Source organism: Antechinus flavipes, chromosome 1, assembly GCF_016432865.1.
Source record: "Antechinus flavipes isolate AdamAnt ecotype Samford, QLD, Australia chromosome 1, AdamAnt_v2, whole genome shotgun sequence".
In the NCBI taxonomy this organism is placed as follows: Eukaryota; Metazoa; Chordata; class Mammalia; order Dasyuromorphia; family Dasyuridae; genus Antechinus; species Antechinus flavipes.
The window spans coordinates 190,843,303-190,915,391 of NC_067398.1; the positions used below are offsets into that span (position 1 = coordinate 190,843,303).

Here is a 72,089-nt window from a genome sequence, read left to right on the forward strand (position 1 = left end):
TGTTTACCCTGAGGCACAGATTTGTTCTATTTGTGGGGGAAATCTGGAGAGCTTAAAATTTACCAACCTATTCCATCATCTTTTCAGAATCCTCCAGTAACCACTGAGTTTTGCTTATTCTTTTCTAAAGGAGTCTATTAACTGATTTCTATTTTGTCTTTTATCCTGCTTTTGATTTTTTCCTGATAAACTTTCATTTAAATTTTAATATTATTTTAAAATTTCTTGTTTAATTGTTTAACCTTTCTTGTGATCAAACCTCATTACTCCTTTCTCAACTCTCTCCCCAATCAACCAAGAGTCTGTAGTTTTTAAGAGATTATTATCTTCTTTTGGTTACTCTGATAACCAAAACTCTGATATTGTTTCATCATATTTGATATTCCAATTTTTTCCATATTTTCAGCCTCAGTTTTTTTAATGTGATTGGGTATTTAAAACACTGCACTTTGGCACTCATAGATGGGCTACATAAATCTTATCTATACAGGCATACTGATGTCCGTCTCTATGGGTTGTTTCTTTTTCAGTCATTTGGTAGACCACAGCAGGGTTCAGGCCTTCACTGATGTCTTTTTAGTTTGTATGATCATCAAATAGGAGCTAATTCTATTACTTTAAATATTACTACTAATCCCTAGTAGAATGTTAGAGATTATATTAAATTCAAGCTTCCTACACAATCCTTTTGAGACCAGTGATGACATGCTAAATTGGTCCTATCTCTTTCTGTGGTTCACTACTCTCTGAAATACATGGCCTACATTTTATCTCCCTAGCAATGGAACAATTCCACTGATTCCATACCAATAGAGCATTGTTTTGTATTGAAAAGCTCCATCACAGCAAAAATGATTCATCATGTTTTATATGAGAATAAATAGATTTATAGGCAAAAGTCTGTACTTGATGATTTTGTAGTTTAAATTTCCAAATAAGAAATAGCTTAGTTTGGTCAAAAAAGTGCTAGACTTTGTCAGGGGAAACTGAGGTCCAGATCCTACATCAGACACTAGCTATTGTAGAAACATGGAAAAAAAAATCTCCCTAGATAGAGTGAATTTTATACACAACTTAGTTCTGACAGACTATGGCTGGGAATCTGTTTTCTGATTATTGCAACTGGAGCTAACTTTCAATGTCACATGGTTCAATATGTTGGGTGGCTTTAAAATTATTTGTAAGAATTAACATGTATTGGTCAATCTTCCATGTGGGGGAGGGGATGAGGGGGAAGGAGAGGGAAAATTGGAACAAAAGGTTTGGCAATTGTCAATGCTGTAAAATTACCCATGCATATAACTTGTAAATAAAAAGCTATAATAAAAAAAAATAAGGAAAAAATAAATAAAATTATTTGTAAGAATTCAAACTTTCTTTCCTTTTCTTCTCGCTTCCTGCCCAATTTATTAGTTTTAACTTGGTTTCCCAGTGTGACCCATTTTCCAGAATCCTCTGATAATATCTTTATATGACTGGATGTTATGAGTTCAAATGTTGGAGTTCTTGTTCTTCTCAAAACACAGCCGGTTTAGCTTAGAGCCCTCTGGATGTCTCCAAATCCAAAGGTTCTGTCCTTCAGCCTCTGCCTCTGCTTTCTTCAGCCTCCGACCAACACAGAGATGGAATGAATCTCTAGTCTCCTTCACTTGGGGCTCGGCTAGCTTTCTGGTGAGTCTTTCAGACCAGCTTGGTCTCAGTGGGGGGCGTGCAGGAGCCCAGCCACCAGCTACAGTGGTGTGAGATGAAGATGAATCTGGTTGTCCACTGAACTCTCCACTCGTAGCTTTATCCTCTGAAAACTCTTTGTCTGCCACCAGAGTCGCTCCTCTCCAGTCCAGCTGAACTCCCCTCTGCGACCAGCCAGCCAAGAGGAAAAAATGTATTCTGTCTTACCTTGCGGCAGAGAGAGGGCTTCTAGCGTAACTCCACTGAAATCCGTCAAAGTGCTCTCTGCACCAGAGTCGCTCCTCTCGAGTCCAGCTGAACTCTCCTCTGCGACCAGCCAGCCAAGAGAAAAAATGTATTCTCTAATAGCTCTCTCTCCTTATATGCGAATCTTCTGAGAGAATGGGATTATGGGTTTTCTCCCATAGTGCTCTCTGGCCCAAAGAGCTTTAAGGGAGGTGTGAACTCCCTTGAAGTTAGAAAGTGTACTTTGTGAAGCTAGCATACTTGTAACTCCAATGAGTAAAGGTGTGAACACAAGCCTTGTATTAATTAGTTCTACTTAGTACCTTGTTTCAGGTTCTGGCCAAAATCTTCTTGTAAGATTAGATCAACTCTAATTAGTTAGCAGTTAGTAAGGATTCCAACAACTGGATATTAGAGTCTTTCTTTTGGCCATTTTATCAGCCTTTGCTTTCTTTTGGGTATTTGTGTGTGTCTGGATAGAAAAATTTACTCCTGAATAATTTGAGATTTCTTTATCATTAGTTTTTCTGAAATCCCTTTTAACATATTTTGGGATTTGGGATTTCTGTGTGAAATCAGATCTTCCACAACATTTCGCACAACATTCTCACCAGAAGAAGTCTTCTCACTGATTTACACTTGTAACCTCTTCCCTTAATCCCTGATCTTAGTTCTTTGTCCCATGCCAAGTACTTATTTTTGTATAGAAAGTCTTTTGTCATTGGCTTCAGTTCCCAATTTATACTACCATCTTCCAGAATATATGAGAAACTGAATATGGTTTACTCAAAAATTTCCCATTATTGAAGTTAGCTGGACATTTCAAAAGAAATAATAATAGCTTTTTAAATGATAGGGCATTAAATTAGTATTATATAGCTTTCACCTCTATTGCATCAGCCTTACTTCTTATTTTGTTCTTATTTCTTTTTATGCAATACTTAAAGCACACTTATGGCCTAATGTTCTTCTACACTTGTATAATAATGCACTTTTAACACTTTTATTGCATCATAAACTAGTATAGTGACAGTACTTTAATGTTCAGCTGCTGCATTATTAATAAAAGATACTTTCCCTTTCCAGAACTGCTTTGAATTTGCTGAGATCTAATAGTTATTACACTACAATAAATATGATGTGAATCTGTTTGACAGTGCAAGAGACTTGGTGAACACTGAATGTACAGATGAACTTTGAACTATTTCCAATTAAATAGCTTCAATGATCCTATGTCATTTTTTATTTTATTTTATTTTATATTGGTAGGTTCTATCACAGCAAAAATGATTCATCATGTTTTACATGAGGATAAATAGATATATGGGCAAAAGTCTGAACTCGCTGATTTTGCAGTTTAAATCACCAAATGAGAATTTGCTTAGTGTGTAAAAAGAGTGCTATACTTTGTCAAGAGAGACTGGAGTTCAGATCCTATCTCTGATACTATTATAAAAAATGGGAAAAGTCTCTTAATCTTTCTAAATCTCATTTCTTCATTTCTCTTTTGAATATACTAACACATATAGTACTTATATCTGGGTCATTTTTAAAGCATTTTGCAAACCTTACAACATTTTATAAATGTCAATTATTGCCAATGGTGGGTTCCAAGATAACAGTCTAAATGCATATTAATATTTCATGTAAATAAAATTTCAAAAATAGAAGTTATGTGATTCAAGAATCTTAATATTTTAGATTTTGTTGAAAATGCTTCACTTCATTGGAACCTATATTTTTACTCCTAGTCTTTTCCTTTAATTTCATTTTTACTCTTAGATGTGAGATTGAGGTTGATTGGAACTGTTATCATCTAGTCATTTCTCCCAATTGATTAAATTGAAAGTGAGAAAAAATAAATAATAAAATAAGACCCACAAGTTATACTTAAGTTTATAAACATAAAGTGAATTATTTTAACATTGACAAGAGTTATTAAACTGAACCTTAAAGTGTAATTTCTCTGGCTCAAGGCTACATTTTTCTTTGATAAAGTATACAAACAGAAAAAAAAAAGTTAAACTTTAGGGAGAGAGTTATAAAATAAATAAGGTACTGCTACAGCTGATATTTTTGAAAGCTCTTTCACTCTTCTTTTGGTGGTCCTTTTGTCTATGTCAGACAAATATCTCCCAGTTTTTAACATCATGTTTGTTTGTTTTTTATCTCAACTATGTTCGTATATAGATGAAACTGGACAATTTACTAGATATAAGGCACTCTGAGAATCTCATTTATTGACAATCAAATGGGAGACTTTTGACTGAAAAACAAACAAAAACAACTCTCTCCTGATAATAATGGAAACAAACATTTTGAAACAAAACCAAGAAACAATGTTCAGAAAAGAAATGGGGCATCAAATAAAATGACTAAGTATTCCTAGTCAGAATTTGCTTGCTATTGTTTATGTTTACATGGAATTAATTAAAATAGACTAATAGAAAGTGTCAGAGTTAAAATCAATCAAATATTGTGACTATATATTATTTAGTTGAAGAATTTACAAAAATTTATTATGTTTATTATGACCCTCACACAAATACAAAAAGTAGCTAATATTTTAATAAACTATGCTCTAGCTTTCCTCATTTCTTCTTCTCTCTTTCTTCCTAATCTACTCCTTCTCCATCATCTGTCTTTCAGAATACCTTCATTAAATGGTATTCTATACAACATGATTCTGTGCTTAGTGACAGGGATATAAAAAAAAAAAAAGTCCTGTTCTTAAGGAGCTTACAACTGTGGGAGGGGAAGAATACTACATTTAGAGATAAAAGTTTCTGTTTAATAACTTGAAGAAGGAACATTAACAAGTTGAGAAAGAAACCAACTGAAGATTTTGCATGCAAATAACACTTAAGCTGAACTTTGGAAGGAGATTGGGATTCTGAAACAGTAATTAAATTTTAACCTATTTTGTAACCACATTTTCATTGCAATTTAGATATAATGCACATTTTTTAAAATTTTATGTTTTTAAGATTTAATTGTTATTCTTTTAATATAATATTTTCATGACTTTAAAAAAGTATGGAAAATCTCAATTTGAGCATCTATGTCAAGTATTTTTGTATAGATTCTATAGGACCTAGGTCAATGAAAATGGATAGGCAAAGAAGAAAATAACAGGAGGTAAAAGAATAAAATTATTATTTGAAAATTACTTAAGAATAAATTGCAGCCAGTTTGGCATAAAGACAAATCATATGCAAATGACATTCAATTTATGTTGATCTCAGAAGAACCCTCAGGGAGAAGACTGAATTAAAGAGGAATAAAAATATTGTGTATCAAATATTTTCTCGTGTTATGTTCAGATACATTTGACAATGTGACAAAATTATACTTAGTAAATTTCTGACATATATATTCATAACAAAAGGAAATAAATTAGCAATCAACTCTACTAAGCAATATAGAATATAAAGGCAAAAACAGGGAAACTAGGGATTTCCTTAAAATTTATTATAATCTAAATAGTAAGGGGAATTTAACAATATGATTGGGAAATGTACCTAATGAAATAATACCGTTATTTCCATATTTTGATAGCTATAGCAGAATTCTATATACCAGCTCAATTTGGCACTGAATTTTAGATTTCCTTAACTAGTTAATATTTTCAGTTGTCTTTAAATTGAAACTCATGAAAGGGAACAATAAGTGATGCTGAAAAAAAAAAGATTGATGATTAATAATCAACATAGTCAATTGTTTGCAAAAACAATTATTGGTTGGATTAATACTATTAAAAGCAAAATCTTCTTAGCAAATGGAATATTTAAGAAAAAAAGCTTAAATTTTCTTGTTTCAAAACATTTTTTTTTGTTTCTGGAAAGGCTTAAAAATTGTAGTAACCAATAGTCAAACTTGCACATAATATACAAATTCCCATCAAATTCCATGTTTTATCAATATTAGTTTCTCCTTCTGGATAGCTGAATTTCCCAACTCATTTTTTCCTTCTCTTTTACAGTGAAATAAATGGGATGATTTTGTTATTAAATATAAATATTGCTCTCACATTCCCAGAGTATAGTAGGGGACAAGATTCCTTAGAAATCATTGCAAAAGACAAACCACAAAGGATTGACTTAATTAGTCAAAGCACCTTTTTATATCCACTGAATACATATTGTGATTATGATTCAGCTGAGGGAAAAAGTTAGCAAAAATAATTAGATAAAATAGCAACCAGATAGCATTTTCCATTCCCTATTTCCACACCCTACGTGAGCCATTTGGTTCTCAATGCTTTCTCTCTAGCAATAGCCTTGCTATGCCAAATCTTCTCTAAGTTTAGGTTTTCTTCAACTCTCAGATGATTTTTGTCTCAAAAGAATTGTGACAGGGATAGGGGAGTTGTACCTGTTGATTGTGCATATACTGTGTAATAGTAAAATATATGATTTTTACATGGCACTTAAAGATTTGCAAAGTCCTTTATATGTCTTATCTCAGGGAGGCTTTTAATACCATATAAGATTGTTATCCCATTTTACAGGTGAGAAACCTGTTGTTAAAAGAGGTAAAATGACTTATACATAGTTATACACCTAGTAAATAAAAGAAATAGAATTTGAACACAGGTTTCCCTCAATTCAATTTTTAAAAATTTAATTAAACATTTATTAAGAACTAATCATGTTCTTAGAAAAATAATGGATTTTTTTGTTACTCAAGTAAATGACCAAGATAATATTAGTAACTACAAGTTTATATTTACTTTCCTATCCCTATAAAATTATAGAAGAATCAATTGCATGTGTATTGAAAGCTTCCTTGATAAAGATGTAATAAGTGTATAAGCAATTTTTTGGCAATTGATATTCCATTTACTAATGTTTTACTTTTGAGGAAAACAACTTACAAAAATGAAGATTATAGTAAATTTACTGCATAATTGTTGATTATTTTTAAATTATTTGATTTAGGGGAACTAAATATTAAAAGGTTTTTCTCCCAAGAAGCTGTCTCCTAAGCATATGTCAAAATCATGCAAGATGTATGGGAAAATGAATAATAAAAATATTTTTATTAAATACATATGATAGGAATTCTACAAAGCATATACAAATAGAAAAACAAGCCCAGTCCCTAATCCCAAGAGGTTTTCATTATTATAGGGAAACAGAGTTATAGAGAGAGTTTATAGAGAGTTAGGATCTGGCAGTGAAGGACATAGTAACATATTTTTTTAAACATCCTTCCCACTAGGAGAAAAACACAACTATTTCCTGCATTGAATCATTTGGTGGCATCAGTGATTTTGATGGTGAAAACTTTCTTTTTCCTTCTATTTAGTAGCCATGGCTGTTGAGAAGTTGGGACCTGCAGTAAAAGAAATAATTGTTATTTCTATAAGAATTGCTTCCCTTGATGATGGCTAAAGAAATAACTTTAGTTCAATGACTATAGTTGGTTGAACAGCTAAATTCAAAGTGGTACCTACTGACTAGTCCTATGCTTTAAAATATAGGTGGCACAAAGGACATGCTTGTTAAATTGAATATTTATTAATGAATGGATATCTATTAGTAACAAACTATTACATATTCTAAGGATCCACTGTTGGCCTTGTCTGATGAACATTTTTATCAGGAATTTAGATGATAGGACCTTATCGGTCAGCACATTCAGTGAGATTAAATACTTGTCTTAAACCAAGAAAATAAAATATCACATGAACAAAAATCCCTTGTTTCGTTATGACTACTAGTTTTAATATCTTAGTTTTTTATTACAATTAGTATTTTTTAATGCTCAATTGCACCTGGTTGGGGAAAATCTAGGTTTATAAATAGGTATTTGAAGAAACAGCTAGGGGGATTTCATTAAAAATAAATAATAGCTAAATTTTATACAAAACTTTAAATTGTGCATAGTGCTTTACATTTACTCTCCTGTTTGGCAACATATAATAACCCTTGATTTAAGATTATTATTAGTCCTGTTTTGTTTATGAGAAAACAGACTGATAAAAGTTAATTTTCTTATCTAGGATAATATAACTAGTAACTGTAAGAAGCAACATTCAAATTCACGTTTTTTCCTAACTGAAATCCCAGTGATTCAACTGCTATATGCTCTCGTTTCCTGAGTGAGCTGACCATAAGCTGCTCATACATCAATGATGTGACTGACAAAATTTAAACCTATTTGGCATGAATTAATGCATGTTTGGTGCTCAGATAACAAGAGGTCATATATTGCTGCTCCTTTTTAGTTACACATTTGTGCAGTTCTGAATACCACATTAGTATTAGAATATTGACAAATAGCAGTATATCTTCAGAGAACAAGACATTATGGAACATGAAACATTGTGAAAAGGAACTAGACATCTTTTTCCTGTGTATCACCCAATTTAAGACTTAAACTTTCCTCAAAACAAAATTTGTTATACTCCTACCCTTAGTCGATATTGTTTTTCCTTCCTTTCATCTCCACTTTAATCTAACATTCAACTTTTCATAAGGTAATTTTATACTGTTCTCAAGGTTTTGATAAATATCTTTCTTTCAGCTAAGTGATACATTAAATAAAGATCTAAGCAGAGTTAGGAAAATTTTAGTTCGAATCTGGCCTCAGACATTTATTATCTGGGTAACCCTGAAAAATCATTTAAGTGCTATCTACCTCTGTTTCTTCAACTATAAAATGAGAATAATAATAGTATCTACCTCTCAGGATTGTTGTGAGAATCAAATGAGATAACGATTGTAAAGTGCTTCAATGCCAATAGAGTACAAGCACATAGTTGTTGTTTGACAAATACCTGTTTTTAGAGAATTCAAGAGAACTCCTGGGCTATATTTGGTAAAGATTTCATCTGATATTTTTATAGTTGATGTTTTGTTCACAATACAGAAAATATGAGGGGATGGTATCAGAGAGATGCTATCAGTATACAACTAGAAAATTAGGGAGTCACAGTTGTAGTGGGATAAAAAATGATTAATAGTCTAGATATTCCATTTGGTATAAACAATGTAAAGAGAGCTAAAGTAAGATCCCCAACATGCTTGTGGACCAATTGTGAGTTATTCACATGATCTGTGACAAGAGTCAAATGAGAAAAGAGAAAGTTGTGAAGGGCAAAAAGGAAATTTCTATCTTTAGAGAACATTGCTAATTTGATAAGATCATAGATCTATTAAAATAGGTAAGAAAAAAATTTAAAGGCTTTTGTTGAGACAACTCAAAAGCTATACTATTAAGAGGTAAAAATGTCAGGGGTTAAAAGTAGAAAGCTATATCTACAAAATCATTAGGGTCAGATTAAATTATCTCTAACGTCCCTTGGGACTCTGAAATTCCAACATTCCTTCCACTTACTTCGGTGATTTCATTGGTCCCAGGACAAAGCATATCCCTGAAGTGAGATTGGAGACCATCAAACTAGTCTTTTAATTTAAAGAGAATGATAATCCCTAGGTCTTTTAGTCTAACTTCTTTAATAAAGAATTAAATTCATTTACAACAAAATGGAAGTAATTAGATTTTTAGGAGCTTAATTTGACTGCCTATAGCAATTTATAAGTCTTGGTAGTGAGGTTTCTAGCCATTGACATATAGTCAATTCATCATATCTGTTCTAGAGGAAGGGGCTAATTTTCTTGGTGATGCTAAATTTGCTATAATGGAACCATTAAATTAAAAAGGTAACCTTGGAGAAAGGTGAATTAGCAATGTAATGACTGAGGTTCTTAATAAAAGCAAGCTTGAAGTACCAGTAGTCTATTGACTTCTTTTTCAGAATTATTGGCCAGTTTTGCACTTGAAAAATGATGCAAAAGAAAGAAAAAAGAAAAATGATGCAAAGAAAAGAAAACAATAATTGAACAGTTCAGTCAATGAAATTTCACTTTGTTTAATCATTTGAATATTTTACTCAAAATAATTATTTTGACATGATTTAGCTGATTATTTTAAAAATTCATCTTCCATGCTTAGGTCTTACTTAAAAATGATGATGTGTTGTGCCACAATTCTCTTTTAATGTCCTGACCCAGTTTCCCTAATTGTCCTTTTCAGTTACTCTGCCTCAGGTTATAATCATTCCTTCTTAATGTTTGATGGGATAAAGGTCTTTATCCATTTTAGATGTCATTAGAATATCAGGAGCTTCTCTAGTACCTCCCATTATGTCATCCTAGGTACCTCCCCCCTCATTAGGTCATCCTCATCCAGGTCATTATGTCATTGTTCTTGTTACCCTATAAAAGAATCTTGTATCTGACATTTGCTGCTGGATTTTTTGAGATGATAGTCTCATTCAGCCCTAGGACCAAACCATGGATCCATTTGGTCCCAGTAAATCTCTCCATTAAATAAATTATTAAATTGTTCTCTAATCTCTTATCTTGCTCAGTTTCTCTGGCGATACAAATGTACTTTAACATAAAATTTTTAAATAATAAAGAAAAGTCAGGGATATTAAACATATTTTTTCTTCACAATAACACATAGTTATCAGTAAAACACACATGAGCAAAAATTATAGCCCTAAATAGAAACTAAATAACTAAATAGCAAATAATATGTAAGTCAAAAAAAAAAAAGGCAAATCTGTTAATGCTAATATGAAAGTAAATGTGAACATGAGAAAACAGGCCAACATTTTGGGAATGCAATAATTTTTCATGGGAAAATATATACATATACATATGTATAAATGATATAGAAAAACTTTAACAAATTGAGTTGAAAATTCAATTAAAATATTTGTTAGTTTTCAACATTACTTTTATATGAATTTGATTTCTATTTTTCCCATTTCTTCCTCTCTTCCTCCTCCCTAAGGGAGCAGTCTGATGGCTATATATGAACAATCATACCAAACATTCCTTGACACTAGTAATATTGTGAAAGAAGCAAAGGAGACAAAAAGACAAGAAAAAAAAAAAACCAACAAAAGTGAAAATAGTATGCTTAGATCTGTACCTTGACTCCACAATTCTCTCTAGAAAGTGGATAGTACTTTTTATAAGTCCCTAGGTATTAGATAACTGCCTTGCTGAGAAGAACCAAATCCACCAAATCCACCAAATCCAGTCATCTTCACAATGCTGCTGTCACTGCATTCTCTGTGCTCAACTCTCTTCACTCAGCATCAATTAATGTAATTTCATACAATTCTTAAAAAGACCTATAAAATTAACATATTATCAATCCCCAAACAGAAAATATAAACAAAGGACAAATAAATAAAATTTAAAACTTTAAAGACAACCAAACTGAAACATTGTCAAGAGAAGTTTAATATAGTAATGAAATCAGAAACCAAAGTATTTGTCAAGAATAAGAGAGGTATACAAAACAAGTACAGTTTTACAAGATTAGCTGAGGAAGGGAGAAATGACAGCTTATAGGATGATAGCTTGAGGATATAGTGGTCTAGTGAAGATTTTTCCCCCTAATAATTGGGGAATCTTGGGAATGTTTAAAGGTAATAGGAAAGGAACTAATAGAAAAGATTTATTTAAACTTGTGAAAGAGATAAACAATTATTGAAGTATCATTTTTCTGGAGAATGAATAGAACAGAATCAAGAATACATGTAAGGAGATAAACCATGGTAAGAAAGGCCATCTCATTGCCAGAAACTAGGGGAAAGGAAAAGAAAGTGGGGAAGAATGGGAAATGTTATCTGTCATAACTGAAAAATTAGGGAAACAAAATTACTTAAATAAAAATATTACTAGGTGAAATACAAGGAAATGGAGCTATCAGAAATTACTATATAAAATTATCTGCTGGCAAAATGTAAAAGGAATAATTATCTAAAAAAGTAAAGTACTTAATTAATGTAAGAGGAAAAAGCAATCTTAAATAGCTACCCATAGAAAGATAAAACGATAAAACTTTAAAATACAAAAAGATTAAGTCTGATGTATTTTTAAATGAATTCTATCAAATATTTAAAGAGTAATCAATGTTATGTTAACCAAAGTATTTTCCATAATAAAAATAGTGCTATAATAAGATCCTTTTCTGGGACAAACATGATTCTAATTCCCAAACCAAGGTATTATATATATTTTTAAAAAGAAATTGTTTATCAGTGTCATCATTAAATGTTGTTTTAAACTGTTAAATAAGATATTAGCAAAAATATTTATAGAAATGTATAAATTACTAAGTATAATCATATATATTTATTTCAAGTGTACTGTGATGAACTGAATGTAGGAAAATAATCCACCTAATTATGTAACAGTAACCCTATATTATTTTCTCTCTCTCTCTCTCTCTTTCTCTCTCTCTCTCTCTCTCTCTCTCTCTTTCTCTCTCTTTCTCTATAAGTTCATACTATAAAAACATCATGTACTAATACAAGCAAGCAACCTATCTGGATCTAGTCTTAGAGGGTTGAGTGAGGTACTGAGAAGTCATTTGACTTACTCATAGAGAAACAATTCTCTCAAAAAAGAACAGGGACTTGTAGAGACTGCATTGTGAATTGAGTCATGAGATCAAAATTCAGATTAAAAAGTGAGTGAAAGAAGAGGAAACGAAAGAAACAAGTGTGGATTTGAGAATTCTAGGAATTGGAGAAGATAAAGATCGGTATAGGATAACAGTTTGAAGATGCAGTTCTAAAATGTAGGGCAAATTTTTTCTCTCCATTTTTTTAAGCATAAGAGAATCTTGGACACATTTGGAGGCATTAAAGAAGACAGTAAAATTAGCAAATGAAGTAATGTATTTTTTTTCTTTTTTTTTTTTTGAGGCAATTGGGGTTAAGTACTTGCTCAGGGTCACACATCTAAGAAGTGTTAATTGTCTGAGGCCAGATTTGAACTCAGATTCTTCTGACTTTAATGTTATTACTTTATTCACTGCACCACCTAGTTAATGTATTTCTGAAGTAATGTATTTCAAAATGAAAATAAGGACAAAAGAAAAAACTCATAAAATATGGCCTCAATTAAATCCTTAAAATAATGTGGTCTTCAACCAAAGGAATGGGAAGAAATGAAAAGGGAAAATTTTTGAGCAGCAAAAAAAAAAAAAAATAATAAGATAACTTCTTTGGTCATTGTCATTGGGAATCATTTAAGGAAGTAAGGCCCAGTTGAAGTTTGAAAACAAATCTGTAGGATTAAAAAATTAAATAACAGAGCCTTATAACCAACATATTTCAAAGCCAGAACCTGAATCCAGTTCTTCCTAGCTTCAAGACTAGCTCTGTTATGTTGTACAAAATATTTTAAAATTCAAAAATAATTTCATGAACCAATAGGGCAAAGTTAGGAGAAAGAGGAGGACAATCTATATTATCTTTCATTTATTTATAGCTTTATAAATTTAATGCTATGCTTATCTTTATATGCTATCCCTTTCCTTTGCTTCCTCCTTTCTCCTTCTTTCTCTGTCTATCTTTCCACCTCTGTCTGTCTCTCTTTCTGTCTCTCCCTTTATAATAATATAAAAGGTAATATAATGCACATTAAATGCAATAATCAATGGTAGTTACAAAGGGTTGATGTTAGAACATGATTGCTTTTCTTCAGTAGGAGTTTTAGGCTAAGATGTTAAGTGTTCTTTCAAGAGCATATACTATATCACAAGATTTTGTTTTGTTTTATTAATGGAAGGCATTATATAACTGGAATAATGCCAAGTGCAAGGTTTATAAAAATAAAGTGCATCTACAACAATTTAAGCCAGACATTATAAAAACTGCTTTTAAAATTTCTTGACTATCTCATTGAATGTTGGAACTTGAAAGGATATTTGTCTATTATAAAACTGCTGACTTGCCAGATTAAGCCACACATATGGAAATGAAAATATCTGGGAATAAATTATGAAATTAATTTTGCATGCTCAATCCCACTTTTTCACTTCTTCAAAAGAACTATTTTGTAACTCCTTTAATGCTAAATTCTATAATAACCAATGGCTGAATTATGCATTTTTTAATGTAAAGTATGTCAATATATTTTAAAACCAACTATGAAAAAATAAATTGTCCACAAATTTCACATCTGGAATTTCTTAGTGGAAAAAGTGGGAATATGAGTGGAACTACTAAAATTGAAAAGAATTAATAATATGAATACCTAATATGGCTTAATATACTATTACATATGTATATCTTAATATAATCCAAATGATCTTTGGGTTTGACATTTTGCATGCTTCCATATCAATGCTAAGCACAGTTCCTCTCCTCGAATGCCTTAGAATACAGTTTTCTTGAAATGCTCTGATAAGTAACCAATAATCACAAAATGTATAAAGACTATCTAGAAGTCAATATACCCAGGTAAACTCAAAGTACTCATAAAAATATTCACTATTTAAACATACTTTTTACCAAAATAAAAGACAATTTAAATAATATGGGGCAACTGTCATCACTTTCAATCAGTAATTTTCATAATCCCTTGTTTATTTTTGTAACAACAACAAAAAGTTTTTTAACTTCCAATTCAAAAGATCAGTGAACCCTGAATATCATAATCTTTGAGTAATACAAAATAGAAGTTACCCAAAAAAGAAATGAAGTGATGTATGTCATTGGAGATGAATAGTTTTAAAGATGAATTGCATGGAAAATAAATCATAGAAGATAGTGATGAATGAAAGATAACTGATGGATAGCCTGGAAATGTATCTGTATGTATCCAAGAGACCTAAGACTATGCTGGCTGGATTATGTCCTACTTTGTGGCACCTACATAATCGATGACATTAGAGCACTGTATTGTTTGTTTAAAAAGTGTTGTGCATGAATTGCCAGATAAACGAATATACAAATATTAACTGTAATGGAAAGAACACTGGATTTGTAGGCCTAATAATCACGTTCAGATTTTAACTTTGCTACTTTGTATCTATGTAGTCTTAGGCAAGTTAATTTACTTGAATGATTTCAATTTCTTCATCTGTAGAATATGAACATCTGTTTTAAAAATTAATAGTCAAATCAAAGGAAATTCTGAAAGTAAATTCTATTAATTCTATCAAATGAATATATAGTAAACCAGATTTTTCAGTGCTTCAGATTTTTGCAAGAATCTTTTTCTCAAATCTAGAAAAGATAACAAAAGTAGCAATATTAAAGATGTTAAAGCAAAAGAATCTCTATATAAAATTTAAATTTTATATATACATATATATACATACATGTTCTTATATATACATATGTGTTATATATACATATATATGTGTTTTATATATATATATATACATATGTGTTCTTAACAAGCAGCTTGCCAATTTGTTGATATTGTACAGGACTATTATAAATTATTGATCAATGAATTTCAGGAAATGATAATAACATCAATATATTGAGAGAAATTTTAAATATTATCATGAGACTTCCAGAAGATGATAAATGAATGGATAACATACACTAGCTATTTGAACTACTATCTTAAAGCTTCACCAGCTCTTTTCGTTTAATAAACATTTATGCGACTTTAAAATAATTTTTGAAAGAATACTTTTTAAAAATAACCTTTTAAAATAATCAAAATATTTTACTGCAGAATTAAGTGAAAATTTTGACAATACTTTTATTTTCTCATTATTTTAACCTATAATGCAGGAAATAGAGACAGTAAAAAAAAATCTTTTTCTGGACAGCACTTTGAGTTCTTGTGTAGGGAAGGAAGGGAGAGGCTATCACTTTCTATGATATTTACAAATGGCTATGAATGAAAAAGCACATAAGCAGATGGTATACTGTGATTTGGTAACATTGCTTGTTCATAATTTCCTTGAATATGACTTGGGATTTAAAAATATTACAGAATATTAAAATTAAAATAAACAGTTCAGTTCATCCAAATCAATCTTTGATCTATTCAGGACCCCTTTTCAAATTCCTCAGAGAGATTGTTATTCACTTCTTCCCTAAATAGTGATAGGTAGCTCACTTTTTGGTAAAGAAGATTCATTTGCCTTTTTTCCTCTCAAATTTTAATATAGAAAGAGTATCAGATTCTTAATCAAGAAAGGCATTGTTCAAATCTCTATTTGAATGATTTTGCACTTTTTTTTAAACCACAGATGAACTTTTTTATCCTTCTAAGCCAAATTTCTATATCTATAAAATGATCATGCTTGTTTGACATTATTGCAAGGAATGCATTTTGGAAAGCAAACACTCTTATTTGCTTTTCTCTGAATCTAATATTTTCATTAATTCCCCGTTACTTTCCTGCCACAATTTGATTACAAGTCCCCCAAATCTATGAGAGCGATTCCATTATGATCACTACTATCTTTGACATTTCATACATATACATATACATGAACATGTATAGGTGAAAATAATTCTTGGTAAATAAGTTATATTTTTTCACAACTCTTTCAGCTTACTTTCATTTTTTCTCTTAAAGGAGTTGTTACAACACATCCTCATGGAAATTGAAATCAGGAAACAGGGCTAAATCTGGAAAGGAGGTGGGTGAGGATTTCCTGATATACTTTATGAATTCCTTCTTTGATAATTAGAAAAACAAATGTTGTTGATGCACTGGAATTCAGGAAACTTTTCTAAGAAATCTCTACTAAATTTGATAAACTAAATCACAATTGTATTCAGAACTAAAATATTTTACTGAAATGAATTTGAATACAAAGTAGGAAGATCTTATATATATTTATGGAACTTCTATGCTTCCTTTTTATAAAATAAATAAATAAACTACAAATAACCCACTATGACCAAAAAAAAAAAAAAAAAAAAGGAAAATAGGATATTTTGAAGTTGAATGAATTAGAGACAAATAAAACATTTTTTCTGATTACCTTTCATTTTTCAAGTTCAAATTTCTCCTCAAAGCCTGCTACTTCTCTCCATTCTTCCTATGTCCAGATTCTCTAATAATTCAGGAGCCAGCTCTTTAACATCCTTTATGGCTTTTCTTAGTTTTCCATTTTTTTACCTATACAAACTTACCCTTCCTAATTGTTTACAACTTTGCTATTTTCTAAGTGACAGCTAGATAATTTGACAACTAAATCAATGCTAATTGTTAGTGAGTGTTAATAGCTTTATATGCTAGAGGCTTCTTTTTAACATGTTAGTATTTTATGCAGCAACCTGTTAGTGTTAGTGGAGAAGAACTGACAATTTAATAGTTTCTTATTTTTGTATGGGTGAAACTAGATGGTGCATTGGATAGAATATCAAGAAAATGAATGTTCCTGAGTTCAAATTTGGCCTTAGATACTAGCTCTGTTTGTGGGCAAGTCACTTAACCCTGTTTTCTCGGTTTCTTTATCTGTAAAATGGGCTGGAGAAAGAAACTCTAGTATCTTTGTAAAGAAAACCACAGATGGAATCATAAAAAATTGTACACAACCAAAACAACTAAACAACAACAGTTCTACATAGGTAGTTTCCTAAATCATCTAACCTTAGATTGGGATTAGTGGGAATTGCATTTCTTTCACTCTAGGGGGCAAAGCAATATAACCTCACAGACTACTATAAAAGTATCTAAATTCTGGATTTGGATTTCAGCTTAGCTTGTCTCTAACCTCTCTTGTATTCATTTGTCTTCTATTTAAAATGAAGGATCTAAAGCAGAAGTAACTTTTCAAGTTCAAATTTTATAATTCTGTGTCATGAAAAAAATAGATATGTATATTTATATGTGATATTATAGACATGTATCTGCATATGTTGGTGTATTTCTATGCACATGGATAAATGTATCTATGTAGATGTTTCTTTTTTTGCTGAGGCAATTGGGGTTAAGTGACTTGCCCAGCATCACACAGCTAGTAAGTATTATGTGTCTGAGACCAAATTTGAACTCAGGTCCTCCTGACTTCAGGGCTGCTGCTCTATCCCCTGCGCCACCTAGCTGCCCTGATGTTTCTTTAAAAAAAAATTTAAACATTTTATTTAAAATTTAATCTTATTATTTTCCCAATTATGTGGAAAATAACTTTTAACATTTTTGTAGCTTTTTATTTTGAATTCTAAATTTTCTTTTGCTCTTTTTCTTCCTCTCTTACTGAGAAAACAAACAATTGATATAAGCTATATACATATGCAGTCATTCAAAACTTATTTCCATGTTAATCATATTTGTGGGAGGAAAAAAACACACACTCAAAGAAGCCCAAGAAAAACAAAGAGAATGTATGTTTTGATCTATATTCTGACTCCATAAATTCTTTATATCTAGAGATATAAAAATAAATTTTATTTATTTTTAGAGAGCATTTTTTTCATCATTAAGTCCATCAGAATTTTATTGGATCACATATTACCAAAATATGTAGATTATTTGCATTTCTTAATTACAAAAAGATTTCGATTACTGTATGGAATGTTCTCCTAGTTCTGCTTATTTCACTTTGTATAAGTTCACATAAATTTTATTCAGAGAGCATCCCTCTTGTCATCTCTTATGATATAATAGTATAAACATTAACATGTTCCAATCATTCACCAGTTAATGGACATTTCCCTAATTCCCAATTCTTTGCTACCATTAAAAAAGCTAATATAAATATTTTTGTACTTACAGATTTTCTTTCTTTAAAAAAAAAAGTCTCTGAATGATATTTTGGAGTCAAATGGTATACATTATATTATAGCCATTTGGGCATAATTGCAAATTGTTCTACAGAATAGTTCACTCAGTATATAATTTTACCAATAATTCATTAATGCCTCAATTTTCTTAGATCTCCAACATTTGTCATATTAGCCAATCTGATGGTTGTGGAGTAGTAGCTCAAAGTTGTTTTAAGTTTCATTTCTACAGTTAATAGTGATTTAGAAGACTTTCTTAATATGACTACAGAAAACTGATTACTTTGTCTGAAAACCACCTGTTCATATCATTTGATGATTTATCAATTGAGGAATGACTCTTATTTTTATACATTTGGCTTCATTTTCTATATATGTGAAAAATGAAACCTTTATCAGAGAAGCTTGCTATAAAACTTTTCTTGATAGTAATTATTAACAATCATGCATTTCCTTCTTTCCTAATTTTTCCTATTTATCCTACTTTCTCTTTTCACCCTGTACCTTCTCAAGTATTTTGCTTTTGACTTTTACTTCCTTCAATCTGCACTCCTTTCTATCAGTCCCCACCCACTTCTCTTATTCCTTTCCATTACTACTTTTCTATGGGTATGATATATTTCTATATCCAACTTGGTGTGTATATTGTTCTTTGTTTGAGTCAATTACAGTTACACGCTTATCCCCTTATGACCCATCTTCCCTTCCACTATAAAATCTTTTTGGTCTCTTTTATTCTACTTGTCCCTTTCTACCTTCCCCAATGCATTTCTATTTCTCATCACTTAATTTAAAAAAATAATAATCATTGCATCAAATTCAACTCATATCCATGTCCTCTGTCTTCATATACTTCTTTTAACTGTCCTAATAGTGAGAGAGTTTTTGGAAGTTATAACCTTATTAAATATCTTATCATTTCTCTTTCCGGCTTCTCTCGAATCTTGTATTTGAAAATCACATTTTCTATTTAGCTTTGGTCTTTTCATCAACAATGATTAAAGTACTTCTGTTTCAATGTCTATCTAGTATTTCCTCTGAAGGATTATACTGTTTTGCTGGGTAGATTATTCTTGGTTATAATCCTACTTCAGCTGCCTTTCAGAATATCATATTCCCATTCTCTAATTTAAAGCAGCAACAACTAAATCTTGTATTATCTTGACTGGGGGTTCACAATATTTGATTATTTTCTTTCTGGCTAATTATAGTTTTTCCTTGACCTGGGAGCATTGGGAATTTTCATTTGGGGATCTCTTTCAGGAGTTGATCAGTGGATTCTAGTAATTTCTATTTTACCTTGTTTCTAGGACATAAGGGAAATATTTATTGATTATTATTATTATTGTTATTATTATTTTTGCTGAGGCAATTGGGGTTAAGTGACTTGCCCAGGGTCACACAGCTAGGAAGTGTTAAGTGTCTGAGACCAGATTTGAACTCAGATCCTCCTGACTTCAGGACTGGTACTCTATCCACTGTGCCACCTAACTGCCCCCTGCCCTTGATTATTTTTTGAAAGATGTTGTCCAAGCTCTTTTTTTTAAAAAGTAGTATGGCTTTCAGGTGCTCCAATAACTCCTAAGTTATTTCTTTTGCTCTGTTTCCCAGGTAAATGTTTTATTTTCAATGAGATATTTCTCATTTTTTCTGTTTTTCATTCTTTTGATTTTGTTATATTGTTTCTTGATGTTTTGTGGAGTTATTTGGTTCTATTTGCCCAATTCTAGTTTTTGAAAAATTATTTTGTTCAGTGCATGTTCTGTTTATTCCATTTGGCCAAATTTACTTTGTAAGGAGTTTTTTTCCTGCAGTCAATTTTTGTAATTCTTTTCCCCATTTGACCAATTATGCTTTGCAAGGCATTCTCTTCATTGGATTTTTGAACCCCTTTTGCCATAGGATATTAGTTTCTTCGATATTTTTGTGCCTCCTTTATCAAGCTCTAAATTTTTTTCATGATTTTCTTATATTTCTCTCATTTCTCTTCCCATGACACTTCAGCTTCTCTAATTTTATGTTAAAATCCTTTTAAAATTTCTTCTGTGGCCTCAGACCAATTCATATTTTTCTTTGGAGCTTTGGATAACTTTGCTTTCTTCCTCTGAATATAGAAACTTTCTATAATGAAGATCTTTTTCTGTTGTTTGCTCATTTTTTTCCCAGTTTAACTCTATGTTAAAGTCAGATTTTTCTTCTGGAGTGAAGGAGACACTGCCCCCAAGCTTTAGGAATTTTATACAGCTGTTTTCAGAATCAAGTCTGAAGACCTGTAAGTTTTCAGTTTTTCTGAAGTGGTATCATCAAGGGGAAGTATGTTTACTACTCTTCTGGCCTATGCTCTAATTTTGTTGCTCTGAGCAACCTCAAACAGTCTTTTTTACATTATAATTGTGAGCAAGATCATAGTTCCCCTGGGGGTACAAGCTTTGAAGTGTGATAATATTACCTCTCATCTTGGGACTGAGATCAAGGACTATAGTCCAGAGGCAAGTATAGACAATGAAACAAAGTCCTGCCCCAGGGCCAGAAAAAGGACCCCTATGATGACCTTCTGACTAATTGTCTGGTGCCTTACCATCAGATGGCTGAGAAGTCTGGATATCATTGCTGCTGTCACTGATTCAGTTGCCTTCAAAACCTACTGCTCTATACTGGACTGTGCTCCCCTTTCACTCTGATATAACAGACCTTTCCTACCCACTTTCAAAGTTATCTTCAACTGATTTTTTTTTTTTACTCTGTCCTTTTCTTGGCTCAGCTCTTCTAAAATTGATTTTGAGGCATTATTAAAGTTATTTGGAGGGGTTAGGAGAGAGCTCAGGCAAGTGCTTGCCTTTTCTCTACCAGATGCCAGCTATATATGTTTCATAATAGAAAATCAAAACTTTTGTTTTCAAGATAACAAAATTTGCTTGAAGAAATGACCTATTAGTCATTAACATTTCATGTTATTTAAGCTCAACTTTCCCTTGCAATTGCACAGCAATCATTTAATTTTTAATTGCTGTTTTATATAACTTCATAGAAAGTTATCCAAGGGGGGGATGGAGCCAAGATGGAAGAGAGGAGACACTTCTTTTTTCTGAGCTCTCTTCATGTCCCTCAAATTAACAGCTAATTAAGCTTCTGAGCTGGTTTTGGAATGACAGAACCCACAAATATTTGGAGTTTAATAAAATTCCAGCAGAAGATAAATTGGAAGATCTCCAGAAAAAGGCTGTTTCAAATCGAGCATTGTGGGAGGCAGGCCGAGCATAGGTGGGCCAAGCACAGGGAGCCAATAGTCATACGGAAGGAGGAATTTACAGCAGTTTTGGCTACTCTGTCTTGATTGCAAGCCAGTAGATCAGCAAATTTGCTATAAGACATCCAATACAAATACAAAAGGCAAATTGTGAGCACCTAAACCCCAGAATATCATGGAACTCAGAAGTTAGTCAGCACTTACCAAGCTCAACCACTGTTGCCTATGGAGGAAGCTTGGATAATCTCCCTTTTGCCTTAAAAGCACTGTTTAAAAAAAATTAGCAAAAAAGCAAAAAGAACTCTGACCATAAATAATTTTTTAACAGAGAAAGAGAAGAACAGATTTCAAATCCTGAGGACACTAAAAACAAATCATATCCAGATGAAGCACCCTAGGCTGATTTGAATAGTTCCCCATCATCTCACAAGTCTATCTTGGAAGAATTAAAAAGGATCTTAAAAGAGAGTTAGAAGAACAATGGGGAAGGAAATGAAAACTTTGCAAGAGGTTTTGGAAAAGGAAACATTATCTGAAATTTTTTGAAGAAAACTTACAAGTAGATTTAGTGAAATGGAAAAGACATATAACTCCTTAAAAATAGATTTGACAAAATGGAAAAAGAAAGCAACTCCTTGAAAAACAGATTCATGAAATGGAAAAATAAAACAACTCTTTGAAAAACAGAATTTGCAAAATGGAAAAAAATCCAAAGAACAAAATAACTCATTTAAAGATTCAATTGGCCAAATATAAATGGCACTAAAATAACTGAAGAAAATAATTCATTAAAAATAAGTGAACAATATAAATGTATGACTCAATAAGACATAAAGAATCAAACAAACAAAACCAAAAAAAAAAAAAAATAGAAAAAAATGTAAAATACTTCTCTGGAAAATCAACTGACCTGGAAAATAGATCTAGGAGAGACAATCTAAGAATTATTGAACTTCCTGAAAACCATGATGAAAAAAAAGGGCCTAGGCATTATCTTTCAGGAAATTATGATGGAAAATTACCCTGATATCTTAGTATTATAAGGTAAAGTAGCCATTGAAATAATTTACCAATCTCCTCCTGAAAGATACCCCAAAATGAAAACTCTAAGGAATATTGTACCTAATTTCTGAACTATTAAACCAAGTAGAAAAAAAAATATTGCAAGCAGCCAGAAAGAAATAATTCAAATACTGAGGAGCCACAATCAGAATTATATATCTCATTATATACCTCAACAATGATACTGTTTGAGGATGTATTCTGATGGAAGTGGATCTCTTCGATAAAGAGAGCTAATTCAGTTTCAATTGATCAAGGATGGACAGAAGCAGCTACACCCAAAGAAAGAACACTGGGAAATGAATATAAACTGCTTGCATTTTTGTTTTTCTTCCCGGCTTATTTATATCTTCTGAATCCAATTCTCCCTGTGCAACAAGAAAACTATTCGGTTCTGCACACATATATTGTATCTAGGATATACTGTAACCTATTCAACATGTAAAGGACTGCTTGCCATCTTGGGGAGGGGGTGGAGAGAGGGAGGGGAGAAATCGGAACAGAAGTGAGTACAAGGAATAATGCTGTAAAAAATTACCCTGGCATGGGTTCTATCAATAAAAAGTTATTTAATAAAAAAAAAATTAAGTACTTACTATATAAAACCAACTTTTATAAAAAAAGAAAGTAATCCAAACTTTCTTCTCAACCCCAAAAGTGTAATCTTGTCATCCCTTTCTTATCCAACTTCATTGAAAAGATTAAGGGCTTCTTTTGTGTTCCCTCATTTCACTTTTTCTCACCATAAAATCTCTCTACAATATTAATTTTTATTACTTGTCCTCTTTGCTCCTTTCTCAGAATGATGAAAACTTTCTCTCCCAAAGCCGAGTCTTCTGCTTATACCCTGCTTACATTTACTTTGGCTGAATTCCTCATTGATCATTGCCTTTCTCACAAAGCTATCTTCCTCCTACTCTGCATTTATGTTGTACATACTGATATATGTACATTTTATCTTCTTCTTTGGAACTCCTTGGGGAAGGAGATATTTTTGCATTTTTTATCCCCAGTTCTTCGCATAATAATGTCTATTATTCTTTAAGTATACTTGTGCTTACTGATTGATCAATTCTATTCCTGCTCTTTATAAATGTGATTAGTTCCCCAATCATCCCAAGAAAAAGACAAAAAAAACCTTCTTTTGGGACTATCATCCCTATCATCCTTACTGTATCACTCTCTTTACCAAACTAAACTTCTAAAAATAAAAGGGTAGATTTAATGGACAATTTTATCATCTTTTACCTTAATGGCCTGTAAAAAATGATGCTTTTATTTTATTTTTTGCAGAGAAAAAAAATTGGGGTCATGACAAAAGATAATTTTTCTGGAAAAGTTAAGTATAATCATGTATGGGAAAATGAATATTTAATGGCCTGAAAGGCTTTCAGGTATTTGTGACAAAAACAGCACAAATCTTAGGGAAGAGCTGAGATACAACATCCAGGAAAACTATAAACCCTAAGAACTAATTATAAGGGATTCAATAAAGGTCAAATCATTTACTTTTTAAATATGAAAATATCAATTCTTTTATGGCTATCATATTTATTTGGATAGTTTCAAAAAAAGGTTTGGGCTTATCTTATATCCCATACCAAAATAAAGTCAAAATGGGTTCATGAATTAGACATAAACAGCGATACTACAAGCAAATTAGGGAAACACTTGGTCTCCTTATTTGAATCTCTGAAGCAGGGAGGAATTTATGGACAAAGAAGAACTAGAGAACATTATCAAATACAAAATGAATAATTTTGATTACATGAACTTAAAAAGGGTTTACACAAATAAAATCAATCAGCCAAAATTAGAAGAGAAGCAGAAAGCTGAGAAACAATTTTATTGTCAGTGCTCCTGATAAAGTCCTCATTTCTAATAGAGAGAACTGAGTCAAATTTTAAAAGAAAAAAGTCATTTCCCAAATTTTAAATGGTCAAAGCATATAAACAGATAATTTTCAGATAAAGAAATTAAAGCTATTTATTGACTCTGAAAAAATGAAAATTAAAACAGTTCTGAAGTACCACTTTACACCTAACAGATTAGGTAAGATGACAAGAAAAGCCAATGATAAATGTTGGAAGGGATGTGGGAAAACTGGAACACTAATGCATTGTTGATGGAGGTGTGAACTGACCCAACTATCCTGGGCAGTAATTTGGAACTTTGCCCAAAGGGCTTTTAAAATTTGAATATCCTTTGGTACAGTATTCTCCTACTGGATCTGTATTGCAAAGAAATAATAAAAGAGGGGAAAGGATTCCCGTGTGCTAAAATTTTTGTAACAGCTATTTTGTAGTGGCAAGGAATTGAAAATTGAAGGGAAACCCATCACTTGGGGAATGGTTGAATAAGTTACAGTATAGTATAGATAGATAGATAGATAGATAGATAGATAGATAAATAGATAGATAGACAGATATAGATATAGATATAAATAGTGTAATATTATTGTTTCATAAGAAATGATGGGCAGGCTGATTTCAGAAAAGCCTGAACAGACTTACATGAACTTATGCTGAATGAAGTGAGGAGAACCAGAACATTGTGCACAATAACAAGATTATGTGGTGATCAACTATTATAGTCTTAGTTCTCAGAAATGCAGTGACTCAAGACAATTTCAATAAATTTGGGATAGAAAATGTCCTGCATGCAGAGAAAGAACTGTGGAGACTGAATGTGGATCAATGCATAGTGCTTTCACCTTTTGTTGTTGTTATTGTTTGCTTTTTCTTTCTAATGTTTCTCTTTTGGTCTGATTTTTCTTTCACAGCATGATACATAGGGAAATATGTTTCAAAGGATTGAATATATATAACCTATATTGCATTGCTTGCTGTCTTTGGAAGGATGGAAGTAAGGGAGGAAAGGAGAAAAAATTGAAACAAAAAATTAAAAAAATGGATGTTGAAAACTATCTTTACATTTATAAGGGAAAATAAAATACAATTGAGAAAAATTTATATATAAATTATATATATATATATATATATGTAAAGGAAAGACTTGGACTGAACTGAGTATGATGGGGTGAATGTGTAGAGAGAGATAAAAGAACAATTATCCCATACAAAAGAGGGACAAAAAAGAAAAATCAATACCAAAAAGGTGGTAAGGTGTGTAATACCGAAACCTTACGCTCATCAGGAGTGGGTAACAGAGAGAACACATTGTATGTTTAGAAGAATATTATGATCTTCTAAATTCAGAAAGAAATGAGGGCAATAGATTGGGGGAAAATAAGGAAGGGATTCATGGAAGAGTGGGTAGGTTAAGAAATAGAAGGTCAAGGTAGGAGATAGAAATAAGGTGGAGAAGTGAGGACAGAAACATGATGATAAAGGAAGGGAGAGACAATAGGAAAGAGTTAAATATATAACAGGAAATTATAGGTATGAGGTGAATGGGATTAATTTATTTGTGAAATGTAATGTTATAGCAGACATAAAAAGGGAATTTAAAGGATATTGTTTTTTGGAAATGCTATAAAATAAGAAATATACAAAAACCTAAAATAAAGCGTTTGATTTATTACATAAAAATGCTGGTGTGGTGATCATGATTTCAGACAAAGTTAAAATTAAAATAGATTTATTCAGATGAGAAAAATAGGGAAAATACACTATATTTCAGCCATATTCTTCAATATTCTTTTAAACCATTTAAAATAACCATGGAATATAAAATATCTGAGAGTATACCTTCCAAAACAGACACAGGAATTATATGAATATAATCATAAACACTTTTTATGCAAATAAAGTTTTTTTCTAAATAATTGAAGTAATATTTATTGTTCCTGAGTAAAGTTTATATATATATATATATGTGTGTGTGTGTATATATATATATATATATATATATATATATATATATATATATAGATAGATAATTTACCTAATTTATTTATATAATGCCTTCCCAATTAAATTACTTTAAAATTTCTCTAACTAATTTAGTAAGTAGTATACCCCCAGGCCTAGATTTTTAGTTGAAAAGTGACTACTTATCTTGGAGTTTCAGCCACTCAATAACAGGGAGTTCCAGTTACTGGGAGTGGTCCTGGACTACTACTCAATAGGAATATCAGGCCCAGAATACCAACTGAATGAGACCACTTAAATTTGAACTACTGGGAGTGGTTATGGGTTAATCAGCATCTCAATAGAGGGTGCAGTTTGTCCCTGCCAAGATTTCCAACAGAATGAAATCTCTTACCTGCCCTGAAGGGTGGGTCTCTGTCAGGAGAGCGTTTCAGGGTTCACCCTCATCAATAGCACATGTAATAAGCCTTAAAAAAAAAGAAGATTCTAAAAAGATGGAAATCATTTGGAAATAGCATATAGGCAAACCCTAGATTATTATTAAGTTTATGCAGGGAATAACTTATAAGAAATCATGGAGGCAAGAAACAAGGTGATAAGTTTAAGGAATGAATGAGATAAAATGAGATCTTTCAAGACAGTTGTGAAAATCGAGTAAGGCTTCATCTATTTCAAAGTTTGAGTAGGCCTGAAGGACTTTAAGGTCAAGGGCATACTTAGTGTCTCCTCCCTGCAAAGTGTCTCCTCCCTGCTATCTTAAGGACATACTTAAAGTCTTCCTGCTATCTCCTCCCTGTTAGCCCCCTAAGGACACACTTAAGTCCCCTTCTTGTTATCCTCCCTATTTCAGCCAAATATGGGCAACTATGTACTTGTTGGTCAAGTTCAATTTCTTGGATAGTTCCCGCGTTTAGAATGTAAGATCCTCAGCCAATAAAGATGAGGGTCAGTGGTGGGAGGGAGAATTTGCGTTAGGGATAAAAGCGCTGACCCTACCCTCTATGGTGCCTCCTCCCTTCGATTGTCTGCTCGAATGGTGGGATGCCGTTCTCCAGAATGTAAATAAACTTTGCTTTGCTTCTAGAGATCTATCCAGTTGTTTTATTAATGGTTTCTGACCCAGACAGGAATAATAGCTTAAAATATAGAATATGTAAAGCACAGGAATAGGAAATAAAATTAAAAATATTAATTGGAGCTGGATTCTGATGCATCTTTGCTACCAAATCAGTTTGTCAGCGAGAGAAGACTATTCAGGTTGTTTTAAGATGAAATTTCCTTTAATGGAAGAAAATAGAAGACAGTACTGTTGAGGTCTAGCTTTGGGGTACCTAAATGAAATTAGGGTTAAGGTCTAGTGGCAGGTTTGGGGTACAGATTCGTCACAAGGGGTCTAGTAGCGGCATGAGTTCCCAATAAAAGCATTTATTGGCCCGGAGAGCTAGATTGATAAAAGAGGTTTATTATTGGATAAGCAAAGTTAAAGTATAGGCGAAGGTAGAGATAAGGAGAGCACTGGACAGAGGGTCCAGTGGACAGAGGGTCCTCACATGGTAGCCATGTTTGGAATCTTTGCAAAGAGGGGTTCCCAGCGTGGCCTTTTTATAATAGGAGACTTAGCTCGAGGGGCTTTCGGGTGTAGCCCCAAAGTTGGCTCAGATACGGGTGGGGCTGGATACAGGTCAGATCTTCTATTGGAATTCAAAGGGACCAGGATTTGTGAGTTAAAGGGCAATTTACATTATTAACTAGGAGAGGGTGGGAATCTAGAAAGGAATCTTTCCTGCATCAGTACCATTCACAATTTGGCAAATAAAGATTTTTTAACCAAAAAATGGACAAAAGTAATTTCAAAATGTTAATTTAATCACAAGGTTTTGGGGAACAAAATCAATGAATACAAAGTGTAGAACATTTCTAATTAATTTTTTTCCTCAGATTTTAATGAAGAAATCTAATATTGAATAAATGTCCTATTATATTCATGTACTAAAATTTTCTCTACATACTCCTAAAAGGAAAAGCATCTGCTGTTTCAATTCTGTTACCAAAACCAAAACAAACAAACAAACAAAAACAGGATAGAGAGCAGGAAGATACTATTACTATTGCCACTCAGGCTTTTTAAGCAAATAAATGATATTAGTACTATTGGTGCCTTATAAAATTCTTCTGGCAACTGTGTTTATGGAGGATTCCTCAAGAAGGGGAGAAATTGAAAACAGACTAAATCATTAAGAGGCTACGACAGTAGTTTAGGAAAGAGTTGAAAAGAGCCTGAACTAAAAATTATTATGTGAGTGAAGAAAAGGAGAGAGATATAAGAAATGTTTGGGAAATGGAATTTACAAAATTCTAAAAATGATTGATTACTGTGATAGGAAAGCAAAAGTATGCAAAGAACTAATATAAGATGAGTGTGAAAGGTTCAAAGCAAAAGTCTAAAATATGTGAAAAGAAATCTAGAGTGAAAACTTAAATGTGAATGTGTCAGAGAAGATATCTCAGAAAATATTGAATTTGAATTGGATCTTAAAGGAAATGACTTTAACAGAGAGAGAGGGATATGTAGAATTTATGGGACTGATCTGAACAAAGACATAGATTAAGAGAGAGCATGGCAAAAATCAGGAAAAGAGTAATTTTCTTTGACAGGATTACATTCTATTTCTAAATCTGCTCTAGCACCACACCATATTGCCTTAAAAGAATCTGAGCTCAGTATTATTTCTTCACAAATTCTGATGAATTAAAATAAGATACCTTTTATATAAAACTGTTATAAGGTACATGATTACCTACTACTATATAATTACATTGTCTCTTCAATCTGTCAGCACAATTAAAGCTATTATGAGGCTAATATTTACTCATCACAGAATTTTACAAGTGGATATTTTGTATACCTAAAGTCTAGATAAGAACATGTCCTCCTCAAATAGTTAAAAAACATGTATTAAAGACCATTATTCTATGCACTGGGTTTGAAAATATAAAAGTGAGACAATGAGATTGTCTATATGCTTTTCTTTTTTATTAAAGCTTTTTATTTTCAAAACATATGCACAGATAATTTTTCAACATCGACCCTTGCATAGCCTTGTGTTTCAAATTTCCCCCTCTTTCCTTCTATTCCCTCCCCTAGATGGCAAGCAATCCAATACACGTTATATATGTTAAAATATACATTAACATATTTATACAATTCTCTTGCTGCACAAGAAAAATCAGAAAAAAAGGAGAGAAAATGAATAAGAAAACAAAATGCAAGCAAACAACAAAAAGTTAAAATGTTATGTTTTGAGTCACACTCAGTTCCCACAGTCCTCCCTCTGGGTGCAGATGGAAGAGGAACATCTATCATGATCATTGTATAATCTATTGCTATGTATAATGATCTCCTGGTTCTGCTCATTTCACTCAGTCTCAGTTCCTATAAGTCTTTCCAGGCCTCTCTGAAATCATCCTCCTGGTCATTTCTTATAGAATAATAATATTCCATAATATACATATACCATAATTTATTCAGTCATTCTCTAATTGAGGGGCATCCATTCAGTTCCAAGTTTCTTGCCACTACAAAAAGAGTTGCCACAAACATTTTTGCACATGTGGGTCCTTTTCCCTCCTTTAACATCTCTTTGAGATATAGACCCAGTAGGAACACTACTGGATCAAAGGGTATGCACAGTTATATAACTCTAAGCATAGTTCCAAATTGCTCTCCAGAATGGTTGGATCCATTCACAGTTCCACCAACAATGTATTAGTGTCCCAGTTTTCCCACTTCCCCTCCAACTTCATCATTATCTTTTCTTGTCATCTTAGCCAATCTGAGAGGTGTGTAAAGGTATCTCAGAGTTGTCTTAATTTGCATTTCTCTGATCAACAGTGATTTAGAGGAGTTTTTTTCATGGGACTAGAAATGGTTTTAATTTCTTCATCTTAAATTATCTGTTTATATCCTTTGACCATTTATCAATTGGAGAATGGCTTAAATTCGTAAAAATTTGATTCAATTTTCTATATATTTTAGAAATGAAGCCTTTATCAAAACTCTTAAACATAAAAATGTTTTCCCAATTTATTGCTTCTCTTCTAATCTTATCTGCATTCATTTTGTTTATACAAAAACTTTTAAAGTTAATATAATCAAAATTATCTATTTGATGTTTAACTAAGAGTTCTACTTCTTTGGTCACAAATTCTTTCCTTCTTCCCAGATCTGAGAGGTAAATTATCTTATGTTCTTATAATTTGCTTATAATATCACTTTTTATGAGACTGTCTATATTCTACAAGAGATATTCAATACATTTTGTGGAGTGAAGTAACCAGGAGAAGAATCCTTCATTTAATGTTTACAATTGGCAGAGGAAGAAAAAGACAGTAGATTATCACAATGATTCAATTATATTCAGTGTTAATATTGATTTAATTAATTTGTTCCCGATGAGATGAATGGTTGCACAATAAAAGAACAGGAACTTGTCTTCTTGTTCTGGCATTGTACTGCAGGAAATGAAATGTAGTCCAGAAATTTAAGGTTGATAGGTATAGGATAATGTGATGATGATAGAATAATTATCTAATCTGGACATCCTTGCTCCCGGACAAGTCTCCAAGTTGAATAGATTAATTTCCATGTGATGGAAGGAATGCAGGATTTCTGACTGTTTGGCTATGGAATATTTCTTTTCTCTAAAAGGAGAGGTAAAGAGTAGCAAAGCAAACAGCATGACACTTCACACAAAATCAACTGATGACCAAATTGAGATTCTCCAAATTAAGTTCTTCTTGTACACTAACATAATTTGCAAGCACCTAGGCTTATCTTCAAATCACAATTTAAAAATGGAATAAGAGTGTAGTGGAGAATTTTTTCCAGGGTTTTTATTCAAACCTTCAAGCTTATTGGTATAGGTGAGTAGGTGAGTAGGAATAAATTGGATATAATTGGAATTTACATTGACATGCCTTTTAAAACTAAATTGCAGAGGATTATTTTTAAAAGAGAAGAGCATGTTTGGAAACAATACTAAAAATTTAATCCTTAGACTTTATTTGGTACTCTATTATCTTTATAAGTCTCTTTCTGCAAGTACCAATTTTCTTTTAAAGTTTTCATCAATAGTTCACAGAATGAAATCTTTTTTTTTTCTTTGACACTATGAGTTATCAAAGCATTTCCTCCAAGGCTGGCTTTGTACTATCACAGACAATAGATTACATGGATACTGACCACCACAAGATTAGATTGGATGCCATGGGAATTCCTTTTCATGTTGTAGTTCTTCATTCAGTATATACAGCATTCAAATGTCTGTTTTCTGAAAGTGAGTTTTTCCTTAGTGGAATGATTGTTCCAGATCTGATTTGATTTTCATTTACTTTAGATGAAACAGCATATAGCTTTCCAATTGGATATGGCACCTAGTTATATCTGGTGTCTGCTTATCCAATTCTCTGGTTTTCTTTAACTACATTTTTCTCCTGCAGAAAACAATACACAACAAAATATCCCTCTTAATAAAAGATATTCAGCTGTTTCAAATGACCTATAAAATTGTGTCTTGCATTTAAAAAAAAATCATGCTTATGACAACTCCTTTTTTTTTTCTTTGACACTATGAGTTATCAAAGCATTTCCTCCAAATAATAGCCTATACTTGGTACTTGTGACTGCAGAAGCATAGTTATAGAGTTGAAGCAGGGACTAAGCTTTGGGAGGATATGGGACTAAAGCATCAATGATATTTAGCAAAATTTTTTGAGGACTGTATTGTTCACCTCCTGATATGAAGGGGCTAGAAAAGATATCCTAAAAATTAATCTGCTGCACTAAACCCAACTCTGACCTGCTTCTGAGTTATATAAGGATCTTTTCTTACAATCTAAGGAATATTTAAAGGTCTTAGGTAAATTTTTACATTTCATGGGACAGGTTTTGTTCAAATATGTGCTGTTAACAAGAGAAAAATTTGAACTCAGGCTTTCTGAGTCTCAAATGAATAATCTTTTCATTATCCCTTTTGAATGGGATAAACTGAATGAAGACCTCTCATAAGAATATGGCTTCCACCTATGCCCTAATTGTGACTTGAGACTTTACAATAGCAAGTTGAGCTATAGCTAAAAGCTGCAGGTGTTAGATTTTCTTAAATAAACAAAAATTTCCCTTCTGTTCCAACCAGAACCATCTTTTCATTAGCATTAAGTACCTAAAGAGTGTTATTGACTAGTATTTTTTTTTCCTGGGGTACATATTTAGTCTCGGGATAAATTAGAACTCTCCAGCCAATGGAAGAAAAGGTCAGTAAAGAGGTGTGGGGCTTCTGAGTTAGGATCTTTGCACTCATCTACTGACACTTTGTCTACTGGGAGTTGCCCTTTCTCAAGATCGTAATAAATCTTTTTTTTTTTTTTTCTTTTTATCTTGAGAGTCTCTGATTTTAATTTGGGTAAGGGTCGCTGACCCACACACTTTCTCTGTTGGGAAAGAAAGCCAATAATTCATATGATCCATAATTCACATGATTACTATGTGAGATCTCAACTAATATTCAGTAATCTACTCCCCCAAAAATCAAAGCAAGATAAGTACAATGAAGAATTTGGGGGTTGGGAGGAGCAGATTTTCATTACCTAATACAATAGAAAAGGCATTGAAAACTGAATTCCCAAATGCTTAGCCCACTATCCCCTTTCTCTTTTCTCTCCGCTTGCAAGGTCTATGCATTCTTTAGAAAGAAAAGCAACATGATGCTGACATGAAAAATGGGGTTAATGAACTGGGAAAATGTGTAATGTAAACAAAAGCATTTCAGCAAAACAGAATTTGCACCTTCTGCTGTATAAACAGTGAACACAAACTTCAGAAATTAACCAGGTTTTTTCCTACCTTCTTTTAAATTAATTTGAACAGTTAAGCAGATTGCATGTATTTAGTTCCTTTTGGCATGCTAAAGAAGTTAATCATCTTCTGGGCCTCTGGGAAAGGGGATTGTTTCAGTTCCCTGTACAGTGTCACACATAGGGGTCCTTTGTAAATAGCCTTGCGTGTATCTATACGCTGCATCAGATTTTTCTTACATAGATTTCCAAACCACTCAAAAAGAATTTAAAGGGAAAGAAAAAAGCTATCAAATAAAACTTGAGTAGAGTTTAAAGCTAATGAAGACTAAATCAAAAAAAAAAAAAAAGTTTACATAAAATTAACAAGGACATAGCACCCTACCCTGCTTTTATTTGCATTCAAATACTACTTATAGATTTTCACTTATCCAATTCTTTTTGATACTCAAAGGCAAATAAGCAATTGGAAAAGTCCTCAGGAAATTACCTATCTGGAAGATTTCTATGAAAAATACTCCTACCTTTTACTGTATAGTGTTATTTAATAGACAAATATTCCCCAACCAAATATAATCCAATTCCAGTTCCAAAAATATTCTTGTGTGTGATCAAAAAGTCCAGACCAAAAGATCTAGAGATAAACTATGTCAAAAAGACCTGAAAAAGATATTTGAATTAATTCTTGCCCTTTTTTTGCCCTTTTAATTCTTTCTGACAGTATCTGCATACTACAAAATGACTGTATTGTCCATTTTTCACAGTAATCATACATACGCTTATTACATAAGTGAGAATATGTTTCTATCTGAACAAGAAATCCACAATCTAGGTAAAATACAATTACCTTTCTTCATCTATGATTCTATCATCATCACACAATTTACAAGTCTTAATTCCTGTATTTTTAGAGGCTTTTCATGTACAGTTTAGTATTCATCTGTTTTCAAAAGGTCTGCTACAGAATAAATTGAAAAGGTTTTTTTCTGCCAAGAATATTATATAACTTTAGCTTGGGAATAACTATCACTCTGCTAGAATTAATCAGCTTCTCCAAAGGACAAATAAGATTGCACAAACTGCCAACAAGAACCTAAATTGTAAGATAAAATGAAAGAAAAGGATTGGTGCTCAGTTAGAATGCTTTTTACCATTTAGAATAAATATCTACTGATGAGATCCCAAGTTGAAGACAATTCTTGAATGTACCATTTGAAAGAATTTCAAGATTTTTATCTTTAAAAGATACAGGAAAGCTCCCTTTAGAAAAAAGCAATTGACAGCTAGAGAAAGGAAAATTGCAGTAAAGGTGTTATAAGGGCTTCAAGTGGTGCTATGTGTATTGAAGCACATTTGTTGCTTATCTTATCTGTGTGTACATAAAATGAAATATCCTGTTGACACAAAATGTATTATCTGATGGATTACTGAAATTTTAAAAAGATACATTTCATTTCTTCAAGAAATAAATCATAAGTCATACTGTTAATGACCTGTTCCATTATATATGATGACATATAAAGTGAATTTATGTTTTAAACATGATTTATTAATTATTCATCTTATAGTGATAAAACTGGATTTGGAATTGCACTGCTATAAAGAATTCTCAAATGAGGAAACTTCTTCTACTAATGCAGATTGGTACCTTCTCTGTAATTTACTAAACTTATAGAGTTCCTTGGAATCCCAAGAAATAGAATAGGTAGCCCAATTAGTAAGCATGAGGGCTTGCATCCAGGTTTTTCTGCCTCCAAAACATGCTCTCTATCTAATTTGCTATATTGCCTGTTAATTTATTGAATTATTCAATATTTATTCACTATTGATATTTTCTCTATACCTTTTTAGTTGTTGAGTCATCTTTTGGTCATGTTTTTCTCTCTGTGACCCTATTAAGGGTTTTCTTGGCAGAAATACTGAAGTGATTTGCCATTTTTTTCCCTCCAGCTCATTTTACATATGACAAAACTGAGTAAGCATTTTTAAGGGACTTGTCCAAAGTCACTGGCTAGTAAATGTCTGAGACTGGATTTAAACTTGTGTCTTCCTGATTCCAAGTTTGCCATTCTATTTATTGTGTCACCTAGCTGTTCTTTCTCTATACTATTTATTTGATGTTTACTGTTAAGGTATGTCATAAAGTATATAGAGAACTTACTTAAAATCAGTGAATAATAGATTTATAGATGGGCCTATTTTAAGAACAAAAATTTGATTTCTGCCTCCTTCCAGGTAAAATAAATTCTAAATCATATTTATAGATGGCTTTTACATTTACAGTATACTTTTCTCACAACAGCCTGAGAGCATAGATATTATAAGTATTAGTAGTTTTCTTAATAACTTGTTTTGCTCACAAAACTCTTAAGATCAGAAATGGAACTCCAACTCAATTCTTCTGATTAAAAATTCAGTGTTCTTTCCACTTTATAATTCATCCCATGTACTAGCATTCCTAGAAATATTCTTGAAGAACTATGTCATTTAAATATATTTACACAGAAATAAAAAGACACATCTCGTTATCTATGTTTGTATCCATTTCTGTATATCTATGGCCTGATTGAGGTATTAGTAATACGGTCACTGATAAGAAAGGTATAGACAATCTGGACAACATAGCAAAAACAGAGAAACATTTTGCCAACAAACGTGAGACTTAGACAACAAAGCTGAACACTACAGAATTGACAATTTTGAATTGTAATGCTGAAGATTTTTGAAAGTCCTTGAACAACAAGGAAGTCAAATCAGTCAATACTTAAATTAATTCAGGCTGGAATTAATTCACTGGAATGTCAAATGCTGAAGTTAAAGCTTAAGAACTTTGGCCACATAATGAGAGAAAAGGATTCATTGAAACAGAACCTGATTTTAGGAAAGATTGAAAGCAAAAGAAAAAGGGGATGGCAGAGAATGGAATGAATAGATTATATCATGGAAACAATAAACATGGATTTGGAAAGACTCAGAGAGATAATGGAGGATAGAAGGGTCTGGTGTGCATGATATACATGGGATCAAAAATAGAACAGAGCATTCGGATCACTATTAAACAACAATTATTTATATTTACTATTTCTTACATTACAATAATACTCATTTTATTTGTGTTCTATAATTTGCTCAGCTGTTCCCCAATCAATGAGTTTTGTTTCCTCAGTTTCCTTCTCTCTCAATCAAAGTAAATAATCTAAAAGAACACTATAACTTCTGGAGTTCTATTATTCTAGCTACTTACCAAGCATTATTTTGTACCAGGAATTTATCTGTGCACCACAAGGGTTCAAAAGGAGATGTAAACATGACTTATAATATAAGAAATCTGTTTGGATGTCATTAGGGAATAGAAATTAGAGGTTTTGTTTTATTTCCAGTTTTCTCATACTACTATATAGCTACCACTATGTATATTTTTATATATATGAAGTCTTCCCCCCACCTTCTTATATGAAGGACATAAGAAAAGTAGAATGATTTCTAGATCAAAGATATGAACATTTTCTTAAAAAAATCCCAAGTTGTCTATCAGATGAATTAACATTTTGTAGCTCAACCAAAACTCCATTATTATGCTTATCTTCTTAAAGCCTAGTTTAAGCTTTTTTTTCCCTGGGAAATTCAGGTACCTGGTCTTGTGATATTTCCTGTAATCCTGTCTTCCAACTATAATTAGATCATCCTACTTCAACCAATTCAAATACTTTTAAGAAAAAGTGTCTATTATATATATATTCCCAAATTTCTAATAACTTTACAAAACTCTATATTCCCTTTATAGTTTTTTTCCCCAACAAACTGTGTGCCTTTCAACAAAATATGACTGCCAAACAACAAAAGAAATCTACATGCATTATCTAATTTTAGAATCAAAAGTATTGGAATGAGTTGTTTTTTTAACTATATTGAAATTTTGCTTTGGGAAGTCTTATTGGATAGAAGGCTGAAAGAGAATTTTCTGCATCTAATATAAGCCATCAGAAAGTAAAAACTGAATGACATAAATATATTCTCTTGCATGACATCACCTAAGTAGTGAGAGGAATAAGAACTGATTAGGATTCCTCTGAGTGGAGCATTAGTAAAGCTAAAAGCATGTAAAGGAAAGGCAGTTTGCTATTTAGTCTAACAGAATGTTTCCTTAATACATGGCACACCCCAGTGACACAATGGAAGAAATTTTGGCTTTCATTTTATTAAACACACATAAAGTCTTTAAGAGATGTCATTTTAACGGTTTGGTCATATATACTTATTGTGTATTTATACTTTAATATATTTAACATCTACTGGTCATCCTGCCATCTAGGGGAGGGGCTGGGAGGAAAGGGGGAAGGAGAAGAAAAATTGGAACAAAAGGTTTGGTAATTGTCACTGCTATAAAATTACCCATACATATAACTTGTAAATAAAAAGCTATTTAAAAAAAAAAGATGTAATTTTATTTTCTTCCATTTCCTTTTTTATAAAGCTCTTTATTTTCAAAACACATGCATAGATAATATATATTCATCCTTGCAAAACGTGTTCCAATGTTTTTTCTCCTTCCCTTACTCTCACCCTCTCCCCTAAATGACAAGCAGTCTAATATATTAAACATGTGCGATTCTTCTATACATATTTCTGCAATTATGCTACACAAGAAAAATCAGATGAAAAAGGAAAAAAAAATGAGAGAAAACAAAATGCAAGCAAACAACAAAACAAAAAAATGAAAATACTATCTTGTAATCCATACTCAGTCCCCATAGTCCTCTCTCTGGTGCAAATGGCTCTCCCCATCACAAGACCACTGGAACTGGCCTGAATCACTTTGCTGTTGGAAAGAGCCATGTCTATCAGAATTAACCATCATATAATCTTACTGTTGCCACGTACAATGATCTCCTGGTTCTGCTTATTTCACTCAGCATCAGTTCATGTAAGTCTCTTCAGGCCTCTCTGAAATCATCCTATTGCTGATCATTTCTTATAGAACAATAATTTTCCAAAACATTCATATATAATAACTTTTTCAGCCATTCTCCAACTGATGGACATCTACTCAGTTTCCAGTTTCTTGCCACTATGAAAAGGGCTGCCACAAACATTTTTGCACATGTGGGTCCTTTTCCCTACTTTAAGATCTCTTTGAGATATAAGCTCAGTAGAAACACTGCTGGATCAAAGGGTATGTGTAGTTTGATAATCTTTTGAGCATAATTTCAAACTGCTCTCCAGAATGGTTGGATCAGTTCATAATTCCACCAACAATGTATTAGTGTACCAGTTTTCCCACACCCCCTCCAACATTTATCATTATTCTTTCCTGTCATCTTAGCCAATCTGAGAGGTCTATAGTGAAGCTAAAAGCTGTCTTAATTTGCATTTCTCTGATCAATAGTGATTTTGAGCAGTTTTTTTTTCCCCTAGGACTAGAAATGGTTTTAATTTCTTCATCTGAAAATTGTCTGTTCATATCCTTTGACCATTTAAGAGATATCATTTTAAAAGGATATTTTTAGATCCAGTTTTTTTAGAAAATTTTATCTGTAATTATTACAAAGAAAGATCAATCCATTAGTTTGTGCTAAGATGTGCTAAACTCAAACTAATTGTTTCATAAGCACAGTTTACCTTAGACTCTAAATTAATAAAAACAATTTTATTAGTATTATTATTTATCTTCTCATATTCAGTTTGCTGTGTGATGCTTCTACCTTCACAGATTAAAAAAGTCTTGTCAAAATGTATTACTGATTTATGTTATCCTCTTTTTCTACCTTCAAATTATGGCAACAAATGTTCAAATTCAAAATAAAACTCTTGGTTTCTATTCTCCACTAATCCCTAAACAGATTTTTTTAGATTTGTATATCATTTCTACATTTTCTCCTTTTGAGTCCTCATTCTGAATAGCATAATTCATGACAAAAAGTATTTGTTTGGTAAGTAGTTGAAATCATAAAACACTAGAGGTTAAAGAGTTCCTTCAAGTTAAACACTTTCTTTTAGAGATAAGGAACTTGAAGTCAACAAATATGGCTGATCCAATGTCTCATATGAGGGTAGGAACCAGTGTTAGATTTCAAGCTTCCTGATTTACTGTCTAGTTATCTCATGGTTTTTTTTTTTTTAATTCTATTATCCAATATTACCATCAGCCAAGTTCTTATTCATGAAATGAAAGGTAGGATATGAGCTTCATATGAGTCAATAAGCTTCTCTTCAATGGTTACAGACTACATCTCTGACCTTTGCTATATGTGGGCTATTAGTCACAAGAGGGACCAAGAAAAGAGTGTCTGTGTTTCTATATTGATTCATCTCTAGTGCTGGAAAAAGCAGCAATCAGAGCATATACTTTCCAGACGCTTTCTATGCAACATCACTTTCTAAAAGGAAAGATAACATACATCTCAGAAATAGAAATGCTCTGAAATAAACTCAAAAGGGCTCTTCAGATTTCTTGATTAACTGCTTTTCAAGGAGCAAAAGTTGGAGCATCAGAAATCTGTGAACAAATATACAGGAATCAAAATAAGCTACTTCCAAGAGAAGCCCATATCAGTTAGAGTATAAATTAGAAGTACTTGCCTACAGTCTATAGTCATCAAAGAGCTTAGCAGACCAGTAAATGACAATAATAAACAGCTAACCATGCATGAAACAAGAAATCAGAATTTTCTTCTTGTATGCAAGCTTAAGTTAAAGAGATGCCAGTCAATGATTTAAAAAAAAAAAAAAATAACACAGACTGAAGGCAAATTGGGGATTGCTGTTTAAAGAGCCCAGTTAAGATTCAGGGAAAATTGCCCAGTGCCTCGGCTGAGCAGTGGGAAGCTCTATCATCTGATGGATTTTGGAAATGAGTTTCCTGTAATAAACAGACCAATTAACCTAAAGTTGATTCTGGCCTGTATAAGTGGCAATTGAAGTGTATCTGTTCATTGAGGCAGTGCCTTCTCTGGTGTACTTAGCATTGAGGATTTTCACACAAATATCAAGCCTGTTTGAATTCAGCTGCTTCCTTTGGCAGAGAAACTCAAAATGCCTTATTTGTGCCTATTCTCAACGTGGGTTCACTCACTACTGATCTAGGATGAGAGGACTGAGTGGATTTATTAGAAGTGGAGTTAAAGATGAGGCACCTCACCCTGCAAAGAGGTGGTGGCTCTTTTCACAGAACCTTGAGAGTAAACATTTTGCAAAAGATATAATTATTTAGCAAGCAAGAAATGAAATCATGTGCATTAGCCCCTGATTAAGCAGAGTATAATGTGTTGTTCAGAAAGTCAGCTGCAAAGATTCAGCCTGAATGTGACTGCTACTGCTCCTGAAAGGTTTTGATTTGGCTAATCACAGAGGTCTTTCTCAAGTTCTAACTAAGAATTCCAAGCAGAAAAAAAATTCATTCCTGTTGAAGTTTTGAAGTTGACAATGTGGAATAATATGAAATACGAATTTGATTGGGATACAATTAAGGACTTTCCCCAAGTCACTAAATTAGTTTACACTAACTAAAGGAAGATAACACTAAAGGAAAACAAAGGAACATGGGAATCACCACAATTATAAGTCATTCAGTTCAATATTCTGTTGCTAACAAGTAACACAAATGACCTAGTATAAAGGAGATGTGATTTTTATGTCACTCAATTTTAAGAGTTATGTAAGTTTTAACTTCTTCAAATAGCCATTTATAGCTGTGAGATTCATAAATATGATCAAAGTCTTTCTAAACTCATTTTTATTCCTAACCTAACCTACCTAATATTGGAATAATGACTCTCATAGCTTTGCCATCTATTCTAAGTGGTACTTCTTTTAAAAGTCCTTAACTTCCATTTATTCAAATTAAAAAAATAAAAAATTACTAATACCTTTCATTTTTACATGCCTTCATTCTTCAATATACCTCTCCCAGAGAAGAATCCTTTGTTACAGAAAACAAAAAAAAAGAAGAAAAAAATCTTTAGCAAAATGAACCACATCCACGATCTTCCATTTCCACAAAGGAAAAAAGCATTTATTTTCATTTTTATTCAGGGGGAGATGAAGACAGGCTTAGTCATTTTAGTTACCAAGAATTCAACTTCTATTTTTCCACATTTTGTTCTGTATATACATATAATAATATGCATATGTGTAAATTTTTCCTAAATATTTTTACAACAATTTAAACCAGTTAACATGAGTCTTCCTATAGTTCTATAATTTTTGTTTTAGCTTATATAATTTGCAAAGAATGCTAAGTATAAATTCTGGTAGAGAAGTATATAGATTTGAACCAATAAACATATTTAATATTTCACTTATGTTCTTCTAAATTATTAGCCCACCACTCTCAATTCATTGAGAAATTAGGGAGAAGAGGGAATTGTGGAACAGATAACTAAAATCTCCAATTAAAGGGAAATTGAGAAAGTGTTATGCCACAATTCTCAGTCTCCATAATTATCCTGACCTAATCTCCCTGCTTCTCAGTTTCTCTACTTCTTAGTCCTGCAAAACCTCCCCTCTCTATTTATCAGAATATTTGATAAGGATAAAAGATCTTATGTTTTATAATATCAGAATGTCTCTTCCCATCCCAAGCTATCAGAATATCAGATACTTTCTTATCAAGATGCCTCTCCCCATCTCCAGGGTGCTTCTTCCCATTATGTCATCTCATCTCCTGTGGCTCACCTGTGGCAGCTAGGTGACACAGTGTCAGAGTCCCATTCCAGCTCTTGGCACCCTGATACCACCCCCACCTCAGTCTATCTGGAGTCTGAGCCATGGGTGTGTATATATGTCACTGAGAACTCTCATTGTTGATTGGATTCTTGGAGAGGATAGTTTCATTCAGCCTGGGGACCAAACCATGGATCCATTTGGCCCCAGTATATCTCTCCTATTTAATAAATTATTAAATACTCTCTAATCTCTATCTTGTTCAGTTTCTCTAGCATTACAAAAGAATACAAAAATGGCATCAAAAAATGAGATCGTGTGAACTTAATAAATGTTGTAGGATTAGAGGTAGAAGGAACTGAGAAAGGACTAAGAAGAGTCAGAATTATAGATTTGGGGAGCTAAATAGATGGCTGAATGAGAAGGAACTTAAAAATTTAATTTCTTGACATAGTTTTTAGCAGAGCAAATTGAGTAACGGTAAACTAGAGGAAATAGAATGTGCATTCCAGCCAGAAATATGGTGTCATTAAAAAAAAATCCTTTTTTTTGGTGGAAAAAATCAATATTGTGATAAATTGATCAGATTGATAATGAGATTGTGAAATGTCTGATCACATAGGAAATAGCATTACCCATAACTAAGTATAGAAGCTAGCTATCTCAGGTATCTACAACAGGGCAATGATATAATTTTAAGATTTATATAACTCACAGGACTTTTTTTGACACTCCCTGCCTCATATGTGCATGGATATGATATTCATTCTATCTTTACCAAAAAGGTAGCAAAAGCTAAAGACTTCTTTGAGACAAATTTTTGCTCAAATCTATATCACTATGGGAAAGTTCAGTATTTGAAATTAACATTGAATGCAAAGTAGAATGCTTTTTTAACTGAGACCATAAAATACTTCTACTATTTGGCCAAAATCAAAGTGAAACAAAAATTTCTCCTAGTGATAAGTCCTGAAGACAGCATGAAAAGAACCTGGAAGGGTAAAGTGTCAGTTCTATCACTTTTTAACTTTTGTTTGAATTATTTTTCTGCTGCACAGTTTTTCTCTGCTTTTTTCCAGCTAGAGATAGAAGAGAGACAACAATCTAGAGCTGTAAATCCTAGAGGAGTTGATACCCTTAAAGGGTAAAGCTATCAGAAGTTGTATATGATGGTGGTAGTCTGATGGGACTTCAAAAATATTATAGCACTTTGGGATTCTTGCCCTCTCTAGCTTTCAATATGTGTCTTTTTCACATTGAGAAAAGATGCAAAGAAAGAGACTGGGCCAGAGGGCCTCTGGGGCTGGCCTGTTGCCCAGGCCAGCCTACTGTGGTCATAAGCAGCAGGATTCACCTGATAGGAGGCCAGGAATTGGGTTGCAGCTTTTTCAGTAACAAAGTCACCTGCAAAGTGCTGGGGTTGATAATTGCATCAATTGATGAAAAGAGATAATATGAACTGGATTGTGATGATCTGCATTCCATTGTCTCACACTTTTGATTTGTGAGATTGTGAATTCTCATATTCTAAAAATCCTTTGGCAATATCTGTCCCTGTTAAATTGAATAACAGGACCAAAAGCTTGTGGGGTTCACTCAAATAACTATGAAATTTAATGCTAGTTTATGTTAATTTCTGGTTGATCTAGCTTTCAAATAAGTTTTTTTTTTTTTTTTGAGCTTCCAAGGTAAAGAATCAGAAAAATCAATTAATGATGAGTACTGTAGGTAGGGTAATGATATTGGGGTTAGAGAGACTTGTTTTCCTGAGTTCAAATCTGATCTCAGTTATGTGAACCTAGGCAAGACACTCAATCTTGCTTGCCTCAGTTTCCTCTTCTATAAAATGAACTAGTGAAGGAAATGAAAAACCACATCAATATCTTTGCCAAGAAAACACCAGGTGGGCTCAAAAAGAATCAGACATGACTACAAAGTGACTTAATAACTTTTCTTCTCAGTCAAGATTCTAAGGAAAGCTAGATCTCAGAGACATTGGATCAACCCCCAGCATTACCTGTGAAAGGTTTGGAATTTTTTTTTTTTTTTTAGAAAATCATTTATGGGGGCCAACTAGGTGACACAGTGGATAGAGCACCAGACCTGAAGTCAGGAGGACCTGAGTTCAAATGTGATCTCAGACACAATACTTCCTAGCTATGTGACTTAACTCCAATTGCTTCACCAAAAAAAAAAAAAAAAAAAAAAAAAAAAAAAAAAATTATTTGTGTCTAACAATCATAGCTTCTGGGCTCCTGTTCTAGTCTACAGGTCACTCTCCTTTTCCAGTCCCTTGCTTGGGTTTAACCAAATCCTCCACCTCACAATTTTGGAAAATATTTGACCAGAACAGTAAATAAAGTATTTAAATAGTAATATAAAAAACATTAACATTAACCTTATGCATCCTAGGTTGGGACCTACATTTAAAATTCGTGTTCAGCTTAAGAAACAAGAGACTAATAGTTCCCATTTTAGTTTCTTTTAGCTCCTGGCATGGGGTTCTCCCAGGAACTAAATAAAAGCTAGTTAATTCAGAAACAGGTGTGGTATAGCTCAATTGCATTAATTAGGACAAGAACAGCAAGGTGCCTCAGTATTTTTTTTTTTTTTTATCAGACACTAAGTTTGCAGGTGCCAGTGGGGAGGCAGCCCCAGTCAGTTTCATCTTGCCTAGTTTCAAGCTCAAGCTCCATCAAATGGTGTAGAGACCTAACTACTCCTTTAATTCTGAAATAAAGTAAATAATTTTCTCAGAGAAGAGGGCTGCTTGGTCACTAAAGCTGCCTTGACCAAGGCAAGTGGTGGGAGGCATTAGGCAGAGTGACTCAGCACCAACTAACCAGAAGCATTTGTTTTATATCTAAGTAGCAAGAAACTCCCTGCTCTTACCCTCAACTTCTCTACCACCCTCAAAAAATAAGAGGTAGGGAAGAAAAAAAAAAGAGATATTTTCAGTTTAAAAGGCACGGAAATTTGTAGTTTTAGCATGAAATTAAGCTGAAGTTGAATATTTTTAATTGACAAGGAAGCTTTTTTTCTATAAGAAAATGTTAGGAATTTATCTTAAATGAAAATATGGAAAGGACTTCTATATTTTTAAGTTTGCCCACAGCATTCATTTTTTTAAAATATTTTTTAAACAAAGCAGGAAAAGGTGGCCTCCTACAGGAAACCTGGCTACATGGATTTGAATGAAAAGAATGGGACTTGTGCCAATTTCACTGCTGACTCATTATGTTAAATATGACAAATCACTTGACCTCATTTTAAGTCGTCTGTAATTTGGGATGATAATTATAAAACTTTTCAGAGGATTGTGGTTAGTCATAGCTAAAATTATCTGTATTTATAAAAGCCTTTTGCACATATAAATGATCAATACCAATCTCTCAAGGGACTGGTTTTTGGCAAGATTTTTCTCTAGTGCAAAATAATTATGAAGTCAGTCTTTAAGAAAGATATTGAATTTGGGGGGTTTATGGATTTAAAAGCTTTAAACATTGCCTTCCCATTGATTTATTACCTTTATAGAGAAATAACTATATATGTGGTCATCTCGAAGCTTCATGTATTCTGACTTGGCCCCTATCACCTTGATGAAACTCCTTTATCAATTTTATTAATGATCATCATATTAACAAAAAAGTAATTTAGTTTTACTCCCATTAAATATTCCTTTTTTTCTTGAAATCATTTCCTTTTTTTATCTATATGCCACTAATTTTTTTTCTTTCTCTGTGACAGGTATTTTTCCTTTTCTTTTCACTTGATCCTGAGCCTACTCCCCAAGGCATAATTAGTGACTCCCAGCTTTTTTCTTTATACCATCTATGCACTATCATCCATTCTTATGTTTTTCTAAACAGATTGTTCAAAATTGAATTATCCACTCCAAATTCACAAAATTAAGCTTTTCTTCCCAATTTCCCTTTTTTAAACATAACTCTTTCCAGTTCATAGAATCAGAAATGTTAATATTTTAAGGGATTTGGGGTTGTTTCTTTTTCCCCTTATCATTTGATCAGTGTCATAATGTTATTAAAGGATCTTATTACTTCATATATATATACCATCAAATATTTTGCTGTTTTTTTTTTTCCTGAATCTCTTTCAAATGAATTCTACATATACCTTCTTGATTGTAATTCAAGGATTCATGTTTTGTTCTTGATGAAGATGATGTGTCAAACAAGATTTTGCTACAGTTATTCAGAGAGTATGAGACAACTAAGACCTGAGACTTGTTATAGCCCTTCCTGCCTTGCTATCTTATGATACAGTATCCCATTTCAATGATACCTTTATTCCCCTACATCCAAAAGCAATAACGTATGCCTTCAGACTGCTCTTCATAGCACAAGTATCATTTAATTTGATATCAAATGAACTATTCTGACACAATTTGAAAGATATCTCAACTGTCTCCACTGAGACAGACTATAGTCTTTCTAAAATCTGATAGAAGTCTTCATTGAACTGCTGTGATTAAACTGTTGATGAGTTTGATTTGGTATTTAGATGGCATGTAATGATCCTATATTTCAAATCTTTCAGGCTTGGTAAAAGTCAATAAAGTATGTGGTTCACTGACATAGCCTTATAGAACACAGGTTCATTTCTATGACTCATTAGGTATTGAAGTATGACTTCTGTTTTGATTATTCATCTTTCATTATGATTTTTATTATGTCACTCTCAAAAAGAAAAAAAAAAATCTTTAATGACAGGATCATATGCCAGAATTTGAGAAGAGTGGATTTCAGGTAGTTCATAAAATGGGTTCAGGTAAAATGTGGTATCTAAATTATGTATGTCAAAGTTAGTCCAGGAGTAAGGGAACTATATCAAGAATGAAATTCTGAAAATTGTAATGGGCTGAGGCTTGAGTTGATGCACTGAGGTCCCAAGCACATGAGGCTAAATAGTAATTGGACCATACTCTATTAATAGATAAGCTTGGAGAGAGAATGGCCCCCACCCACTCTTTGTGCAAGTCCTGATGTGTTGTATAGGAAATGACGATTTTGGTGGGTGGAGGCAGGGGAGTGGAAAAGGAAGGGGAGGAGAGACTTTTGGGACGGCCATTGCCACAGTTGCCTCCACAGTTGCCTCCATGGTTGCCTCGGCTCGCGTCGCTCTCTCTTAGCTGGCTTCCTGTCGCAACTGCCTATATTTGCTATCGCAATCTTTCTTGCCTATATTTGCTATAGCAATCTTTATTCACCTCTTCGCTTCAATAAATATTGAAGATTTTCCCCTTAACCTGAATTCCTGACTCCGGCTGACTTTAAATACACGGTGATTACATTTGGCGCCCAACGTGGGGCTGTTTTTCATTCCCTGTGGCAAAACTGTCCATTCATATCTTTTATAAGGCTCAGCTAAGTTAACGCTGGGCACTGAAAAGGCAAATCTTTTCATATCCTCCTTATCCAGAGGGATAGAATAGAAACAATCCTTAATATCGATGACCCAAAGAGGCCACTCTCTAGGCAATTGAGTAGGAGATGGAAGTCCAGGCTGAAGAGTTCCCATAGTTTCCATCTGTTCATTTACTTTTCTTAAATCAGTGAGCATCCTCCATTTTCCCGATTTCTTTTTTACAACGAACACTGGGGAATTCCAAGGACTTAGAGAAGGTTGTAAATGTCCTTGTTCAAGCTGTTCCTGTACTATATCTAATAAGGCCTGAATTTTATCGCTACCCAAGGGCCACTGTTCTATCCACACTGGTGTATCAGTTTTCCATTGGATAGGAACAGGTGAAAGTGTTGGCAGGCCTTCAACAGCATCCCTGCTTAAAAAACCGAAGTACTCATTTTTAACCCTAATTGTTGTAAAACATCTCTTCCCCACAGATTGATGGGGAGTTTTTCAACTATAAAAGGAGTAAAAACTCCTGTTTTGCCTTCAAAAGTCCATCTCATAGGGGCAGCACTAACTTCAGCTGCTATTGATCCTCCTACTCCAGACATATAGGTGTCTGCTTTAATCTTTGGCCAGTGACTGGGCCAATTGGCACCTCTAATAACTGTACGATCTGCACCTGTGTCTACTAATCCTTCCAATGGTAGGCCATTTATATAGATCGTGAGCATAGGTCGGTCAGCTGTTACAGCTGCTGTCCAGTAAATTCCTGGATTTTGTGGTCTGGAGTCAGAACCTGGGTGACTATCACGAGGCTGCTTATTAGGATTCTGTATGAGTAAACCTGATGCTACTACGTCTCCTGGGTGATAAGTCACACATTGTCTACCTGTATTAGTGACTGGGATATTATCTACACATTCCCCAGTTTCCCACATCAGTGTGTGGATGGACACTGTTTTGTACATACAAAAAGGAGGTGAGATGGTCAAGCTTACTGTGCCTGGAGGTAAGGGATCCATAGGCTGGAGAGGAACAGATTTCACCTCTCCAGGGGGTATCTCAGTTGTCCCAGCTGCATACAGCTCTATTCTCCCCAATTGTAATTCCCTTCTGCCATCAGGTTGCTTCCTGGCTGGTTGACTGTGTAATCCCCTTCTCCCATCATATGGCTTTCTGGCTGATTGGTCATGTCTGGATACTGGACTTCTAGGCCCTCCCTGGGTGCACCATTGGCTGCCATCATGCCCCAAGTGTTTTTTGCCTTGGGCCCTGGGGCTGGGCCCCTCACCCCGTTTCCCTGAATCTGTCTGCATTCTGAGGCCCAATGGAAGCCTCTGTTGCATTTTGGACATGGAGTTTGGGGTCTTGTTCTCCCACCCTGTTTTCCCATTCTATCTCTATACCAACATCGAGCTTTCAGATGCCCTACTTTTCCACACTGAAAGCATCTACGAGTCTCTCTGGAAGTCCCTTGCCAAGAGGGATTCTGTCTTCCCATGTTTGGATTTTGGGAAGTCTGCACCATAGCCTGGGTATAAAAGGCACCTGTGTCCACTGTGGCACAGTGTCTTATGATCTCCTCTAAAGGAGCATCCCTGCGCTAGTATAATTCTTCTGCAAACCTCATTAGCATTTTCCTTAGCAAGTTGCCTTATCAAAACGTCTGTTATTGGATTTTCTCCATTTGTTCTTGTGATAGCTGTCTGCAAGCGTCCCACAAAGTCAGCGAAGGGTTCATTTGGCCCTTGTGTTATTTTTGTGAAGGCCCCCCTCTTGTCGTCTTTATTGTGGAGGGAAGCCCACGCTTTGATAGCATTAACAGCAATTTGCTCATATGCTGCTACAGAATAATTAATTTGTGCTGCGACATTTGCATAAGGACCTGTACCTGTAAGCAGGTCATAGGTGATTGCAGCATGAACTCCACTTTGACTATTTTGTTGGGCTTGTATCCTACAGAGCTCACTATATTCAGAAAGCCACAAGTAGTTCTGTCCAGGTTCTAGGCATATCTTTGCTATAGATTTCCAGTCATCAGGGGTCAAGATTTCAAAAGACAAATTTTGTAATAGCATCTTAACATAAGCTGATGTAGCCCCACAAAGAGTGCAAGCTTTTTTCAGGTCTTTGAGGATATCTATATCAAAAGGAGAGTATCTTCTACTTTCTTGACCTGAAGAATCAAACTGTTGAATAACTGGAAAAATGTGGTGTTGGATTTCCAATACATTTCTCCCTTCTTCTTTGGCCTTAATTAGTGCCTTTTGCAATCTACTCAAAGGAGCAGCTGGACGCTGTGGGGGAGGGGCTGGATGCTGGGGGGGAGCGCAAAAGACCATAGAAACACTAAGATACTACAAATTATACATAGCTGAAGAGAAAATTCAAAGACATGCTCCTTTTCAATATTTAGGATATGAAGTATACCCTAAGGTGCTTACAGTACAAAAACTGTCCTTAAGAACAGAGAAGCTAAACACCTTAAATGATTTTCAGAAATTGATAGGAGATATCCAATGGATGCGACCAGTGTTAGGCTTGACTACCTATCAGTTACAACCATTATATGATATTTTAAGGGGAGACAGTGCTTTAAATTCACCACGCCAGCTTACAAAAGAAGCTCAAGAGGCTTTGAGAGAAGTTGAACTGGCTTTATCCAATGTGGTTGAGAGAGTCACTCAAAAACCCTTGGAAATAACAGTTTTTGCCACACAAGAGGCACCCACAGCAGTCCTTCATCAAGGAGACAGTGTGATAGAGTGGGTGAACCTCCCGGCACAACCAGAACAAAGTCTTACTCCCTACCCAGTGCTTGTGGCTAGAATTTTGTTAAAGGCCATTAAGCGAGCAGTACAATTATCTGGGGCAAGACCTGATAAGATATACACCTTTTACACCAATACACAAATTAATGTGTGTTGTGAGACCATCCCAGAGTGGCAAATTTTATTAGCCATGGCTCCTAATTTTATACATGGGTCTCCATTAAAGATAACCAGACTTTTACATAATTGGCGATGGATTCTTGAAGAAAAAGTTTCTAAAGTTCCTCTTAAAGGACCAACTATCTTTACAGATGCATCCAAACACAATATTTGTGCTGTATACTCTCATGATTTAACCATAAAGAGAGTAGTCAGAACTCCTTTTCAGTCCACTCAGCAGAACGAATTGTATGCAATCATGTTAGCTCTCACTTATTACCCAGGAGACATAAATATAATATCTGATTCAGCTTATTCAGTAGGTGTGGTACAAAGAATTGCCACAGCCCAAATAAAATTTGCAGCTTCTAATATATATCAGCTCTTTAAGGAACTTCAGGAGCAAGTGAGAAAACATCCAGGTAAGATTTATATCTTGCATGTCCACTCACATAGTGGACTCCCAGGCCCTATTTTTGATGGGAATTCAAAGGCAGATAGCCTTTTAACTATGTTAGCCAGTACACCTTTATTTCAGGAGGCCCAGGAATCCCATTCTAAGTACCATCAGGCTGCTCGAGCTTTGCGTTTACAATTTGGGATTACAAAAGAGGAAGCTAGGAGCATAGTAAAAAGCTGTACGGCTTGCCTTCCTTTCCATGCTCCTACACTGCCTCCAGGGAAGAACCCTCGTGGTTTGAGACCCAATGAAATCTGGCAAATGGATGTGACCCATTATAAATCTTTTGGTCGTCTGTCTTTTATCCATGTTGTGGTAGACACCTTTTCAGGATTCACTTTTGCCATACCAGCAGCAAAAGAGACAGCCCGAGTGGTCACTGAATTCCTCATGCAAGCATTTGCCATTATGGGTGTGCCACAAGCAATAAAAACAGACAATGGTCCTGCATACACCTCCAAACATTTTGCACACTTTTGTGCACAGTATAAGATTTTACACACCACTGGCATACCCTTTAATCCTCAAGGACAGGCAATAGTAGAGAGGAGAAACAGAGATATTAAGACGCTGCTCCAAAAACAAAAGAAAGGGGGAGCCACAGGTAACCCTAGAGAGCTTCTAAATCTAGCACTTTATACTATTAACTTCTTGATTTTTGACAAAGATGCACTGGCTCCGGCAGACAGGTTTTATAACCCACCGGAAGGGCAATGTCCAGTGCGAGCAGCTCCACTATCTTTAGATAATCGCCAGGTGATGTGGAGAGACCCAGAAAGTGGTGAATGGAAGGGACCAGATAGGCTAACTGCTTGGGGGAGAGGGTTTGCTTGTATCTCTACAGGTGGAGAAGGAATCAGATGGTGCCAACGAGCCGTATTCGCCTTGTCCATCGCAGAGAGACGGAGCAGACCCTTGAAACGAAGGAGAAGACCCAAGAAACATTGGGTGGTTCTGTTGCTGATTGTGCTCACCATTGAAAGAGTGTGGCAGTTATGGCGTTTGACTCATGGACATAGAAAATCATTGGACTTCAAAACCCTCAGAAATCAGTGGATTCTCTGAGACATAAGATTGTTGTAGGACTTTAAATCCCTCAGGAATCATTGGATTTTCTGAGAAATGATAAGACTGTTACAGGACTTCAAAATCTGCTGGAATCATTGGATTCCCTAAGACATAAAAAGACTTTTGCTGGACTTCAAAAACTTGGGGGGGATCATTGGATTCCCTGATATGTGAAGCAATGGACAATAGACTGGTTTTGGACTATCTCTTGGCTGCTGAAGAGGTGTATGTGTGACTGCTGTTTACATACTCTCCTTCTAGGACTTCTGGCAATCTTTTACATCATACTGTTGATTTATATTGTTTGTTATACCGTTACTTGGGTGCATAATTCATGTTTGTTATAACACATCAAGCCTGCACTGACTGTGGGGAGAGTCATCACTAATAGTCTCTGCGTTGTTGCTATGTGCTATGTGTTCCCATGCTGATGGGTTTGTGCATAATAAGACCCTTGAGCCCAGAAACCTGCTAGCAACCCCCACTTCCCTTTGGTGCTTTTCATCTCCCTTCCTGAGATGTCAGGGAGGGCGTGATTATCTCCTTTTTAGTGCTTTCACCTCCCTTCCTGAGAAGTCAGGGGGGTCGTGATCACTTCCTTTTCGGTGCTTTCACCTCCTTTCCTGAGAAATCAGGGAGGGTGTGATCACCTCCCCTTGGGGGCTCTGACCTCCCTGAGGAGTCAGGGATGGCATGATCACCTGTGTTCTAAAACAAAAGAAAGCGGGAGATGTAATGGGCTGAGGCTTGAGTTGATGCACTGAGGTCCCAAGCACATGAGGCTAAATAGTAATTGGACCATACTCTATCAATAGATAAGCTTGGAGAGAGAATGGCCCCCACCCACTCTTTGTGCAAGTCCTGATGTGTTGTATAGGAAATGACGATTTTGGTGGGTGGAGGCAGGGGAGTGGAAAAGGAAGGGGAGGAGAGACTTTTGGGACGGCCATTGCCACAGTTGCCTCCACAGTTGCCTCCATGGTTGCCTCGGCTCGCGTCGCTCTCTCTTAGCTGGCTTCCTGTCGCAACTGCCTATATTTGCTATCGCAATCTTTCTTGCCTATATTTGCTATAGCAATCTTTATTCACCTCTTCGCTTCAATAAATATTGAAGATTTTCCCCTTAACCTGAATTCCTGACTCCGGCTGACTTTAAATACACGGTCATTACAGAAAATGTATACAGAAACTATTGCAATGAAGAAGAGAAGGGGAAGCTGTTGGATCAGACTAATTTCTTTTTAATCAATTTAAATTTTTAAAAATGACAGAAGGCAAGTAATAAAAGAAAAGCACAAAGGGAAGACATGACTCACTAAGAATAGTGCTAATGCTTACAAAAAGCTGAGCCAGTTATAAGAGCAACAACAACACAAATAATCTTTATGATAAGAAAAAGTAGAATCAAAGAAGATTCCAGAGAAATAATTTCCAATTTTAATGGGATTATTTTAGAAGTTTAAAAAAAGGGAGAAGTATCCAACTCTTATTGTGATTCATGTTTCTTTGCCAAGGACAATGATCATTGTAATGGAAAAAGAAAAAATAAATTAGGGAGTTGAAATCTAAATAAGATCGTAATAACAATCTATCCAGCATCCAGGATTAGATTCAGCTTTTATCAGCTTGCAAGTGCCACTTGTTAAATTTTAAGTGTATAGAGGTCAGAAATTGGCAAATGCTGCGAATCACAGCTTGATTTATTGTTTATTGGTTTCTATATTTAAGAAAGCAATAAAAATGTAAATTATGCAGATTACACTAAAATTATGTTATAAACATTTTTCTTTTTCTTGAAAGCTGGTTCTTCGCAGATACTTGGGCCAGAGTTGGGACTGGGGCTGCACTGGCATGGCCTGCAGTGGGACTGCACATTGGACTCCCACCCCCTTGCCACAGACCCTCTCCACTTACCTTCCGAGTTTTTCCTGGTGTTGCTGCCTGAAAGGTCCAGAAGCCTCTACCATTACTGCTGAATCAAAAGTCCCATCTCACTGATACTGGGGTCCTGCCTGGTCTGGGTCTAGGACTAGGGCTGAGTCTGGGGTTGGGGCTTAGGCTGGGGTTGGGGTTGGGGTTGGGTCTGTGCTGATTGCAGCCTGCACTGGGATTACCAACTAGGCTCCTATCTTGGTTCCACAGACCTATTCTGCTGACCTTCCAAGTCCTCTTTAGTGTCTCTGGTCTGAGAACTGTGGAAGCCACCAGGATTGTTGCTGATGTAGGAGTCTGGTTGGGGGGCTGGATCGGAGTCTGGGTCTGAGTCTGGATCCAGGGCTGTGCTGGCATGATCTGCCCTAGACTACATGGCTGGATTCTCACTCTGATGTCACAGACCTTTCCTGCTGACCTTCTAAGTTCTTTTAGGCTGGAAAATGTCCTACTCCAATATTTGGGTCTAAATCAATATTGGCTCTAAAATTTGTTTAGAGTTATTATTTAAAGGAATTTAGAGCAGTTTGGGGAAGTGGTTGTATGACTTCCTGATTTTACTCTGTCATTTTGTCTCTGCCCCCTGAAATCTGGTTCTTAAACATTTTTCAGTACACCATTGAAAATAAACATCTATCATCAATTTGAAAGCACCTACTTACAACGATAGAAAATGAAATATTATGATCTAATCCCCTTAAACTCTTAAACATCTCCAAAACAGAAATTATGCACCAATGATAAAGCAACTCCAGTTATATCCATGGCTTAGGACATCCATAATCCAAAAGAAGGCTAAATTGTTTTAAAATGAGCTGATGATTGCTAATCCTGAACTCACTCAACACCCCTCCCCCATCATCCACACTGCTGGAGGTGAGGTTAGTATACCTAAGGATATAACACAGACTTACATACCTTTCCTTCCCATACCCCATCACACCAACATGCATACACATTTTTCCTAATATCCTGGAAACCTGGCTCCAGACCATGAACATTTTTCTGTTGTGACAGAAAGCCAGATGGTCACAGAGCAAAAGCAAGCTGGAGGTCACTAATCTGTGACTGACCACCTTGCAAAACCATCAGAGGCTGTAATTAGGGTGGATAGCCTTGTAGCACTTGTGCTGCAAAGCTTCAAAGTACTATTACTAGCCCCAAAAATTGAGAAATAGAGAGAATAGGCAGAACACCAGGACAGGGTACTCTTAGACTATGCATGTGTGTGAAAGAACTATGTACCACTCCACTAAGTCTAAGAAAAAGAGAATATCATTTAACTAGAGACAGTTTTGACTACTCAAAAGTCAGAATAGAAAGTTAGTCTGATTAATTATGACTTGTTCAGATAAGAAGCTAAGAAACTTTGAAATCCATAGCCCAATGAAATCAAAATCAGAAAAGAGGAATTAGAAGGTAAGGGATAAGAGAATAAAAGAGAAAAAGAATGAAATTATCAAATATTTCAGGAAGAAACAAAGTCAAAGACTTTGAACATAAACAGATAGCAACAGGAAAATACTAACAACAGAAGGAATTATGACCTCCAGATCATGGAGTTCCATGGAGATTCAAGATACATGAGCTCAGACATCTATGAGTAAATTCTACAAAACATAGGACAATTATTGAATACTTGATGAAATAGAACTTTATGGAATTTGAAGAGAACTTGGAACCACTACACACTGTCCCTAAGTGGTTTGAGACAAATGGGAACTCAGAGCAAAAGTTGTGACTAACAACAAAATGGGAAGAATGGAAAAGCTAGAGTCTGTGATGGCAAGTCTCATCAAAGAAATAAAAGAGAAAGCTAAAGATTGGAAATAAAAATATACAGAAATGAAGAAAAGTTTAGAGGAAGAGAAAATAAAAACATCACCAAAAGAAAATATGCTCAGTTTTGTAAGCAAAACACAATGATCTCAGAGACAGCATACATCATAAATATCACAGAAGAATACAACAGAACAAAAAACCTAAACACTATAATGAAGAAATAATATAACAGAACTGCCCAGAACTTCTGAACAACGAAAAGGAAATAATTCACAAATGGATTTCAGAAAAAAGAATGGGAAACAAAAAAGCTACAAACTTCAAGACACATAGTCATTAGATTTAATGATTCAATTAAAAAACAAGTCTTACAAACAAAAAGAAAGATCTTCAAATACAAATGAAAGGACATTTGAATAATGCAAGACTTTTCAGCATCCACCAGAAGATGTGGAAGGAAATGGACTAATGGGTTCTAAAGATCAATGGACTTTAAGACACATCCTAAAGTTTGAAACATTTTTAGATGAAATACAGAACTGAAAAAATTATTTGCTTCTCCCACACCCCAATGAACAAAATTTCTGGAGACTGGATAAATTCAGCAAGCAAGGACAACAAGAATAAAGAAGGACAAAAAAAAAAAGCATGGGGAAAGAAATGAAGGTGAAAATCTAGCAGAGGCAATATAACATAGAGATGGAATAAGAAACATACACAAAACCTAGTGATACCCTGCCTATTTGTTATGGGATATGTATGGGATGTATTATAACATGGGAGAGTATGTGGAAGTGCCAGAAAAATAAGGGGACAAAGAGGAGTATGGATTGGGTCAGGATCAAATCAAGGGCAATGAATTCATTACTTCTCTGTCAAGGGGTAGGGTACTATGTTTATCAACAATCTTCTAATCAACAATCTTCATTACCTGGATCAAAATTCTTATGATTACAAAGTTGTTTTAACACTGCTGTTACTATTATATAAATTATTTTCCTGGTGCTGCTCATTTCATTCTGGATCAGTTCATATAGATATTACCAGATTTCTTGAAGCTATAACCTGTATGATTTCCTAGGGTATCGTAGTATATATTATAATTTGTTCAACCATTCATCAATGATGAGCACTCTCTTAGTTTCAAGATTTTCTACAAAATTTTGCATATGAGTCTTTTTTCCCCTCTTTATAAGATCTAGCATATAAACCTAGTAATAATCATTGGATCAAAAACTATATATAATTTAGAACCTTTAAAGGTAGAATTTAAAATTGCTTTCTAGAATAACTGGATGAATCCACAGTTCTACCAATAATGAACTACTATATGTTTTTAAATAGTTGCAATTTATTTTTCTATAAATATTTGCTTCTTTTATAAGTATAACTTAGAATTTGAGTTGTTTTAATTTCTCTAATTATTAGTCATTCTTCCTTGTAAAACTGCCTTTTCATAACTCTTTTGCTATTTATCAATGAAAGAATAACTCTTAAAGATTTGGATAAGTACTATCTATTTACATATATGTGTATATTAGAAATGAGACCTTCTGCAAAGATATGCAGTGTGGCTAAGTAGTAAAATATAATAGTAAGTATTAAAAAAAAAAAACAGTGACAGCCTAGAACTAAAGCTAAAATATTCTAAAAAGAAATTCACTATGTATAAATTCAAAGTTCTTCCCTTCTATAAAAACAAACAAAAAAATAGGTTATCAAATACAAGATGAAGTGTTTTAATGGATTGTAAGCTTGGTATGAATCAACAGTCTGACATAGCAACAAAACGAACAAAAAAAAAAGAATATGTTCTTAAAATTTAAGAAAATAATTTTGTTTTGAACATGGGAATTGGTAGCCCCCCCTTAAAATTTGTTCTGACCAAGTTTTATCTGGAGTGTAGTGTTTTATTCAAGGCATAGGATAAAGCTTTGAGAAGTAGAACAAGTATTATGATTATAACAGCAGACTTTCCCAAAGTCCTGCTAAAAGATAAGGCTCACATTTATTCTAAAATTCAAGATATTTACAAAATTACCCTGATATAGTTATCTCACCAACTAAACTTTAATATAAGCCATTTGGTTCTGACAGATTTTCTTTCGGTTTTTCTCCTAAATACGTTATTCATATTTCTACCTAATGCAATGACCTCTTTAGGATGCTATTCCTTCCAACTGAATTCCATCTACTTTGCAGGTTTGACCAGTTGCTACTTGACAATGATCTATGATTCTTAAGTCATTGATGAACACAAATAAACATGGTTCCAATGGTCACAAGATTGTAGATCTCCTCTTCATTTTTTAATCTTCTTTTTAATTAGAATATATTCCTGAAAAGAAAATGAGTGGGATCTGCCATCTCTCTTTTAAGTTCTAGTCAGATGCTTTAGCGCCTTCAAAAATTCAAGATTTTCACATACCAAGGTACCAAACTAGAAGAGGGGAAAAAAAACAAAAAACATTTACAGCTTTTCTTTTCTTACAATGAGGGTTTATCACTTCTTAATATCTTCACTGGAATAAATATCTCCTTTGCAGAAAGAGATTCCTAAGCCTAAGGGGCTTAATTCTTTAGAACATTGAGTGTTCTTCATCTAAGAGAAACTTTAAGGCTTAATTTTTTTTTCACAAGGAGCACATATTTTATTTTATTTTTTTATTATAGGTTTTTATTGACAGAACATATGTATGGGTACTTTTTCAACACTGACCTTTGCAAACACTTTTAATCGAACTTTTCCCTTCCTTCTCTCTATCTCCTCCCCTAGATGCCAGGTAATCTCATACATGGTAAACATGGTAAAGTATATCTTAAATACAATATATGTATACATATTTATACTGTTCTCTTGTTGCACAAGAAAAATCAGATTTAGAAAAGTAAAAATCACCTGGGAAGAAAAACAAAAATGCAAGCAAACATCAACAGAAAGAGTGTAAAGGCTATGTTGTGGTCCATATTCTTTCCCAGTGTTCTTTTTCTGGTGTAGCTGGTTCTGTTCATCACTGATCAGTTGGAACTGAATTGGATCTTCTCATTGCTGAAGATAACCACTTCCATCAGAATTGATCCTCATATAGTATTGTTGTTAAAGTGTATAATCATCTTCTGCTCATTTCACTTAGCATCAGTTCATGTGAGTCTCTCCAAGCCTCTCTGTATTCATCCTGCTGGTCATTTCTTACAGAACAACAATATTCCATAACATTCATATATCATGATTTACTCAGCCATTCTCCAATTGATGGGCATCCATTCAATTTCCAGTTTCTGGACACTACAAAGAAGGCTGCCACAAACATTTTTGCACATACAGGTCCCTTTCCCTTATTTAAAATCTCTTTGGGATATGAGCCCAGTAGTAACATTGCTGGATCAAAGGGTATGCACAGTTTGATAACTTTTTGGGCATAATTTCAAATTGCTCTCCAAAATGATTGAATTCATTCACAACTCCACCAACAATGCATCAGTGTCCCAGTTTTTCCGCATCCCCTCCAACATTCATCATTATTTTTTCCTGTCATCTTAGTCAATCTGACAGGTGTGTAGTGGTATCTCAGAGTTGTCTTAATTTGTATTTCTCTGATCAATAATGATTTGGAACACCTTTTCATATAAATAGAAATAGTTACAATTTCATCATCTGAAAATTGTCTCTTCATATCCTTTGACCATTTATAAATTGGAGAATGGCTTGATTTCTTATAAATTAGAGTCAATTCTCTACATATTTTGAAAATGAGGCCTTTATCAGAACCTTTAACTGTAAAAATGTTTTCACAGTTTATTGCTTCCCTTCTAATCTTGTTTGCATAAGTGTTGTTTGTACAAAAGGTTTTTAATTTGATATAATCAAAATTTTCTATTTTGTGATCAATAATGCTCCCTAGTTCTTCTTTGGTCACAAATTCCTTTCTCTTCCACAAGTCTGAGAGTAAACTATCCTGTGTTCTTCTAATTTATTTATAACCTCATTATTTATGCCTAAATCATGAACCCATTTTCATCTTATGTTGGTGTACAGTAAGTGTGGGTTCATGTCTATTTTCTGCCATAGTAATTTCTAATTTTCCCAGAAGTTTTTCTCAAATAGTGAATATTTATCCTAAAACTTGGAGTCTTTGGGTTTGTCAAACACTAGATTGCTATAGTTATTGCCTATTTTGCCCTGTGAACCTAATCTATTCTACTGATCAACTAGTCTATTTCTTAGCCATCAAATGGTTTTGGTGACTGCTGCTTTATATTATAGTTTTAGATCAGGCACAGGTAGGCCATCTTCATTTGACTTTTTTTTTCATTACTTCCATTGAAATTCTTGACCTTTTGTTCTTCCAGATAAATTTTGTTGTTATTGTTTCTAGGTCATTAAAATAGTTTCTTGGGAGTCTGATTGGTATAGCACTAAATAAATAGATTAGTTTAGGTAGCATTGTCATCTTTATTATATTTGCTTGGCCTATTCAAGAGCACTTAATATTCTTCCAGCTGTTTAGATCTGACTTTATTTCTGTGGAAAGTGTTTTGTAGTTTTGCTCATATAGTTCTTGATTTTCCTTTGGCAGATAGATTATCAAATATTTTTTACAATTGACAGTTATTTTAAATGGAATTTCTCTTTGTATCTTTTGCTGTTGGATTTTGCCAGTGATGTATAAAAATACTGAGGATTTATGTGGATTTATTTTGTATCCTGCAACTTTGCTAAAGTTGTGGATTATTTCTAAAAGCTTTTTAGTAGAATCTCTGGGGTTCTCTAAATATAGCATCATATAATCTGCAAAAGTGATACTTTGGCTTCCTCATTGCCTACTCTAATTCCTTTAATCTTTTTTTCATTTCTTATTGCTGAAGCTAGAGTTTCTAATACAATATTGAATAGTAATGGTGATAGTGGGCAACCTTGTTTCCTTCCTGATTTTATTGGGAATGGTTCTAGTTTATCATCATTAAATATGATGCTACTATTTTAAGGAAAAGTCCATTTATTCCTATATTCTCAAGTGGTTTTTAATAGGAATAGGTGTTGAATTTTATCAAATGCTTTTTCTGCATCTATTGAGATGATCATATGGTTTTTGTTACTTTGGTTATTAATATAGTTAATTATGTTAATATTTTTCCTAATATTAAACCAGCCCTGCATTCCTAGTATAAATCCCATCTGGTCATCGTGTATTATTCTGGAGATGATTTTCTGTAATCTTTTTGCTAGTATTTTATTTAAGAATTTTGCATCAATGTTTATTAGGTAGATTGGTCTATAATTTTCTTTCTCTGTTCTCAACCTACCTGGTTTAGGTATAAGTACCATGTCTATGTCATAAAAGGAATTTGGTAGGACTCCTTCAATCTCTATTTTTTCAAATAGTTTATATAGCATTATAGTTAATTGTTCTTTAAATGTTTGGTAGAATTCACATGTAAATCCATCTGGTCCTGGGGATTTTTTTCTTAGGGAGTTAATTAATAGCTTGTTCTATTTCTTTTTCTAAGATGGGACTGTTTAATCAATTTACTTCTTCCTCAATTAATCTGGGCAAGCTATATTTTTGAAGGTATTCATCTATTTCATTTAAATTATCAAATTTATTGGCAAAAAATTGGGCAAAGTAACTCCTAATCATTGCTCTAATTTCCTCTTCATTAGTGGCAAGTTCTCCCTTTTCATTTTTAAAATGAACAATTTGATATTCTTCTTTGCTTTATCTAATCAAATTTACCAAGGGTTTATTTATTTGGTGTTTTTTTTTTTTTCATAGAACCAAACTCTTAGTTTTATTTATTAATTCAATATATTTTTTTTTCCTTTCAATTTTATCAATCTCTTCTTTTATTTTTAGGATTTCAAGTTTAGTGTTTGACTAGGGGTTTTTAATTTGCTCTTTTTCTAGCTTTTTTAATTGCAAGCCTAGTTCATTGATCTTTTCTTTCTCTATTTTATGCAAGTAGGCCTCTAGAGATATAAAATTCCCTTTTATTGCCATTTTGACTGCATCCCACACATTTTGGTATGACGTCTTATTATTGTCATTTCATTGGGTGAAATTATTAACTGTGTCTATGATTTGCTGTTTCACCCAATCATTCTTTAGGATGAGATTATTTAGTTTCCAATTACTTTTTGGTCTATTTTCTCCTGGCTTTTTATTGAATGTAATTTTTATTGCATCATGATCTGAAAAGGATGCATTTACTATTTCTGCCTTTCTGCATTTGAATTTGAGGTCTTTATGTCCTAATATATGGTCAATTTTTGTTTAGGTTTCATGAACTGCCAAAAATAAAATGTACTCCTTTCTGTGTCCATTAAGTTTTCTCCAAAGAGCTATCATATCTAACTTTTCTAGAGTTCTATTTATCTTTTTAACTTCTTTCTTACTTTTGTGGTTTGATTTATCTAATTCAAGTGCAAGGTTGAGATCTCCCACTATTATAGTTTTGCTGTCTATTTCTCCTTGCAGCTCTCTTAACTTCTCCTTTAGGAATTTAGATACTACACCGCTTGGTGAATATATGTTTAATATTGATATTCCTTCATTATATATGCTACCTTTAGCAAGATAGAGTGCCCTTCCTTATCTCTTTTAATTAGATCAACTTTTACTTTTGCTTGATCTGAGATCAGGATGACTACCTCTGCTTTTTTGACTTCACCTGAAGCATAGAGATTCTGCTCCAGCCTTTTACCTTTACTCTGTATATATCGCCCTGCTTCAAGTGTGTTTCTTGTAAACAATATATTGTAGGATTCTGATTTTTAATCCAGTCTGCTATCTGTCTCTGCTTTATGGAAGAGTTTACCCCATTCACATTTATGGTGAAAATTACTGATTCTGTATTTCCTGCCATCTTGTTAACCCCACATTATGCTTTTCTCTTTTCTTCCCCCTTTACCTCCCTTCTTAGTACTAACCATGTGAGTACCACTTGCCTTACGCAGCCCTCCCTCTTTCTTCCCTGGAAGAAAATGCTCAGTTTGGCTGAGTAAGTTATTCTTGGCTGTATACCAAGTTCCTTAGCCTTTCAGAATATCAGATTCCAGGCCCTTCGATCCTTTTATGTGGATGCTGCTAGATCCTCAGTAATCCTTTTTGTGCCTCCTCTGTATTTGAATTTTTTTTTTCCCTAGTTGCTTGTAGTATTTTTTCCTTGGTCTCACAGTTCTGGAATTTAGCTACAATATTTCATGGAGTTTTGATTTTGGGATCTCTTTCAGTAGTTGATAGATGAATTATTTCAATGTCTATATTACCTTCTTTTTCTATAACATCTGGGCAGATCTCTTTGATGATTTCCAGAAAAAGAGTGTCTAGACTCTTTTTCATCATGATTTTCAGGAAGTCCAATAATCCTTAGATTATCTCTTCTAGATCTATTTTCCAGTAGATAATTAACATTTCCCAACTTTTTTTCTATTTTTTCAAGTCTTTTCTTTCTTTCTTCATTTAAAAATCAGGATTCAGTTCTATAGTACTTCTATTGACCACAATATTGCATTTCTATTTCTACATTATATTTTAGAAAATATTCTATTTCTAACAATGTGCATGGTAAACATACCTACAGATTCTTTCAGTATCCAATGAAATAGTTCTTCTGGACTTGGTGCCTTGAATTAATCAAAGTGAAGTCATTATCTCTTTACTAATCTTGGGAATTAACTTTTTATGGTAATTTTTGTTATATCTTTTCCAATTGGAAAATTATTCTTTTCATTATAGTAAACAAAAGCAAAATAGGAATTATAGGTCAATGAACATGACATTAATTTCTGGGAATATTCTAGAATGTACTGTTGAAGTGAAAGTTCATGAGTAATCATAGGAATGATAATTTCATTTTTAAAGGTTACTAAACTGTTTATCATTATAATGTTAAAGCTATTATTTAATAAATAATTTGATAAAGTATCTCATACAGGGGGGAAAGATTAGATAATACAATTGGATGAATTTCTAATTGGTTGTATGGCTAGACTGAAAGTATAATTGTGAAAATGTTTTAATGTCAATTTTGTGGGAAATCTACAGTGGAATACCCCAGGAATCTGTGTTTGAACTGTTATTTCTCATTTTTATCAATAGAGATATTACTAAAGAGATAAATGGTACACTCATGAAATTTTGAGGTATCATAAAGCTGAGATAGATAACTAGTAAAATGGTTGACAATTTTTATTGACTAGAAACTGAGTTGTATCTAATAAAATGATATTGATTAGGAGTATAGGTAAAACATTATATTTTGATAACAATCCTGTTTACAAGTACAAACTATTAGATGTCTTTTCCAACAAATTTTTATCTTAAAATGATCAAAGTTTTATTGGACTACAAGGTCAATGTGACTCAGTAATATTGTAGAAGCCAAAAAAATTAATGTAATTTGGCACTATCTCAAGAGAAGCAGTGTTTCGAAGAATAGAAGTGACACTTTTTCTATATTCTATCCTGTCACACCTCATCTGACATATTGTATTGAATTCTGCACAATAGAACTTAAGAAGGACATTGCTAGCTAGAAAGAATAAAGAATAGGTAGAGGGCATTGATATTTTGTCATATGAGGATTGCTTGAAGGACCTGAAGATGTGTAGATTAAAAAAAGAGGAGATTCAAGAGTGACATTGGAGCTCTGAACAAACACGTGATAAGCCTTAAGAACAGAACCAAGCTTCATAAACCAAAGTAATAAAAAAGAAAATTCAGGATAAATGACAGAGCTATCTAAAAGTCCAATGTACTGCCACAAGGTCTTCAAGCAGACACTAGATAAACACTTATAAGATATAGTAGAGTAGGCATTCCACTCAAGGACAGATAGAAACAGATAGATGCTTAGATGCCTTTTGACAAGTTCTGTAACTCTATGACTTTAATTGAGAATATCTGTTGTAGATAATCATTGTCTCATCTGTCCTGGGCAATGTTTCTAACAATCAAAGCTACCAAAAGTGAAATATATTTCCTTGGATTTGAGGAATATTTTGAAAAGAGACTAGATAACTGTTGTGGAGGCCATTAATTTTGGGGATATAAGTTGTACTACAAAGATTCTGGGTTCTTTACCAATTATAAAATACTGGCCTTGAATAAATTACTTCACCTGTGGACCCTAAATTTTTTTAATAATAGCTTTTTATTTTCAAAATATGTGCAAAGATATTTTTCAACATTTATCCATGCAAAAATTTTTTATTCCAAATTGTATCCCTCTTTTCCTCCATCCTCTTTCTTATATAGCAAGTATTTCAATATATGGTAAACATGTGCAATTCTTCTATGCACATTTACACATTTATCATTCTCCACAAGAAAAATCAAATCAAAAAAAGAAAAAAATGAGAAAGAAAAAAGAGCAAGCAAACAACAACTAAAAAGGTGAAAAAAAAAATGTTGTGATACATGTTAATTCCCTAAATTCCTCTTTCTGGATACAGATGGTTTTCTCCATTTCAAGTCTATTGGAATTGGCCTGAATCACCTTATTGTTAAAAACTTCAAGTCCATCACAGTTGATCATTACATAATCTTGTTGTTGCTGTGTTCTCTTGGTTCTACTCACTTCATTTATTATCAGTTCATGTAATTCTATCCAGGCCTTTCTAAAATTATCCTGCTGATAGTTCTTTATAGAACAATGATATTCCATTACATTCATATACTATAACTTATTCAACTATTTTCTGAATGATGAGCATCTTCTCAGTTTCCAGTTCCTTGTCACTAGTAAAAGGGCTGATACAAATATTTTTGCACATATGGGTCCTTTTTCCCTTTTATATGATCTCTTTGGGATGCAGACCTAGTAAGACAGGATATGTACAGTTTGCTAGCTCTTTGGGCATAGTTCCAAATTGCAGTTCAGAATGGTTGGATCAGTTCACATCTCCAGCAATCTATTAGTGTCCCAGTTTTCCCACAGTCCCTCCAAGATTTATCATTATTTTTTTCTGTCATCTTAGAGGTGTTCAGTTACCACCTCTACTACCTCAGAGTTGCCTTAATTTGCTTTTCTCTAATCAATAGTGATTTAAATCATGTTTTCATATGACTAGAAATAGCTTTAATTTCTCCATCTGAAAAAATTATCCCTTGTTCTAATTTACTTATCACCTTTTATGTCTAAAACATGAATCCATTTTGATATTATCTTATAGAATATTAGGTGTTGGTCAATGATTAGTTTCTGCCATAATACTTTCCAACTTTCCCAGCAATTTTGTCAAAATAGTTAGTTCTTCTCCAAGAAGCTTGTGTCTGTTCATGTCAATTAATCATTTAATCGGTGTAGAATGTCTTACATTATTATAAAGCTTAGTCAATTCTCTCTGTGTATTAGAAATGAAGCCATTCCTTATCAGAATCCTTGGATGTAAAAAAGAAAATTCCCTCAGTTTTCAGCTTACCTTGGCTACATGGTTGTACAAAAAAAAGTTTTAATGTAATATAAACAAAATTATCCATTTTGCATTTCATAAGGTTCTCTAGTTCTTCTTTGGTCATAAATTCCTTCCTTCTCCACAGATCTGAGAGGTAAACTATCCCTTGTCCTAATTTACTTATTTTATCACCTTTTATGTCTAAAACATGAATCCATTTTGATATTATCTTATAGAATATTAGGTGTTGGTCAATGACTAGTTTCTGCCATAATATTTTCCAACTTTCCCAGCAATTTTGTCAAAATAGTTAGTTCTTCTCCAAGAAGCTGGTGTCTTTTGGTTTATCAAACACTAGATTATGATAGTCATTGACTTTTGTGTTTTGTAAACCTAACTTATTCCATTGATCCACTACACTATTTTGTAGCCAGTATCAAATGGTTTTGATGACCACTACTTTATAATATAATGTTATGTCTGATACAGCAAGGCCACATTTATTTTCATTTTTTTCCATTGATTTTTGTGAAATTCTTGACCTTTGTTCTTTCAGATGTATTTTGTTGTTATTTTTTCTAGCTCTGTAAAGTAATTTCTTGGCAGTTGATTGGTATGGCACTGAACAAGTAGGTTAATTTAGGTAGAATTGTCATTTCACTATATTACCTTGACCTACCCATGAGCACTTGATATTTTTCCAATTGTTTAGATCTAATTTTGTTTGCATGCAAATGGCTTTGTTTTGGCAGATAGACTCCCAAATATTTTATATTAGCTACATTTATTTCAAATGAAATTTCTCTTTGTATTTCTTGAACTTTGTTGATAACATATAAAATGCTAATGATTTACATGGATTTATTTTATATTTTGTAACTTTGCTAAAGTTGTTAATTATTTCTAGTAGTTTGTAATTGATTCTTTAGGATTCTCTAAGTATACCATCAAATCATTTGCAAAGAGTGATAATTTTGTCATTACCTATTCTAATTCTTTCAATTTCTTTTTCTTCTCTTATTTCCAAACCTAACATTTTTAATACAATACATTTTAAGTCTGTATTTAAAAAAAAGATTTATTATTATTATTTTATTATAGCCTTTTATTTACAAGTTATATGTGTGGGTAATTTTACAGCATTGACAATTGCCAAAACTTCTGTTCCAATTTTTTCCCTCCTTCCTCCCATCCCCTCCCCCAGATGGCAGTTGATCAATATATATTAAATATGTTAGAGTATAAATTAAATACAATATAAGTATACATGTACTAACAGTTATTTTGTTGTACAAAAATAATAGGACTTTGAAATAGTGTACAATTAACCTGTGAAGGACATCAAAAATGCAGGCAAACAAAAATATAGGGATTGGGAATTCTATGTAATGATTCATAGGATGTAGCTGGTTCAATTCATTACTGCTCTATTGGAACTGATTTGGTTCATCTCATTGCTGGAGATGGCCACGTCCATCAGAATTGATCATCATATAGAATTGTTGTTGAAGTATATGATGAACATCCACTCCATTTCCAGTTTCTGGCCACTACAAAGAGACCTGACATAAACATTCTTGCACATACAGGTCCCTTTCCCTTCTTTTAATACAATATTGGTCAGTAATGGTGATACTGGGCAATCTAGTTTTACCCCCGATCTTATTGGAAATGCTTTGAGTCTATCCGCATATGATGCTTGCTGATCATATTAAATAGATGCCACTGATCATTTTAAGGAGAACTCCATTTATTCCTATGCTCTCTAGTGTTTTTAATAGGAATGGGTGTTGGACTTTGTCAAATGCTTTTTCTGCATTTATTGAGATAATCATATGATTTATGTTAGTTTGGTTATTGATATAATCAATTATGCTAATAGCTTTCCTAATATTGAGCCAACCCTGCATTCCTGGTAAATCCTATTTGGTCATAGGGTATTTTTAATCTGTTCTTTTTCTGGCTTTTTCAGTTGTATGCCCAATTCATTGATCTTCTCTTTCTCTATTTTATGCAAGTAAGCATCATGGAGATATTAAGTTTCCCCTAAGAACTCCTTTGTCTGCATTACATAAATTTCAGAATGTTGCCTAATTGTCATTCTCTTGGATGAAGTTATTGGTTGTGTCTATGATTTGTTGTTTCATCCACTCATTTATTTTTAGCATTAGATTATTTAATTTCTATCTAACTTTTGATCTATTTTCCCCCAGCCATTTTCCATGTAATTTTTGTTTTATTTAATTTTAGTTTGGAAAAGATCTTTGCTATTTCTGCCTGTCTGCACTTGATTTTGAGGGTCTTGTATCCTAATACAAGGTCCCTCAATTTACCTTCCCCTTTTTCAGCCTCTTCCCCTTTCTTATCCTTTTCCCTTTTACTTCTTTTCTTCCTTCCTTTAGCCTCCCCCTTTCCTTTCCATTTTCCATTTCTACTTTCATATACAGTGAGACAAATTTCTTTATCAAATTAAGTATATCTGATTTTTCTCTTTGAGCCAAATTCAATGAGATTAAGGTTCAAACAGTGCTCACCTCCATCCCTTCTTTCCTCAGATAATTGGTCATTTTTGACTCTTCATGAGATGTAATTTATTACATTTTTACCTCCCCTTTCCGCTTGTTCCAGTACAATCCCTTTTCCATCCCTAGTTTCTGTTTTATATCATCATGATAAAGTCAAATTATATTTACACTCTATAAGTATACCTGTAACAAAAAAAAGTTCTCAAGAATTATACATATCACTTCCCATGTAAGAATTAAACATTGAAATTTTTTTAAAATCAGTTTTTTTCCTTCCCTTTTTACCTTCTTATGCTTTTCTTGAGTTGTGTATTTGAAGATCAAATTTTCTGTTCAGCTCTAGTCTTTTCATCAAAAATTAATGGAAATCTCTTATTTCATTAAATGTCCATCTTTTCCTCTGAAAGATAATGCTTAGCTTTGGTGGGTCATTAATTCCTGGCTGCAATCCAATCTCTTTTGCCCTCAAGAATATCATATTCCAGGCCCGTCAATCCTTTAAAGTGGAAGCTTCTAGATCTTGGGTAATCCTGATTGTGTTCCTCAATATTTGAATTATTTCTTTTTAGGTACTTGCAGTGTTTTTTCCTTGATCTAATGATTCTGAAATTTAACTACAACACTCTTTGGAGTTTTCATTTTGGGGTCGCAGGAGGTAATTGGTAGATTCTTTCAATGGCTATTTTATCTTTGGATTCTAGGATATCAGGAAAGTTTTCCTTGATTTCTTGAAAGATGTTGTCTAGCTTTTTTTTTTTTTTTTCATTGCGATTTTCAGGTAGTTCAATAATTCTTAGATTGTCTCCCCTGGATCTATTTTCCAGGGCAATTGATTTTTCCATAATGTATTTTACATTTCCTTTTATTTTTTTTTCATTTCTTTGTTTTAGTTTGACTGATTCTTGATGTCTCATTGACTCATTCACTTCCACTTGTTCAATTCTAATTTTTAATGAATTATTTTCTTCAGTTAGCTTTTTTACTTCCTTTTGCATTTGGCCAATTAAAATTTTAAATGAGTTGTTTTAATCATTTGATTTTTTTTCATATTACCAATCCTGTTTTTTAAAGACGTTGCTCTCTTTTCCCATTTCATCATTTCTACTTTTCAAGGAGTTGTTTTCTTTTTCTATTTTGTCAAGTCTTTTTTAAGGAGTGGTATTCTTCAGTTCTTCAGTGTAAATATATATCAAGGACAGAGTAGCCAATACTGCTATATTTTATCTAAGAGCTTACCACTAGATTCCTTGTGCAGTGCCTCTTTGCCCTGGATCTCCCTGCACTGTGTCTATGCTGTACCATGCCCTCCCCCCACCCCCAACTCATTCTCTCTGCCATCAATCTCTCCCCTTTCCTGATTGAGAAAAACCTTTCCTGAAGTCTTTCCAAAGTAGCTTGTGTTGGAAATTTGTTACACTCCAAAAATTTGCAGATTGTCACTCCAAAACCTTTTCAGAGTCTTGATCTGGTGTTGATTCTGAGGGAAGCCAGGAAGAATTGAGGCAAAATCATGTTTACTGTCCACTATCTTGGATCTAAACTCTTCACCCTTCTCCCCACAGTTCTGCCTTTTTTTTAACCTATGAAACATTTTCAACAGTTAATGGATGAGATGGTATCTATGTTTCTTTCCAACTTGAAATTGTTGTTCATAATGTTTTGCAAGAGTCAATAGTGAAATATGTTTGGAAAATAAAAAGCTTCAATTAAAAAAAAAGAAAGAAACCATCTTATCTGAATTACATGAATTGATGCTAAGTGAAGTAAGTAGAACCAAGAGAACATTGTACACAGTACCAATAAGATTATGTGATGATCAACTGTGATGAACTGGACTCTTCAACAGTGAGATATTTCAGGTTTATTCCAATAGACTTGTGATGGAGAGAGTCATGTGCATAAAGAGAAAGGACTGAATATGGATCGTAACATAGTATTTTCACCTTTTTTGTTGTTTTCTATTTTGTTTTTTTCTTTCTCATTTTTTCCCGTTTGATCTGACTTTTCTTGTGCAACATGATAAATGTAGAAATATATTTAGAAGAATTGCACATATTTAACCTATACTGGTTGATTTGCTGTCTAGGGGGTAGGAGGGGAGAAGAGTAAGACAAATTTGGCACACAGGGTTTTGCAAGGTGAATGTTGAAAACTATTTTTGAATGTATTTTGAAAAATAAAAAGCTAATAAATTTAATAAGAAAAAAAAAAGAAATTGTTGGTTGTCTTTTGTCCTCAAAGAGGAAAATATGTTTTTATTTTCCAAACATATTTCACTATTGACTCTTGCAAAACATTATGAATTGGATTGAAGTGAGGGAAGGCTATGTAAAGTCACCTATCTCACTTTCTCCTCTAAAACCATCTGGATTCAGTGGCCAGATATAGATCAGGACAAATGGAGATGGCCATGGATTCTGTGAGAGATCTTGGACTTTTTAAGCTAAGGTCTTCAATAGGTCTCTAATCCTAACTATGGGTTCCTGTTTGCTTTCAGAATTAACCATAAACAACAATTAGGTAAACTTTGTCCTATTTGATTCTGTAGGATTGGACATATTCTTTTTTTTTTCTTTTTCCTCTGAGGCAATTGGGGTTAACTAACTTGTCCAGAGTCACACAGCTAGCAAGTGTTAAGTGTCTGAGGTCAGATTTGAATTCGGGTCCTCCTGACTTCAGGGCTAGTGTCCTATCCACTGGACCCCCTAGCTGTCCCAAATACATTCTTTAAAAAAAAAATGGCTATCTCTGATACACAGCACAATATATTCAAAAAGATACATTTATTTCTGAACAATGATTTTTTTTGTGTGTGCAAAATCTGCTTATTCAAAATCAAGTACACTGGAGTATAGCCATTTTAAAATGGTAGTTGGCACGGAGGTGTTTATTGCATTTACCCCAAAAGAAATCCTTGATTATGTTGTCACTTCACATGAATAGGCTCAAATAGAGATTAAGTCATATTTGGAACTGGTTTATGTTGTCTTCCCAGAAGCAAAGAGATTCTTGCTAGAAGAACTAGCTTTTGAATTTGCTAACTTGATTGAGCAATGTTTCACCTAGTATCAAAATTACTACAAGTTGTACTTTGAAATTTCCTTAGACTTACTAAATATATTTTTAAAGTGAAAAGTGTGTGGGGGAATGGGATCTATGCAATACAGTCCTTCTTACGCTACCCCCTTTTTATTATTGTGTTATAAAAACCTATGCTTAAATAAATTAAAGTATATTTATTTGTCAATGAAAATTACCAACAGACTTGAAGCCAAACATTCTTATCTTCTTTTTATGTCCTTAGACCCAGGCTCATTCCAGGCTGACCTTGTAGTAAAGTCCTGAAAGTAGGTGCTACAATAGTGTGAGCTTTCTTCAGTAGAGAACAGTCAGGATTCTGTTTTCTATTTAATCTATCTACTTTGGGTATCTTTTCCCAGAGATTATACATCTATATATAAATCTACATATTTTCTTCCTGAAAGCAGAGGAATTGAAAACCTTCATAAATATTGTTTATTGTAGAATGGAA

The 72,089-nt window shown here is 33.5% G+C and overlaps 1 long non-coding RNA gene across 1 annotated transcript; it reads right to left on the bottom strand.

The window, feature by feature from the left end:
* Positions 1-6,940: 6,940 nt before the first annotated feature.
* On the bottom strand, positions 6,941-41,407 carry LOC127560034 (uncharacterized). Its single transcript, XR_007953255.1, has 2 exons — positions 41,299-41,407; positions 6,941-7,251 (listed from the first exon to the last, which is right to left on the bottom strand). It is a non-coding gene; the product is annotated as an uncharacterized LOC127560034 (long non-coding RNA).
* Between the last annotated feature and the right edge of the window lie 30,682 nt (positions 41,408-72,089).